This window comes from Lycium barbarum, chromosome 4 (genome assembly GCF_019175385.1).
Source record: "Lycium barbarum isolate Lr01 chromosome 4, ASM1917538v2, whole genome shotgun sequence".
NCBI classification, from domain to species: domain Eukaryota; kingdom Viridiplantae; phylum Streptophyta; class Magnoliopsida; order Solanales; family Solanaceae; genus Lycium; species Lycium barbarum.
Window position 1 is genome coordinate 128102750 of NC_083340.1, and position 72089 is coordinate 128174838.

Here is a 72089-nt window from a genome sequence, read left to right on the forward strand (position 1 = left end):
ATTCTGTTGGACTTGTGCAAATTTAGCAGGCTTCTCATTCCAACAATTGCCTTTATTACTATGGTTTAATCAACCTTAATGGTTTATGATGAGAGAAAAATACATATATAAATTAAGTTGTTATTTAATTTTTTAATATTAATATTTTATGTTTTATTTGCAGGAAATACCATAAATTAATAAAGAAACTCAAGAGATCAAATGAAGAAGAAAGAAAAGCAAACAAAAGAGAAAAGGAAGCGCCTGCAAAGAGGAAACCAATTGTGCAAATTTTCTTTAGTGTGGGACTCACCAACTTAAAACAAAAAGAAAAAGAAAATCAAATGAAGAAAGAGAAGAAGCTGCAACATACCATTTTGGTTTGTGTTTACTAATTGGAAATGCCCGCAACTTGCCAAGTCGTGACAAAGTTCATATTAAAATAATTTAAAAACAGAAAAGGAAAAGAAGAAATGGTAGGCAGAAGAAATGGTAGGCGAGCAATTCAGACTTTGGCAAATTGCATTTGCAAATTGCAAATAGCCTACTCTCATTGGCTGCTTGGGAGGCATCTATGGCTATAAATAGAGACATTGTTTTCCATTTGAAAGGGGGACGATTTAGGAGAACAACAATTGAAGGAGAAGCTGCAAATATAATTCTTCCCATTCTTTAGCTTCTTCTTCTTCTACAATTTATTCAATCTTTCAGTATCGGAAACTATTCTAGTTCCTACTTTTAATTAAATAGCGGAATTATTCTTCTTGAATATTTCTTCTATTTTCTTATTTAATGGACAAAGATATTTCTATTAGTGGTACTAGCTAGCTCCAGTATGGAGTAACGTTTCTTATGTTGGGAGAATGACGGATCTTGATATTTCTATATAATAGTAGATATTATTCCACAATTTTACGTGTTTGAGCTGAAGCTTTCTATTTAACTTTTATCTGCTTTACAGTTAGATGTTATTTTATTTGTTAACGTCTATCTAATTTATACTACAAATTAGCATTTTGCTAATTTTGTAATCGAGAGAGGCGGAAGAAGTAACATAGTTAATTGTGGTATTGATAGATGTTAACATTTATTTAGTAACATCTATCTATTTTATGTTATAATTAATTTTACACTTATTTGTAATCGAGAGAGGCGGATAGTGTAGTAATTAGTTATAGCAAGTAAGGTAACCGAAAAGGACTTACTAAAAAGAGCATGTTTCAGTTCAAGCATATATTTCTGGTTCTTTAATATTAATATTTTGATAATTAATCTGTATAACTGAGAGGAGTGCAATTAATTGTTCAACTTAAGTAATAATATATAAATGTAATCGCGAGAGGCATTTATACATTTTTGAGAAATAGAAATGGAAGAATAAAAGAATTTGCTTTATAATAGATATATCGAGTGAAGTCAGGAACCCAACACCTTTTATTATAATTTTGAAAACCAAAAAGGAATAATTTCTCTAATTCTCTTTTTAATTATTAATTAGTTAATTCACCCCTCAACTCTTTCTGATTGTCTCAAATAGTAATTAAAACAAGAAACGTCTGTAGAATAGATAAACCAATCTCTGTGGGTTCGACATCTTTCTATACTATTATTTGACAAGGGTACGAGTAAAAATTTATATACGCCAGACACTTGTCAGTCTATGATAGTTCTTGTCAATGAGTTATTATAGATCATAATCGTTTATTATCAGTTATGTCTATTAATAGACCCATCACACTTAACTTTATTTCGACTGACAACAACAGTAATAAAATAAAAAATTGTTAAATTTACAACGGTAACAATCAACCCTTCCCTATATAAAATCGACTCAAAATTCAAACTCATCCATTGTCTCTTTTCATGATCCAACACCTCCATAGTCTCTTTTCTTGATCAAACTCCTCCATTATTTTTTTTCTTGATCAGAACACCCAAAATGTCTCAGCTATCTGAAACATCTCAACCACAAGATCCCGACATTTATTTCTGCAGTGAATACACTGTCTTAAAGACATTAGGCACCACAAAAAATCCAGGTCGCAGATTCTTTGATTGCGCAGTTAGAACTGTGAGTTTCTAATTCCCAAGGTATGGGTTTTTATGTGGTTTCATTATAAAAACATCTAATTCATTGGTGTTTATTTAGGAATATTGTGGTTGCGACTATTTCAGGTTTATTGATCCACACCCGACACAACAGCAAAAAAATCTCAAATGAGCCCTGGACCTAGAAGGAGCCCAGGTGGATGTGAGACACCAACATCAAAAGGCTTAATCAAATTTGAACTGCAAAACATGCTCAAAGAATCTTTAGAGAACGGGGAATTACTTCAGTCATTATTAAGAGAATCTGAAGAAAAGAAGGATCACTTGAAAGACATGCTGAGAGAGACCACAATTGAGAGGGATGAACTAAAACAGAGGTTGATGGTGGCTGAAAAGAAAGTGAATGGACTAAGGATGCTTTTGTATGGTTTATTAGCGGTATTTGCTATATGGAAATATGTAATAGGGCTATAGTGGGATTAGGTCTTTCATTCTGGGTGTATGAACAATTACGAACAATTTGAAGCTGGTTTTATTTATATGAAAAAATATATGTGTTTGTCTTCAAGCTTTATAACATCTCTATTGAGTTTGCTTATAAACTTTATTCATAGTCGATAATAGTAAATATCAATTCACAGTCGATGATAAACAATCATCGTAGCAGATAATAAGGTTTCATGTCACCGATAGATAATTATTTTAAGAAGTGACCACTACTTGTAAAAACAGTCATATTTGAAGACATCCAAGTTCACAAGGAAACAACTCACTTAGATACATAAAGGTCAAATTAATATTTTGTTAAAACAATCATATTTGAAAACATCCAAAATATTTAAGCACATCCAAATTCAAAAGGCAACAACACAATTATATACAAAGGTTTCAATGATCTAACCTTCTCATAAATTAATCCAAAACATTCAAAATTAATTATTTGTTAAAACTGTCAGACATTAGTACTGATTATTTGTCATCATCCACCATACACATCCAGCAAAAACATACTTGTTTGTTACAACCCAAATAACCAAATTAGTTGTCCAATACCATTAATCTAGGCGAGGATGACCGACACAACTATTTCAGAGTCAAACTCAACATCAGCTTGACTCGTCTCACTAGCATTCTTCTCATTAACTTGAGAAGGGACATCTCTTTTCTTTTCAACTTCAGCAATTGGCATAGAAACATTTGCTGCCTTCTCAGCTTGAACAGCTGGCATAGAGAGCTCAACATTCTTGACCTCAACCTTCACAACTTCAGAAGCTGGTCTAGGGACTTGAACCTTCTCAAGATCAACAGTTGGTCTAGTAATATCAACCTTCTCATAAGCAGCTGGTCTAGGGATCTTGGCAGTTGGCTCAGCACCTACATTCACCTTGTTGACAGCAGATCGTTCCTGTCACGACCCAACCGGAGGGCCATGACAGGTACCCGGTGCTAACCCACCCGGACACCTCTCGACGTACTCTCATATTCACATCTAGGTGAGCCACATGGCTTACTCATAATTTACATACATCAATAGTGCTAATCTCGTTGGGCAACAACACTTTTATATCATCATTAATAACAATACCCATATCCATATGCACAAGCCGACAAGTCTATCCAAATGATATACAAAAAGATGAGCTGACAAGGCTAAAAGACATCTACCCATACATAACTGTCTACGAGCCTCTAAGAAAAGTATGTAACATAGTATAGGCGGGACAGGACCCCGCCATGCCTATATGTATGTACACAAAAGAATAATACCCAAAAGTTGTAGCTCCAGATGAAATGGAGCTCCTCTATGTAGTCACTAAATAGGAAGTCTATGGATCAAGCCTGTCTTCATATCCACCTGCGGGCAAGACGCAGCGTCCACAACAAAAGGACGTCAGTACAAATAATGTACGGAGTATGTAAAGCATAATCAACATCATAATAGGAGCATAAGAGACAACACAAGAGTTAGCATAAGATGGGAGAATCGGGAGATAGTAGAGCCATCATCATAATTACTTACATGTCTTTCATAGGGGCCTTCCATTTCTAATGCGTGCTCGTGTAAACACATATTTACATATACGTATATCTATATCCGTATCCATATTCGTATTCATATTCATAGCATACCCGACCACGAAGGTTCGGTGGTTTCACATACCCGGCCATGACAAGGATCGGTGATTATACATACCTGGCCCTACCAAGGCTCAGTGTTATCCGTACTCAACTGCAGTGGTGTGCGCGCGACAGGTATCATACCCGGCTATATAAGCTCGATGTTTCATAATAGCCATACATACATAGACACATATACATAAGAGCCCATAAGTATCGTCAACATCATTACTATCGTCGTTTCGTTACGTCTATCCTTAGAGGACCAACCATCATACAAGAAAAATAGTAGAATCGTGAAAGTATCGAGAATCATGAGCTTTAGTAGCTTTGGAGATAGAATCATTTGGGGGACATTATAGAACTCTTGAAAGGATATACATATATAGCCAAGGAACCATGCCTTATTGAAAGAAGGGTTAGCCGTACATACCTCTTTGTCTCCTTAACTATTTAACGTTCACCGTCGAAGCTTGAATAATCTACATTTAGAAGGATTCATACCATGGTTAACCTTTAATCATACTATTAAATTCAAACTAGAATAATTCATGATCTAATGAAAATTGGGCAGCATCTCCCCTATTTCGTCAACTTCCACCATTGTTACATCCCGTGTTTTCATGCGTTGGAAAGTGTACGAGTTAAATGATATTAGTAATGGACACGAGGTTATCCCCCAAGGTTATAGGTGGTTAGATTGATAGTACAAATGTGTTGTAAATATCAGAAGTTAAACAAATAGAAGAAAATAAGTTTCGTCGAGGTTTAAAATTTATTTGAGTGAAATACGGTCCAAGCTATGATATTCCTTATTTTTGGACTAGGAAAGTGAACCGTCCAACATGAGGAAATTTATCCGAATCCGGAGAATTTGGTTATATTTAAGCATGAAAAACAAGAACTTGGTATATGTGAGGAATGAAGTCCAAAAATAATTTGGGCCTTAACTAGTGTAACGACGGTGATTGGAAATTATATTTTATGTATGGCAAACGAAGCTGTGGACTAGTGTTATATTACATGGTCATGATAATGGGTTTATGAAGTATATAAAAAAATGATTACTATTTAAGTGAATTGAGATCAAGAAATTAATCATGCGGATAAATTATTAAGTGTTGGATTTTAACGGGATATTATTAAGTTGACTATCAAATTATGGATGGGCATGGGAAATGGGCATCCACGTGGGGGCCATGGAAATGGGGGAACTGGTGACTAATACATATTATGAGGAAGTAGGTGGCATCTTTATCAAAGAATGTATTTTTTATACAATATATGTAATGATTAAGTTTTGACTCCATTATTATCCAAAAAAAAAGAAAAGAAGGGATGGTGCATTTAAGATCTGACTTGGGGGACAAAATGGAATTAACTAGACATTAAATTGGACAAGTATTAAAGTACACCTTTCCACGTGGGCTCATTTCATGAAATAAAGAAGATGACTAATATATATGTCTGTACACACGGATGAAAATGTTTTGTTTCCTTTAGAATTAAAATGGCACCATTGAGTGTAATAATTAAGGTGGGCCCACTTTGATTTAAAAGTGGTCACATTGATGTCTTATGTAAATTTAAAAGACACGTACCAGCAAGAAACAAATACAAACACTTTTACATTTCAGATGGTTCTTTCTTCCACTTTGGGAAATTTTACATAAACTTTAAGTAAATTCCTTGAGCATGAACGTTTCCAGCAATTTAACCTTGGGGAGAGGTTGTTTTGAAGAGGAAACGTGACTAGCGATATAAGGTAAGAATTCTCCTATTCTTGATATATTTAAATTCATCTCGGTCATAGCTATATTATGAGATGAGAACTACGAAATTAATTGCGGAAAATCGGATAAATTGTTGTTGTTATGATGTGGACTGTTTGGTGGTTGTTATAAATTATTTGGTGTGCTGGAATATCGTGGGATTGGCTGTAGTTGTTGTGGTTATATTATTATGGATATACGGAAATAAAGAAGTGTACACAAGTATTGACATTCGAATGTATATTGGGCTGTTTTGGGAGTAATTTAAGAATGGATTTAATCCTAGTTTGATATGAAATTGTTGATATTGTTGTTGTTGGTATTTTGATTGATGTTTGGCTAAGTTGGAATTTCGAGGATTGTTAAGTTTACAGGGAAATGCTGCCCAATTTTCTCTAGAAGTTACGACGCGTTCTTATAATCGATTAACTAATGTTAATACGAATTCTCCCGTGAAGATAACGACGTGACATTGGGAGAGAGCAAGTGAACGATAACATAGCTAAATGACAAAGGTATGTGAGGCTAGTCCTTTCTTTCTAATGGCATGAATCCTATAGCATAAGTTCTTTTCCTCTTCATGAGTTCCTATTTTCTGGAAAGCTAGAAGCCTAAGTCCATAAATGTCTATATAAGATAAGAGATAAGAGATATGATACGATGATGCCATATTGATAATGATGCTATTTATTTCTTACACCCACCTTATGTACTAATTCCTTCAAGGTGAGGCAGAATGTCAATAATTGCTCCATAATGAAATCGGGGGATCACGACCTTACGCCACCCCGACAGAGTACAGTTGATCTTGAGTCTTATGCATGTACTATGATAAGCATATTATTACAAGTATTTTTTTTTTAGTATGTCATGATCATATTACACCGCGCCTAGTTGGCCGGGCAGTCACCGCCAAGGCGGGCAGCTATACGGATACACCATGACCTTTTGGCATGGGCAGACACCACTAGTGGGCGGCATGAGATGGTACCCCGGACGCGGGCTAATGTTATTGATTATCACACTGTTCCGATATGGACGGGCAGCTTGCATATTATGCATATATGAGATTATGATGAGTATGAGTAAGACAACATGCATTACTTTTTTTATGATTGTCATTCAGATTCAGATGTTTCATATTGATGTTCACATTATATTATCACTGTCTTTCTTCATTGTTTATGCCTCTCATACTCAGTACAATGTTCGTACTGACGTCCGTTTTCTTGGGACGCTGTGTTCATGCCCACAGGTAGACAGGGAGGTGAGCTTGGTCCAGACCCTTAGTAGCTGTCAGCTGATTGAGAGCACTCCATTGTCCGGAGGTGCTTATGATTCTTCTTTTGGTATATATGCATATTTTGGGCACGACGGAGTCTTGTTCCGTCTATATGTTTAGTATGTCAGTAGAGGCTCGTAGATACGCAGTGTGGGTCAGATGGTCTCACAAGATGTTATTATTATGTATATATTATTTTGATGGCCGAGAGGCAAATATATATAAGTATTTATGTTTCTATATAAAATATGATTTTCCTACAATTCGTGTATAAAATTGGTAAAAGAGCACTAAATGAGTAAGATGAGTATTAGAGCGAGTGGTGCTCGGTGGCTAGCCCCGGGTACCCGTCACGGTCCCTAGCTGGGTCGTGACAACCATATTGCTAAACAACTCCCAACAACGACAATAACATCCATAATACACTCATAATATCATAATCAAGTAATCACGCTTCATTAAGCATTCAAAATTCATCCTTACGTTCAACTTAAGCCAACAACTTCACACCCATTTTAGCACATTTTCATATAAAACTTCTTCATCACCATTATTAGCTTCCATAACGTGATTATATCCATATCATACTAAGAATCATGACTCAATATAGATTACTACTCATAAACATCATAAAAGCTACATTTAGACTTCATTTTCTACGTTCTTCTACCACCCAAGTTTTGCTACAACCAAACATTCTCATTAACATGAAATAAGCATGGAAACTAAACTTTTCATCCCATAGAAACAAGATTTGGAGCAGCTATCAACTTTTGCAAAAACCCTAGCTACAATGTCTAAGTTTTCTTGAAATCTACCAACCCTAGGAAGCCTTCTAACACATGAACACTTTGATTCTTGCTATTTAATCTTTGTAATCTCTTGGGTTTGGGTAAAATATGTTTGGAGAAGGGTTTTGGAGCTTTGGAGAGTTTGGATGAAATGTGGGAAATGAAAAATGAGTAAGGGTCATTCCCCTTTTAAAACAAAAATCTGACCCGACCCGATTATACAGCCTATTATATGGGTCGTACAATTTATACGGTCCGTATAATTGGACCGTATAATCATACCAGGGATCACCCTTCTCTGGACAAAACCTACGGACCATTATACGGGACGTATAATTTATACGGTCCATATAAATGGCCGTACAACTGGGAAAATCCGACTTTCATTCTCGTCGACTCGTTTGACTTCAAATCCTCGTGGAACCTTTTTGACACTTATATAACACTTCATTAACCATGCAATAGACCCTATAGCAGCCCTTTAATAAATCTCTAAATGAATATTAACTCAATTATAGCGGAAGCCTTTCCGAACATGACTTACATTTCGTTCCCTTCAACAACTAAACTTTACATATTCGAATGACTTCGAAGTCTTATAGTATAAACCTTAAGCTATCTAATACTTCCCTTAATCTCATAAGGGTTTCATAATCACCTTAAGCTCACATTATCCTATCCACAAGGCAACATAAAAATTCAGAATTTCCGAGGTGTAACATTTTACCCCCCTTAAGAACATTCGTCCTCGAATTTTAGGTTCTTAGGAGTTCTATAAAAAATTTGCCAGAGTTTCCCCTATAATATGGCACTACCATCCTGCACAGAAACCCAAAATACATCGCCTCACAGGGCTATAACAACAACATCAATAACCGTGGCCACACACGACCAGGAAAACATCAAGGAAAACACTACATACCTGAGGATAATGGCGTCTCTGCCTGAGTCTCCTCTGAGGGTGAAAATAAATGTGGGTACCTGAATTTTATATCTTCTTCGGCTTCCCAAGTCATTTCCTCTCTATAATTATTCTTCCATAAAACTTTAACTGAAGCTACCTCTTTGGATCTAAGCTTTCGTACTTGCCTATCTAAAGTAGCAATGGGGACTTCTTCATAAGACAACTGCTTAGTAACTTGGACATCATTTATTGGTACAATTCTAGAAGGATCTCCAATGCACTTACGAATCATTGATACATGGAAAACTGGGTGAACTGACTCCAAATCAGGAGATAGATCTAATTTGTAAGCCACTTTGCCTACCCTGCGTAGATCTCATAAGGTCCAATGTACCGGGGACTAAGCTTCCCCTTTTTGCCAAATCTCATAACGCCCTTCATTGGCGACACTTTTAAGAATACCCAATCTTTCACTTGGAAATATAAGTCTCTTCCACGATTATCTGCATAGGACTTTTGACGACTCTGAGCTGTTAATAACCGATCCTGTATGAGCTTGAATTTCTCTATAGCTTGCTGGACCAAGTCTGGCCCTATCAATTTAGCCTCTCCTACTTCGAACCACCCAATTGGGGATCTACACTTTCACCCATATAAAGCCTCATACGGGGTCATTTGGATGCTAGAATGATAACTATTGTTATAAGCAAATTCAACAAGCGGTAAATGATCATCCCAACTACCTCCAAAATCCAATATACATGCCCGTAGCATATCCTCAAGAGTCTGAATGGTACGGTCAGCTTGTCCATCAGTATGTGGGTGAAATATCGTGCTAAGACTCACATGAGTCCCCAAACCTTCTTGGAACGATTTCCAAAATTGGCGGTAAACTGAGTCCCTCTATCGGAGATAATAGATACTGGAACACCGTGAAGCCGCACTATCTCTTTAACATAAAGCTTTGCATAATCTTCTGCTATATATGTAGTTCTGACTGGTAAGAAATGAGCTGATTCGTGAGTCTATCCACAATCACCCATATAGAATCATACTTATGTCGGGAACGGGGTAAGCCTGTAATGAAGTCCATGTTAATTACTTCCCATTTCCAAGTTGGAATTTCAATAGCTTGCAACAATCCGCCCGACTTTTGGTGCTCGATTTTCACTTGCTGATAGTTGGGACATTGAGCTACAAATTCCGCTATATCCCTCTTCATCCCATTCCACCAATATATAGATTTAAGATCATGATGTATTTTCGTTGCTCCTGGGTGAACAAAATAACGGGAACAATGAGCTTCTCTCAATATTTGGTAGCGTAATACTGCAACATCAGGAACAAATAACCTGCCTCGACATCAGAGAATTCCGTCTCCAGAAATTTCGAATGATGGCTTCTCCTTCCGAGGGAGTGCATTTCTGTAATGAATTAGCATGGGATCCTCATACTGGCGCTCCTTCACTTCAACCACTAGTGATAGACCGCTGAATTATGAATGTTAGCTCCCATATTGCCTGAGCCTACTACTCGAACTCCTAGGCTAGCTAATTGTTGGAGCTCACGAGCTAACTCTCTTTTCTCTAGCTGAGCATCACATAAACTTCCCATGGATCTACGGCAAAGAGCATCAGCCACAATATTTGCTTTCCCGGGATGATACATGATGTCAACATCATAGTCTTTTAACAATTCCAACCATCGCCGTTGCCGTAAATTCAATTCTTTCTGCTTGAAGATATACTGAAGGCTCTTATGATCTGTATAAATATCAATGTAGACACCATACAAATAATGTCTCCATATCTTCAATGCATGAATCACTGCAGCCAATTCAAGATCATGGGTTGGATAATACTTCTCATGTTTCCGTAACTGTCTTGAAGCATACGCAATTACCTTACCATGTTGCATCAACACACAACCTATCCCAACGCCTGAAGCATCACAATAGACAACATAACCTTCCGATCCTTCTGGAAGTGTCAGGACTGGGGCAAAAGTTAATCTATCCTTTAGCTCTTGGAAACCACGCTCACAAGCATCTGTCCATTGAAACTTAGCTGATTTCTGGGTGAGCTTTGTGAGTGGTGCAGAAATAGAAGAAAAGCCTTCTACAAATCTCCTATAATAACCTGCTAAGCCTAGAAAACTACGAACTTCCATAGGGGTTATAGGCCTTGGCCAAGTTTTTACAGCCTCAATCTTTTGGGTATCTACCCAAACACCATCGATTGAAATAATATGCCCCAGAAAGGCCACTGAGTTCAACCAAAACTCACACTTAGAAAATTTGGCAAACAACTCTTGAGTTTGAAGAACTCTAAGGACAATACGCAAATGATCCGCATGTTCTGTCTCGGACCTAGAATACACCAAGATATCGTCGATGAATACAATCACAAATAAATCTAGGAAGGACCTGAACACATTTTTCATCAAATTCATAAATACTGCCGGCGCATTAGTTAGCCCAAACGACATTACCCGAAATTCAAAAAATGGTCGTATCTTGTTCTGAAGGCTGTCTTAGGAATATCTTTCTCCCTAACTCGCACTTGATGATACCCGGATCTCAAATCTATCTTTGAAAACCATTTGGTGCCTTGTAATTGATCAAATAAATCATCAATCCTCGGAAGAGGATATTTGTTCTTGATCGTCACTTTATTCAGTTGTCGATAGTCGATACACATTCGCAAAGAGCCATCTTTCTTTCGCACGAACAACACGGGTGCTCCCCACGGGGAAGAATTAGGCCTAATAAAGCCTTTCTCAAGCAAGTCTTTCAATTGCTCCTTCAACTCTTTCAACTCTGCGAGAGCCATTCTGTAAGGAGGAATAGATATGGGTCTAGTATTTGGTAGCACATCTATAGCAAAATCAATCTCCCGCTCTGGAGGGAGGCCTGGAAGCTCTTCCGGGAACACATCCGAAAACTCATTCACTACGGGGACAGACTGAAGAGTTAGCGGTTCAGCTTCTACATCATGAACCCAAACTAGATGGTAAATACAACCTTTTGTGATCATTTTCCTTTCCTTAAGATAGGAAATAAACTTACCTTTTGGTGAGGCAGTATTTCCTTTCCATTCTAAAACTAGTTCTCCCGCAAATTGGAAGCGAACCATTTTCATTCTATAATCAACATTGGCATAGCAAGAGCCAACCAATCCATGCCCGTGATAACATCCAAATCCACCATTTCTAGCTCATTTAGGTCAACCATAGTACGATGGTCACAAATCACAACTACACATTTCCTATATACTCGACTAGCTATTACCGATTCACCAACAGGTGTAGATACCTCAAAAGGTTTGATCGACTCCGGTTTGACCCCAAACCAACCCGCAATATATGGGGTAACATATGAAAATGTGGAGCCCGAATCTATCAAAGCATATACATCATGAGAAAATACCGATAATATACATGTGACAACATTAGGAGAAGACTCTAGATCTTGGCGTCCAGCTAAAGCATAAATACGGTGCTGAGGACCAATATAACTGGGGGCTCTCCCTCTGCCTCTATCATGGCTGACTAGCGCATGTGAACATAGCCCTATAGGGCATATGGATGATGAAGACCCGGCTACCGATCCTAAAGGCTGGGTCCTACCCCTACCACCTACCGAGGGGCAATCGCGCATAATATGGCCTGGCCGACCGCATACATAGCAAGCCTCTGAACCTAGTCGACACTGGCCCTAATGTAACTTCCCGCACTGGGAACATCGTGGCACGGGTGGCCTTGCCTGACCCGAATCACCCCTGAACTGAGAACCTGAAGCTCTGAAACTCTGAAACTCTGACTCGATCCAGAATAAGTAGATCTATCAAATCTCTGGCCTGTAAACCATGGAGGCGCACTAGTCATAGAATGGCCTGAATGCCTAGAAAATTTCTCTCTCGGCCCGCCTCTAAACTCACTCGTCGGACCCGAAGATCTAGCCCTCTTGTTATACCATCTATCATGCTCACGCTTACTTCTTTATTGTTGTTGGCTTTCTTCCAAATTCTGGGCATGGGCTTGAATGCGTGAGATATCCATGTTATCTTGAAGGGACGCAGTCAAGCACCTACCCATCAAATGTGACCCTAGGCCTCTCACAAATCGGTGCACTCGGTCACCCATATCCGCTACCATGGCCGAAGCATACCTAGCCAAAGAATTGAAGTGGAGACTATACTCTAAAGCACTCATACTCCCTTGCCTAAGATTTAGGAATTTATCGGCTCTAGCCCGCCTAACCTATGGAGGCAAGTAATATCGGAGGAAGGCATCCACAAATTCTTGCCATACCGGGGAAGGTGCATTGGCTCCCCGTGAAGCCATCCAAACTGTATACCAATGAACCGCGACATCCCTCAATCTATAGGATGCTAACTCCACCGATTCAATGTCCGAAGCATGCATTAACCGAAGTGTCTTCAACATCCCATAAATAAAATTCTGAGGGTCCTCTTCCGGCTTTGACCCGAAAAATTCCGAAGGGTTAAAGCTAATAAAATCACGGGCCCTTGCACTAACAGCCCTATCACCTTGCCCTGTACCTTGCCGCTGAGTCTGGGCGGCAACTAACTGAGTAAGTAAATGAATGACCTCTTTTACATCTTGGCCGGAAGCATCCGGTGGAAGAGCTGGAGGTGCTGGAGCTGGGGCTGAAGCTCTCTCATGCTCCTCAGAAATAGACACTGAATGGGAGGACTGAGATTGAGCCGCATTCTGGGACTCACCCTCCTCTATAGCCGTTGGCGGTGTTCTTCCAGCCCGCTTTTCTGCCACTGTCTTGCCCTTTTGGGCTGCCGTAGCCTTTCTCTTTACTGGCATTTCTAAAATACATAATACACGGTTAAGGAAAGAGAAATCCTTATATCATGGCTCTATCGCACGATCTTATGAAGAAAGAAGGTCATTCATTCCTAAAATGCTCGCAGCCTCCTGTTTATAAGCGTGGCGCGCAAAACACCCATAAATAAGACTCTACTAAACACGGCTCGTAGACACACCCTAGGACAGAACTGCTCTGATACCACTTTTGTCACGACCCAACCGGGCACCTCTCGGCGTACTCTCATATTCACATCTAGGTGAGCCACATGGCTTACTCATAATTTACATACATCAATAGTACTAATCTCGTTGGGCAACAACACATTTATATCATCATCAATAACAATGCCCATATCCATATGCACAAGCCGACAAGGCTATTAAAATGATATACAAAAATATGAGCCGACAAGGCTAAAAGACATCTACCCATACACAACTGTCAACGAGCCTCTAAGAAGAGTATGTAACATAGTATAGGCGGGACAGGACCCCGCCATGCCCATATGTATGTACACAAAAGAATAATACCCAAAAGTTGTAGCTCCAGATGAAATGGAGCTCCTCTATGTAGTCACTGAATAGGAAGTCTATGGATCAAGCCTGTCTTCCTATCCACCTGCGGCCATGACGCAGCGTCCACAACAAAAGGACGTCAGTACAAATAATGTACGGAGTATGTAAAGCATAATCAACATCATAATAGGAGCATAAAAGACAACACGAGAGTTAGCATAAGATGGGAGAATCGGGAGATAGTAGAGCCATCATCATAATTACTTACATGTCTTTCATAGGGGCCTTCCATTTCTAATGCATGCTCGTGTAAACGCATATTTACATATACGTATATCTATATCCGTATCCATATTCATATTCATATTCATAGCATACCCGACCACGAAGGTTCGGTGGTTTCACATACCCGGCCATGACAAGGATCGGTGATTATACATACCTGGCCCTACCAAGGCTCAGTGTTATCCGTACCCAACTGCAGTGGTGTGCGCGCGACAGGTATCATACCCGGCTATATAAGCTCGGTGTTTTATAATAGCCATACATACATAGACACATATACATAAGAGCCCATAAGTATCGTTAACATCATTACTATCGTCGTTTCGTTACGTCTATCCTTAGAGGACCAACCATCATACAAGAAAAATAGTAGAATCGTGAAAGTATCGAGAATCATGAGCTTTAGTAGCTTTGGAGATAGAATCATTTGGGGGACATTATAGAACTCTTGAAAGGATATATATATATAGCCAAGGAACCATGCCTTATTGAAAGAAGGGTTAGCCTTACATACCTCTTTGTCTCCTTAACTATTTAACGTTCACCGTCGAAGCTTGAATAATCTACATTTAGAAGGATTCATACCATGGTCAAGCCTCAATCATACTATTAAATTCAAACTAGAATAATTCATGATCTAATGAAAATTGGGCAGCATCTCCCCTATTTCGTCAACTTCCACCATATTGCTAAACAACTCCCAACAACGACAATAACATCCATAATACACTCATAATATCATAATCAAGTAATCACGCTTTATTAAGCCTTCAAAATTCATCCTTACGTTCAACTTAAGCCAACAACTTCACACCCATTTTAGCACATTTTCATATAACGCTTCTTCATCACCATTATTATCTTCCATAACGTGATTATATCCATATCATACTAAGAATCATGACTCAATATAGATTACTACTCATAAACATCATAAAAGCTACATTTAGACTTCATTTTCTACGTTCTTCTACCACCCAAGTTTTGCTACAACCAAACATTCTCATTAACATGAAATAAGCATGGAAACTAACCTTTTCATCCCATAGAAACAAGATTTGGAGCAGCTATCAACCTTTGCAAAAACCCTAGCCACAATGTCTAAGTTTTCTTGAAATCTACCAACCCTAGGAAGCCTTCTAACACATGAACACTTTGATTCTTGCTATTTAATCTTTGTAATCTCTTGGGTTTGGGTAAAATATGTTTGGAGAAGGGTTTTTGAGCTTTGGAGAGTTTGGATGAAATGTGGGAAATGAAAAATGAGTAAGGGTCGTTCCCCTTTTAAAACAAAAATCTGACCCGACCCGATTATACAGCCTATTATACGGGCCGTACAATTTATACGGTCCGTATAATTGGACCGTATAATCATACCAGGGATCACCCTTCTCTGGACAAAACCTACGGACCATTATACGGGCCGTACAAATGGCCGTACAATTGGGAAAATCCGAGTTTCGTTCTCGTCGACTCGTTTGACTTCCAATCCTCGTGGAACCTTCTTGACACTTATATAACACTTCATTAACCATGAAATAGGCCCTATAGCTTCCCTTTAATAAATCTCTAAATAAACATTAACTCAATTATAGCAGAAGCCTTTCCGAACATGACCTACATTTCGTTCCCTTCAACAACTAAACTTTACATATTCGTATGACTTCGAAGTCTTATAGTATGAACCTTAAGCTATCTAATACTTCCATTAATCTCATAAGGGTTTCATAATCACCTTAAGCTCACAATAGCCTATCCACAAGGCAACACAAAAATTCAGAATTTCCGAGGTGTAACAGTTCCACAGGTGCTTGTGCTGCATTTTTTGGACATAATTAAAAAGAATACAAATCGCATACGACAGAATTACAAAAAAAAAAAAAATATATATATATATATATATATATATATATATATATATATATTCAACATGTTCACCTTTCTCTTTGAGGGTCTCCTGATTCTTCTTCGCCTTCTCTCTTCTTCTAAATTTTTTCGCCTCCACATAAGCGAGAAGAACATTCAGACTCTTCCATCTTATCCACATGCTGCTGCAGTTCCACATGCTCTATCTGCACTGATGCCCCCACTTGGTGAGGCATGACCCCTAGACATCCCAATGCCAACATTACCACCCAAATCTTCTGATTGTATATCTTCCCCATCATATGAGAGCTCCTTGAACTCCTTTCCAAACCTACTACGAGGCTTCGAGGCATGATCAGTATCCTCCTCATCAGAGTTCTCCTTGGGCTCGTTTCTCAACCTACTAGGAGCCTTCGAGCCATTATTTGGTGTAACCAATATGGCCACACCTTCCAATTCAATCTTCAATTTATCTATGATGGGGTCATTAATGTTGACACCCAATTTTGTCCCGCCTCTCCTCCGAAATACCTATTTAGGCTTCTAATATTTTTTGGAAAATTAAAAAAAATATATTTATATTTTACTATAATTATTAGCCTCTTATCAATACCGGCGTTTCATTATTCTATTACAGTTACTAGCTATTATTACTACTATTATTATTATTATTAGTTCAAATACGAGCCCGATTTACCCCAATATTTTCGGATTAACCCAAAACAATTTTTCATAGGCCACTACCCATTTTAATTCACCCCAACTCAATTTTTCAGACCAGTCCACATTTTAATTTACCAGTCCAACATCCAACTCATCTACCCCAGCCCATATTTTTCAGCCCACTACATCCAATACCCGACCCGACCCGGACGGCCCAATATCTTCTCCTAAACCTAAATCCCTCCCCCCACTTTTCCTTTTCTTTCTTTCCCTTCTCCCTTTCTTTTCCTCTTTCATCGTCATCTTCAACCCCACCTCGCAGCTCCCTTCCCCCCACTTACCCCTGTCCCCACCATCGCCGCTTCCTTTTCATCGTCACCCCACCACGCCGCATCCAACCCCACCACCGCCGCTTCCTTTTCATCTCAACCCCACCAGAGCGTCTGTTTCCACCGCTCCTCCTTCTCTCTATTTCCTCAAGCACAAAGCAAACCCCTATAAAAGGGGACGAGTTGAATCGCTCAGAGGGAGAAGAGCTGGAACAAAAATTTCCCGACCAAACATAAATTTTAATCAACAAATACGACGAACAATTACTCGATTTTCCTTTCATTTTCGGTTTAAAACTTTAGTTTCTTTAATCGATTTCGAGTCCGTTCGAGTTCGAGTGTATATCCGAGACTTCGTCGCCTCAGTTCACTACACTTGAAAAAGGTCTGTAATTCCCCTTTTCTTTATTTATTTTCCACAATTCTCTTTAATTCTATTGAATCGCATTCCATTTGGTGTGATTCAATTTTTGTTAGGTATTCAGTTTTTCTAGTTTGACATGTGAAGTATGAAATAATGTTCCTTCCTCTTTTCAGTGTGTGGTTCTGTTTCGGTCGAATTAGTATTTTTAGTTCTATTTTGGTGTTATTATTCTTGATGTTGTGTTTGTATTGTTGTGCTATTAATTTCAGTTCTACATTGTTGTTATTTTGCTACTTTTTAGTGCTGTTTTGATTGTGTTGTGTTACAACCACCTTTAGTTCTGTGTTCTGCTTGTTTGATTTAAAGCATGAATTATTTATCATTTAACTTGTTTAGAGAAAATTACTATCAACAAGTAATGAATATTGGTTGGTTTCCTTTATCTGTAGTTGTAAACTCGTGGATTACTCTTCTTTGTAAAGTCCTGAAAGGTAGTTGTTTTCTCACTTAGCTATGTTTGTTTGAAAATTGAAAGTTGTCTATTTCCTAAAATCAGTAGATATAAGCTGAGTTCTGGATAATTCAAGAACTTTCATGAGGATTAGATTGTGGCCATTTGAAATTGATCTTAAATAGTTTGGAAATACAAAAGTAAAGCCTCCTGTTTGGTATAGTTTATGCTATGGTTCTTTCCTTTAAAAATAGCTTAATATTTTTTAGTTAGAAACATTTGACCAATGTGGAAGTCCTTTTTAAAGTGTAAATCCTTCTGCCCAAGGGTTTCAAAAGAATTCAAATAATTGTTTATTTCAAAATGCATTTACTAAAACTATATGATTTTTTAAAAAAGGCTTAAAAATGAGGTTAGTTTTAAGTTTTTTTTTATTTTTTGTGTGATTTTATCATGACTGAACGCTGTCTCTTTCTGCTTGCAAAAAGAATCAATTTTCTACACAGTAGTTGAGTGAGACTTTGTGAAAAGAAAATAGGGAGTTCTAGTTTTCTTTCTTTGCTTTTGAACTGATTTTTACCATGTCTTTCAAATAGGATATGTTTCTTTCATGATATGATCTCTGTTGGTTATTCTCTCTCTGGCATTTGGTTTTCCCGGCTGAAAGCCAAGGAAAGCTTAGGGTTTTGTTTAGCCCCCCCCCCCCCCCCCCCCCTCTAATAGTCAGCCATGCATAAAGGTTCTAGAAACCTTTTTGATCTTGTACAACATTGGAATACGGATGGTGGTAACTCCCTATATTGCCTGAATCTTTTAAGCCTGACATTCTATGTTACAGGAGTGTTATGACTAGCTTTTGAGTTCATCTCTCTTGAGATGCTATGCTTCTTTGTGTTTATTGAATTCCCTATTTTGATGCCTTCCATGATATTTGTGGTCAGTCCTGATGTGCCACCTGCTTCTATATGATACTTTCTTTACTAGTGAGGTTACTTTCACTGGACATACTAATAGTTTGATTTCTTCTTATAAATTACTGCTATTATCTAGAAAAAAAAAAACTCTAAGCCCAATAACCTTTTTGCTCATTGATATGTTTTTTACCTCAAGCTTCTATCAGTAGACTAACGAATTTGTGAACTTTTAGTGCATAAATTAGTGTTTTCATTGTGACGTAAAAAGGGTAAAGGAACTGCGACACTACTGAAGCTTTAACTGCTGTAATACCAAGTCTTATCCGATGCATCATTGATGCCTGAATGTAATTGGCCTCTGAGAATCTTGCTCTTTCAGCTGATTTAGTGATATTATTGATTAAATTCTCTGATGATTTATTTCACCTGATGATAACTGTTAGAACATCACTGAAGGATTAACATAAATCACGCTAAAGGTCAAGAATGAGTCTAAATAAGACCAACAGAATCTGAAAAATCATGGGATCTTTTTTTATTTGATTGAGATGTTATGCATACAAGGTATATCAAGGTATACAAAGTATACTGCCCCTCACATGTTTTGATATGTTATAGGTTTATATATCAAATATGCATTTGGTATATCATCCATCATTAAGTATGCATGATCTGTTAAAAGGATAAGAATATCGTTAATATCATTGCTTCTTTCCCCTACCATGCCTGCAATCTTGAGCCTTCCCCCTGAGTTTCGAATCTGTTTCTTTGCCTTTATACGGATCTCCCCACGTCATTTGATTATTGCACTTTTGCCTAATCCATTGGACCGAACTTTGTTTCTTTTTTTTTTTTGTTTTTTTTTGTTTTTTTTTTTTTGGTACCGTGACCATTACTCATGGGCTATTTGTTTGGCCGAGCTTTGTACATGCTTAATTATGATGAATATTGCATTGTTTGATTTGTGCCTGTGTTTTGAGTGTTGCCCCGTTTTCCATGTCATAAGTATATAATGGTTGAATGGTGTATATATGTGTGTACGTATACTGTTTTGAATTTGTATTTTTTATATGTTTAACTTTATCCGTTGATTAGATACTAATTCTTTTCCTTTCGTTCTTTTTGCATGACCATCGTATATGAGTCCGAGGGACTTGTCTCCCTTTGCATTCGGTGTTGGGCTAAAAGCCCAACGAAGTCCCCCTCGCATCAGCTCTGTCCGTGGCAAATAAAATGCTGGGCCAAAAGAAAAAACAAAATATTTGGGCTTTGGCCCATATAATAGCAGCAACCCACATCACTACAATGAAGTTTCTGGGCTGGAGCCCAACGGCAATCTGATCATAGTAGCCTTGAAATGGGCTGGGCCCATTTAATTTATTCATTTCTCTATTTTGTTATTTTTATGTATTTAATTTGTATTGCATGAACTAACATTTGATGATTTAGATCTAAACCTTAGTGAAATTAGTAGGTTTAGTCTTAATAGTGGGTAGTTAGTTTAAGGAAGACTATCCATCAACTCCATAAATCTTATTATCTTCTTTTTTTTTTACATTAAAACTATTTATAACGCTTAATATTTATATTTTGTTCAGGATGACTGATTTACAAAAAATGGCACGACTATATATCTTTTTATCGTATCGAGACGTCATTAATATGTCACTACAAACTCAAATATATTTTATAGGAAATTTATTCAAGTTGAAACGTTTCATGCATATTTTTAAGCATATTTAATATAATATATTTTGCATCCTATTTATAAATCTAGATTTTTCTATATTGCTACATTCCTATAATATAATTTATTCAAAATTTAAAATTGTCAAATCCTTTTTCCCAAAAGCTATTATTTCTAAGCAAAATGTCCTAATCGCATATAAGTCTTATCTTGAATAGCATTTATTATATTGTCATATAAAGTCTTGGTAATATTTAAGTTTTATTTCAAATAGCATTTAAAAATCCTCTTTTATGCAAGCTATTATACTTTTACAAGTATTATTTTAAAGAGCATTATTTATTGCTTTCATTTAAAATCTAAGCAATATTTATAAGTCTTATTTTAAGTAGCATTTAAAGTCTTCTTTGTGCAAATTATCTTATTTTTTTTCATAAATCTTAACTAACATTACTTTCTTTTAAGATCCAAGCTATACATGCAAGTCATTTTAAAATTTTAACCTTGTATCTCGTCTTAATTAATTAACCTAAGTTTGGTCGGATAACCGTAAGTTAACGGATTCTAAAGGATTCCTAACCCCTTCCCTTTAGGATAATATAGAGCCCTTACCTAGAATCACACTGGTTAAGCAGACTATTAATTGAGGTTTAGTTTAACTTTCCCTTAGTTAATATTTAGGTGTCCTAATTCACCATTAAATTAATTAGGTGGCGACTCTCTTAAAACAAAATAAACAGGAATCACCAATACGTCATACCCCTAAATTTGACCCGGTTAAAATGGGGTGCGACAATTAACCTCATCATCAAATGCCAAGGAGTATTTCATGTAGTCTTGCTCCAGCTCACACATTGTGGGGATGATGTAAGGGTGCACAATCTAAAAATATGCAAAACGTTAGTATTTAGTTTATATTTTTACAAAAACATTGATAATAGACTCCAAATTTATACATGTGAAACTCCCGCTTGAATCATAAATGGATCACTTTCAATAAATCGCTCCATTTTTGTGGTGTGCCACTTAAGCATCCTAGGAATAGGCAGAGGAACCTCATCTGATTTGCCAGCATGCAGTCTAAGTGTGGGGAAAGCTTCATAAGCCCAGACCTATAATGACACAAATAATCGCTGAGTGTAAAAATAAATAACACACAGTCTATACTCTACTACACCAGTGGTTTATAATATGTACCATCAATGTCCAGGGGAAGCCGTAGAGAGCATATGACAGAATCTTCTTATCAACGTGGGTTTGGTAGTGCCTGGGAACGTCTACCTTATCATTCAAGTATTTTAAGGTCAGTTTAAAGGATTCCTTTCCCCAAGGATAGCTCTGGAAAATTCCAAATCGTGAGCCATTTTAATCATATCATGGTCCATACCCCTGGACACATCTTTGGCCATCAAAATTGTATGCAGAAACCACACAAGACAGCATTTCAGCTTTTCTTCTTTATTTAGTTTAGGCCCTCTAACCACCACCAATAACTTTTTTGATGTAATCTTCCTGTTTCGAGTAACCTTTGAGTAGAATTCTGTTCCTTTCCTAATTGCCCTGTCCTCTCTAGATTGGTTGGGATAGGATCCACAATTTAAACCGGTGATTAACGTAAACTCCTTCAAGCCAAAACACACAGGCTTGTCATTCACGATGAACCACATTTCACGCTTCTTTTTTCTGTACCACATGACGAAGAAGCAGATAGTGGATCATCCGACCGTTGAAATTGATGAAGAATTTGGACAGTTTTCTAAATTGACCAAAACAGGAACGCTTCCACATTTTCCTTGGTTTTTTTTATTTCTCTACACATTATTAAATTCAACTAACAAGGTCAGTCTGCTCCTAACAGAAACTTTTGCTGAAAAAGATTCATAATCATCCAGCTAATTAATGAAACCACACTTTTCAACTTTAATTGTCTTTGCACAATATGGCAAGGACAAAGGATCAACATCTTGAGCAGCACTAGACTGCTTTGAACCATCCTCAGATCCATAACCATCACTCTCAACTCCACTGTAAACTCTATCTCCTTCATCACCATCAACACTACACTCATCAATGGGGTTTGAGTAGGACTCACTCTCAGCTTCTACACTTCTTTTTCTTTTTCCATATCAGCTAACTTCTTCACCTCTTCTTTTTTTATCCTTACGATTCGCAGTAGAACGGGTTTGAACCATATCACAAGAACGGGGGTGTAATTTTCCTCCTCTTCCTCTACACCTAGGCATTTATATAATCTATATACGAACAATAGAGACGTTGATCAATCACGATATAAAAATAAGAATAATCGATCAAAAGTCTAGTAATAGACCATAAGGTAATATCAAAAAGCAAAAACAGAAAAAGAAAGATCGAAACAAGCAAAATAAGTATAAATAACACACATTTCGACGAAAAAACAGGCGAAACTTCAAAGGTTTTGAAAAAATCAGATCTTTATGAACACTAGGTTTTTATCAAGATCGACCAAAAATAAAGAATTTCAGGGCAATATGGAGCTCAAAATGCTACGACGGAGTTGCAAAATTAAGGAAAATACATGTTTACGATGATCAAAGAGTGTTAGGGCTTGGAGGAGAGAAAGATTCGGCTGGAAGTTTGAGAGTTCCAAGCTAGGAAGAGAAATGGATATTTTAAGAGAAGTGAAAGGGACTAGAGAGAGAGAGAGAGAGAGAGAGGGGTTTTTGTATATATTAAGAGAAGTGAAAGGGACTTAAGTGTATAAGTTTAAATATCCAAACTTTTAAACATTATGAAATGTACCCCATGCCCCCTTTTCTAAACCCTAATCCGGAAAAATAAATTAAAAATAAATTGAGCGGCCCTGTTGCAAATTAAAACTTGAGAGTGGCCTCTTTGCCAAATCTTCTCTAGTATTTGTGTAGATTATATATAAATTCTTTTACCATAATATATTTTGCTTACATGCCGATTGCCGAGCACAAGAAAATAAATAAAAAACCCACTTATATCCCCGATAAACATTTTTCATGAACATTTTCAATGAAAATATTTTGGCTTAATGCATATGCAGCCCCCTAAACTTGTTTTTTTTTTTTTTTTTTCATTTTGGCACCTCAACTAAGTGTTGCTCCTATTGAACTCCTGAACTCATCCTCAAGTGTGTCTATCAAACCCTCTAAATCTGATTTTTATTATAAGCAAAAATTAAATTGTGGTAATGAAGGTGAAGTAATATTTTAGACGTGTTGTAAACTATTCTTTAGGTCATGAATGTGTCGGTTTCTACTGGTTCTGCTCGATCCACTACTAGCTTAATTAAGAGCTTACTCTTTTTTTTCCCTCTCAATTGCTGCTAATCTTAGCTAAAAATGGCATAATTAAATTATAATATATATTAGAATATTGATACATTGAAGATAGAATACTATGTAAGTCAGATTGTGTTTGATAGACACACTTGAGGATAAGTTCAGGGGTTCAATAGGAACAACACTTAGTTAAGGTGTCAAAATGAAAAAAAAAAAAAACGTTCAGGGGGCTGCATATGCATTACTGCCAAATATTTTCCATGAAAAACATACCAAACACACCTATAGATTATTGCCATTGTTTGATGCAATCACATAGTACATTTTCCCCCACCCTATATCAATTGAACTAGCAAACTATGCTCATGCGATGCATGGGCCCAACATGATTAATTTGGTTACTCAATTTAGTTAGTCTTTATGGTTTGTATATTTTTCAAAAGATACTGCGATTCTCCTTAGTGAGTCTCCATATTTGTTTTCTTTTCATCTTATTTTCCCCCTTAATTTCTCAATTGTTGTTAAAATTTGTCTTATTTTGGTTATGTCCGCTTCTTTTTATATTTAGTAAGTTGACAATTCAAATATCCTACATGTCAAGTTTATAATCACAAGATTCAAAGATATTTTATTATATTATACACATTTTTAATTTAGACAACAAGATTTGAAAGTCTATCTTTATTTCTTAAACTCCGTGTCTAGTCAAACGTAGACACTTAAATTGAGACAAATGGAGTATATGCCAAATGAAGGAAATGAAAGGACAATTAAGACACTGCGGACCCGTGGGGACTTAAAAAGTAAACACACAAGAGGTAGAATTAATGTTCAACTTCTGAAATGTATACATGTTAGTCCCTGCTCAGAGTACAATTTCAGTTGCTATTTGTACAACTTATTGTTTTTGTGTTTGTCCACCTTGGGCGTTTATATATAATAAGAAAAATATAGAATAGAAAAATAGACATATATTTTTAGTAATGTGGCTAAGTAATATGTGACGAAAGGAGTACTTCATTTATTAATTCTTAAAGAACGTGAAAAGTCAAAAGTGAAGAAGTAAAAGTACACAGAGGAAATAAATATGTGTCGGAGAATTAAAATTGAAGTGCATACATGTATACATGAGAAGAGAATAAATATTCAGCAAAAAAGTGAAAAGTGAAAAGTGAACAAGTAAAAGTGCACGGAGGAAATAAATATGTGTCGGAGAATTAAAATTGAAGTGCATACGCGTATACATGAGAAGATAATAAATATTCAGTACTATGACATATGTCTACGTGAGATTTATTAATTCTTAAAGAACGTGAAAAGTCAAAAGTGAACAAGTAAAAGTGCACGGAGGAAATAAATTTGTGTAGGAGAATTAAAATTGAACTGCATACATCTATACATGAGAAGAGAATAAATATTCATCAAGAACGTGAAAAGTCAAAAGTATACAGAGGAAATAAATGTGTCGGAGAATTAAAATTGAAGTGCATACGTCTATACATGAGAAGGAAATAAATATTAACTACTATGACATATGTCCACATGAAATAAAAAAATAGTTGGTTAAAGTATACAAGTTATATTGGTTTTGATACAAGTATTCATTATGTATACAATTTCCTCCACACTTATATATAATAGAAAGTAGTCAGGTATTCAACATACCGTCAGAGCGAACCATTAATGGCTTTCTCCTTCCTCTCTTTCCTCTTCTTGGTTTTTTTCTCTCCACTCTTTTCCACAGCAACAACTCTCCAAAGTAAATCTCTCTTTAGATCACATCTCACTACTCAACTAGACTCTTCTTCCAACAACAACAATAATGCCACCCCAACAACCTTTTTCGAAGTCACCAAACCTATAAATCTCCCAAAAACCAAACCTTTCACATATCTAATCCTTCAACATGACTTTGGTTACACATATGGTAAACCCCCTGTTCTTGCAAACTACACACCCCCTTCAAATTTCCCAAATGGGAAATTTTCCAAGATTGTGTTAGAATGGAAAGCAACATGTAAAGGAAGACAATTTGATAGAATTTTTGGGGTTTGGTTAAGTGGGGTTGAGATTTTGAGAAGTTGTACGGCTGAACCAAGGTCTAATGGGATTATTTGGACTGTTAAGAAAGATATTACAAGGTATTATTCTTTACTTATGACAAATCAAGAACTTGCTGTTTATATGGGGAACTTAGTGGATAGTACTTATACTGGTGTATATCATGTGAAACTATTTATTCACTTTTATCCTGTTGAAGAAATATATAGTGATGGTCAGAAGAATCTGGAATACTTTCAGAAGGCATTTGATAATGGAGCTGATTTGATTTTACCAATTTCAAGAAATATGCCGTTAAATGATGGTTTGTGGTTTGAGATTGAGAATTCTACTGATGTTGTGTCAAAGGAGTTTAAAATTTCTCAAAATGCTTATAGGGCTGTACTGGAAATTTATGTTTCATTTCACGAGAATGATGAGTTTTGGTATAGTAATCCACCAAACGATTATATTCGCGCGAATAACCTTACTGGTACCCCGGGAAATGGAGCATTTAGGGAAGTAGTAGTTAGTGTGGATGATCTTGTAGTTGGTTCAGTTTGGCCTTTTACTGTGATTTATACCGGGGGTGTAAATCCCCTCTTGTGGAGACCCATAAGTGGAATTGGTTCGTTTGATCTTCCTTCGTATGGTATTGAAATTACGCCATTGTTAGGGAAGATTTTAGATGGAAATGAACATAAGATTTCGTTCAGTGTCACGAATGCTCTTAATGTGTGGTATATCGATGCAAATTTGCATCTTTGGTTGGATGAGAAGAGTATAAAGACAGAAGGGGTGTTATTGAAATACAATAGTCTGCCCCTTTCCTTTTCTCTTGTGACAAATTTTACGGGTATTGATGGATCTTTCCTCACAAACGCTAGTAGATCGATCACATTGACAGGATGGGTAAAGTCGTCTTACGGGAATATCACTACTAAGTCAGCTCAAGGTTTAAGTTATAGTAACTATATGGTGGCGGGAAATGAAGGAAACTTGCAATTGGTGGATCAGATTATTCACTTCAACGATACTGTTGATTTCATGATGGCATCTTCTTCTGTCAAGTCTCTTGAGTCCTTTAAAAAGTTTACGCTTTTCTTGTATTCTGACAATGTAGACAAAGAAGATGAAAGCTATGCCTCAATCTCGAATGTTACGTTGGGATTTCATGATCAGAGGGTAAAGACTTCCAAGTATGGATCCTTAGCGAGTTCTATTGAGAATATGCAAAAAGCACAGGGCTATATGCTTGTAAAGGGCCGGTTGGTAGTCAGCGGGATTGGGAGTACCCAACAAGTTTACAAATATAAGGACAATGAATGCTTATACTCCAGGAACATAAGCAGCTCAAACTACACAATACTTCGTGATAAAGTAAGCGATAGTTGCCCCAGAAGCACTTTGTCTCGTCGACCTTTCAGCTTCGGTAAATTTCAGTTTGTTCCTGCTCGAAGGGTCTCTTTGGCATCTCATTTTGGTGCTGTTAAAGCTTGTGTCTGACATTTTTCCATTTCATTGTCTTCCACTCATTCGCCATAAAGAAGTTAGCAACTGTCACGGTCTTCCAATTATGATCGAAATTCAATACTTCTGCATTGCCTCTTATGTTCTTGCTTTTGTTCGGGTTCCACTTTGTACAATAAGAAACAAGCATCAAACACTAGCATCACCTTGGCATTTGTGTTGCTCCGTATTCCAAGACTAAACTTAACTGGAACTTTCACCAATGTTGTTTCCAGGGAGAATGATATATAAAATGATATTACATGGATCACTTTGTTGTTGTACTAACAATTAGCTGTCTCTGAAATCTTATTTGCCTATTGTTTTTCCTTTGCTGTCTCTTGAACATGAGTATTACCTCATGAAAAACATTGCAATTGTTTTTTTTCCACCCTCCTGCCAGTTCAACGGATTAAGTAGACCTTCTTCAAGGGGAAAGAAGAATAAAAACAGTGGGGGTCCAGGGAAATTTATATAGTACAACTTGTATGGGAATTTCTATAGCTTTTAATGATTTGGGCATTTCCGTCGTAAGTTTCATTCATGATTTGGCATCTGTGAAAGGTATTGATGTATATGCAATAGATGCTAAAGTTTCGAACTTTATTTTTATTTCTTCTTGCTCTTTCTTATCTTTCTTTTTTGGCGGGCTGATGCTATCTGCATTCTTGTCTTCACAGTTATATCTGTTAAAAAAAGGAAAAGGAAAACAAGAAAAAGAATGAATTGCTATTGGAAACTTACAAGATCTCGATAAATCAGGAGGAAGTATGGCCTGACTTTTTTAACCAATCGTAGTTTGGAAAGAGACGCTAAAACATATATGAATCATGAATTCTTCAAAGTGGGAAATCACAGAACAGGTCCCCCCTCAGAGTGATAAAGCTTATTCTGTATTTATTTTCATTGAAAAAGAAGGGCCTGAATTTAGATTGAGTTTATTCATGGGGTATTTGAGTTTCGATTATGTGCTCTACAGTTTATTAGTTTTAGTGCTGTATTTAATTCGGTTAACATAGTACCATGCAACACATATGATAGTTGCTAAATATAAGCAGTTTTAAAGCCTATGCTGGAGCTTTAAGCTTATTGCAAACAGATTGTGATTCATGGGACGACATCTTCTTCCTCAGATTTGGGACTTCTGGGTCAAGGCTTTTATTGATGAGGTAAGCTAGATTTGTTTTTGTTAGTCAGAAAACTGTAAGTTGTTCTCTTGACATATGTTGCTTGGACTCTTAAAAAAAGTCGTTGGGTGCGTGTTGGATCCTCCAAAAGTAGTGCATTTTTGGAGGATCCGACACGGGTACAACAACATTTTTAAAGAGTACGAGCAACATATCTTGGCACCGTTGGCCTAGCTGTCAATAAAGTAGGTGAAAACCTTGGAGACCAGCTCATATTGCTACTCCAGGAACATAAGCAGCTCAAATTACACAATACTTCATGATAAAGTCAGGGATAGTTGCCCCAGAAGCACTTTGTCAAAGAATTTGGCAACTGTTATGGTCTTATAATTACGATTCAATGACTACTTCTGTACTGCTTCTTTTATTCTTGCATTTCTTCAGGTTTTTGCTTTGTTAAATGAGAGAAAAGTTTCAAACAATAGCATCACCTTGGCATTTGTATTGCTCCGTATTCTAAAATTATACTCAGCTGGAACCTTGGCACTCATGGTATTTTCGAGGTATAATGATCCTTAAAAATTATATTACATGGATTACTTTGTTATTGTACTAACAATTTTTGTCTCTGAAATTTATTATGCTTCTTCAAGTTCTGTTTGTCTTTTTCTTCAAATGAGAGTTGCATCATGAAAAAAGTTTGCATTTGTTTCTGCTTTTTGTTCATCCTCCTTTTGCCACATCATTTGGATTAAGTCCACCTTCTTCAAGGGAAATAATCAAAGAATAAAAACAAGAGGGATTTTATATAGTACTTGTATGGATGACTATATAAATCTGTTCCTGAGTGGCTTTCTTTTAGGCTTTAATTTTTTGGGCGTAAGTTTCATTTGCAATTTGGCATTGAGAAAGGTATTGTATGTTATTTCTATCAATCAATAAGAAACACCTATGATGGATATGACTTTGTAATTTTACTTAGTTTGAAAAAAAAAAAAAAAACGCTTAAAAATGTATAAATAAGGAATTCTTTCAAATGGGGAAATCATTTCTTTATCACAGAAAAATCCTCCTCTGAGTGATGAAGCTTCTTCTGTATCTCTTTTGAATGAAGAATAAGGGCATTCAGATTGAGTTTCTTCCAAGGGGTACCTGAATTTTATTGGTCCTAAACTTGTCTTACTTTTGTAAGAGCTTTAAAGAATTTTTAATGAGTGTATTTATTTCAACAAATTTGTCTAGGATGAGCTTAAATAGAACGTCCTTGGTAGTGAGGATTTTGCTTTGCATTGAGACATAGTTGTCGTATTTACTAACACTAATGTAGTACCACGCTGCGCATGTGATAATTGCTGAAGATTCATTTTTCAAGTGGAGTTTGGAGCATATTTCATATGTATATTTGATTGATGGAGCGATCAACTTCTTCCTCAGACTCAGAGGTAAGCTAGATTTAGTTTTGTTAATTGGAAACCTATAAGCTAGTTCTCCTTCCCTAAAGACCTTGTCGTCATATTCTTTGAAGCATTTTGTGGTCATATTCTTTTGGGGCATTTTGTCGGGTAGGAGGTGAATAGTATAACTTTTACTTCCCACTTCTGCTGCTTTCTTCTTTCTACATGATAATGTACATTTCCTAATTTGAAACCTTGTTAAATCACAAACTAGTTGGGATTTGGAACCTTGTACGTCCTTGTTGTACCCTGCAGCTAAAATTGGAACTGAAGGTTCTGTAGTGTTTAGGTGGTCATTAGCAACTTGAATTTAAAGGTCGTGTTATTTAGGAAGCCACACAGCTGCATGTTCTCATATAATAGGTGAGTCCTTGAAATTTTGGTGGTTAAGGACCGGTAATTAAGTGCTGCGAATCATACTATCCTCAACGTTATTACCCTGCCGTTGCTCTTTTGTCACATAACTGAATTTTAACTGTGGATAATTGCTCGTTTATAGTTTTTTTGGTGCAACATGGCAATAGCTAATGATGCAGAAACCATGCTTGACTTTTCGAGTTCATTAAACAACTTGTAATGATGCTTTCCTATGTAAATTCTTGCCAGCAGTTTTGCAGCCTATCAATACAATATACCCTTTACCAATAAAAAATAGTAATAATTGCTCGTTTATATGCTAGGCACTTATTAGTACATTTAATCTGCAACATACTTCCTCTCTATCCGAAGTTGACTATGCTGGATGAGTTTCACAGAAATTAAGATAAGAAAGCTTGAACTAATTGTTATACTTGAATTTCTTTGGAATATGTTATTAAAATAATAAGAGGTAAAGATCGTAACAAATTTAAAATGATATAAGATTGTATTCCTTTCCTCCCACACTAAATGTCCACCATTCAGTTTTAGTTCAACTCAAAATAATATTTACTTTTCTAGAAACACAAGATTCCCAATATATTATACTACAAAAACTTGTTAGTAGTTTTACTTTTTTAAGTACTACTTTTTATTTATTTATTCTACAGAAAAAAAAAAGTAATTTTACGGCCATACATATAGCAAATAGCAGTACACAGTTTACTTTTTTCAACTTTACTCTTTTTACCATATCAAATCGACCTAAGGTATTCTGATATATTGGTCTTTTTTATTTTGGGAAAATGATCATCATAGGGCAGGGCGGGACCCGGCCTGGGCAAACCTATAACATGGCTGGGTCGAGGCAGGGCAGTGTAAAATGAATTTTTTGAAATAGCTTCATTTCATAGATTAGTGGTCAAAGCATCAGTGTTTATGGACAAATTTGACAAAACTTGTTATAGGTAACTCTACACTCAAATGCTTTCGAGTAGGGGTGTACATGAACCAGGTTGGTTCGGATTTTTTAAACACCAAACCAAACCAATTGCGTCGGATTTTTAAATTTATACACCAAACCGAACCAATAAAATTTGAATTTTTCAACCTCGGTTTTCTCGGGGTTTTTTTTTTTCGGAATAGTCTTGATACGAAACATATAACTTTTACTTCAAATATTTCTTTAGTCTTAGTAAGATACAACTATATAATTAAGGCGTTTCTTAAGAAAATAACACAAAATGTGAGAAGAGTGATGACATTGTATTAAAATATTCAATAAAAGATAATAAAATCGGTTAAAATAAATATTGCTAATTAAGAAGCCATAAAGAAAATGATCATAATCTAAAAATACTATGTCATGCTAAAACAAGTACGGCTAATAAGTATTAATTACATAACAAAGAAATAAACTTAAGTTATGTATTTTCACTCTCTAAACCAATTATGCAAAACTAAATAATAGATATCCAACATTATTGTCTTTCCTAGTGGTAAATTGGATTTCTTTTGTTAGCATTAGTGTTGATTTGGACTTTATTTGAATTACTAACATCCATAGGATATAAAACTTATTGATATTCAAAATTCTAAGTTCAAGCTTGAATAATATGATAATAGATTAAAAAAACTACGAAAAAATTTAAGAAATATTTATAAATTACATTACAAATAAATATTTTTATGTATAAAATGTTTTAAAAATTGAATACATGTAATGTCGGGTTGGTTTGGTTCGGTTTGACTTTTTTTAGCTAAAACCAAACCAAACCAACTATGGTCGGTTTTTTTTTTTTCAACACCAAACCAAGTCAAACCAAACCACTAGTCGGGTTTTTTTTCTCGGTTTGTCGGTTTGGTGCGGTTTGTCGGTTTACTTTGTACACCCCTACTTTCAAGTGATGCAACTTTATTTGGGTTCCCTCTTCCTGTTTTTACATACATACATTAGTGATCATTTCTTTTCAGCAGCTACTCTTTGAAGTCGACCTTTCTTCGAATGAGTTTGAATATACAAGCTTTCAAAATCTTGAATCCCAAACAAATAATGAAGAACAAGCAAATGGGGTATGTCGGGGCAGACTAAACGGGAACGACAGGGCTGGATCTAAACGGTGCAGAGAGTTAGAAGTGCACATATAGCCCATTTGAGGATCACTATTTAAGGCATAACTAAAGTTCATAAAATTTTCCACTTCAAAATCAAGTTTAGACTCACAGGTTTGAAGTTTCAAAAGTTCAGAAATACGGGTCTGAAGCTGGGCTTGCCAAAGCCAAACTTCATGCATTTTCTTAACAACTCACCACAATGGATATAGTCAACTCTACAATGTAAGATTACAAGTCTTTCACCTCTTGACAAAACATTCATTCTTTCTTCCTTTTCCTCTCTGCAACTGAAAGAAAATAGTAGGGCATATTTAGTGATAAAAATAGTCTCTATGCATCTATACTGCAATGCTATGTTGCTCGGACCCTTCACTTTTGCCGCCGTACCCGTGTCCGACACGACACGACACGGGTTTGGGTACGGAATTCGTGTCGGATCCGGTCAATAGAGATCGGATACTTTGACCGAAATTCATGACCAAATTAAAGAAAAATTTTGAGATTGTGATTTCTCAAGATAGCAAAAGGTAGAGATTTGAAGACATGAGATGGCATACCTTCAATATTATGTAGAAAATTTAACTAGTTTCTCGGAGCACGCAGTCTAGCACCTAGTAGAATAGAAGATTGAATCACATGTCTCGTACAAACTACATGTAGGTGCTTCCACAAAAAGCTCTCATAATCTAGGCATATTCTTGTAGCTATATTATTAGAATTTTGAATTATTTTTGCCGAATCCCCGCACCCGTATCCGTACCCACGAATCTTAAAATTTAGATCATGCCGAGTCCGACCTCTAGATCCATACCCGTATCCGACACCCGCACCCGAGTCCGAGCAACATAGCTGCAATGTAAAATGTCGATCTTCTGAAGCTTTAGGAGAGTTTTCAGGTGTCTGCAGAGAACCGGTTGTTGTACCTAATGTTCCATTACAACAACTAGAAACTCTTCAACAATGGATGCGTCCTTGAACTTCAGAGCAATTGTAACAAGTCCACTTTTCATGTCATCAACTTTGTAGCCAAAGCTAAACTTCATACAATTTGGCATATTGATTGTGCAAGTAAATGTTAGACATTTTTGTCAGAAGCTAGGCTTCAGCAGTCACATTTTGTCTGAAGTTTAGCTTGGTTGTCCCAAACTTCAGATCTATATGTCTGAAATTTGAACTATCAAACCTTACTTCAGGCCCAAATATCTGAAGTTGGCATTGCCATGTTTGAGGTTTCCGGTTCTTGTCTCACGAAGTTAAAGAACGTTAAAGATTCATTTTTTCTTTTGTTTGAATGTGTTCCTCTTGATGTTTCAAGCTGAGGATTTTATTTTTATTTAAGTTGGCTTTTAGACTTGGAGTCTTTTTTTTTTTTTTTGATATCTTAGACTTAGAGTCATGCTTTTAATAATCTCAGAGCTTGGACCATTGGATAGTGAAGAACTCACATCAAGGGAAGACAGATTTCAAGCTAGTCCAACTAGATGGAATAAAACCAAAAAGATTATTAGATCCAAGAAAAATGCGAGTAACAGATTCAGGGTATGCAATGCAAGGACTCAAAGAAGACGCGGGGGAGGAAACAGCGCTGTTTTCTCAAGTTTGCCATCACGGTCTACAAGTCAATACTTTGAAAAAACTGAATGTAACTTAAATCGTATGGCAGAAAGACTTGACCTGTCCCGGCTCACGCCATCCCTAGTTATCATTCTTTTCCGAACAAATTGAACTACAAAGTTGATATGGGATGAAGGGTGGAAAGTGGATGCTTGCTTATACAATCTGTTGTTGCTGATTCAGGAGAATTTTTTACTATAAACATCTTAGAGCCTTAATTCGGACATATATTGTAATTGAGATACTCAATTATGCACCTATTTGTTTTAAGTAAAACGTTTATGTGCATGCTGCTCAACTGCAGTTTGTTGTGGTAGTGTCACTTTCCCAAATTTTTCTTTCACTTGGTCTAAATGTTATAGAGGCGTTTTTTTTTTAATTTTTGGCAACTGCCTAAATTATTTTAGCTTTGCTTATTCAGTTTTGTAAAGATTAGCATAACATGAAGTTCTATTTTTTTTTTTTTTCAAATGAAGATTTATCATAAAGGGGCTTGGATCTGAACTACTCTTTTAGCTTTCTATTGGCTTCAGTGAAGTCCATTCGACATATTTACTTTTATTCTATAACTTCATCCAAAATATGATGATAATAATGCCATCTTCTTCTCCACAATAACAAAGAAATAACAGAGTTAAGAAGAATTATAATCAGTGTTTCTTTTTTAGGCAATATGTCAAAATTCACAATCAGAGACAGAATTATGAATTGCGTTTCTTTTAGGGAAAAGGACACAAATGGCCGCTGAGCCAAAAATAAACCCATGCCCTGGCCCAAGTTTTCCCAAACTCAAAAAGTAGCCCCTCTACAATTCCTATCCGTAGCCAAAATCTGTAGCAAGCCTTTTGTGGCGACTAAATGTCGCCACAAAAGATTTAAAAAGTCGCCAGTAAAGGCTGGCCGGCCTAACAGCTCAAGTGCTTTTAAAAAAAAAGGTCAGACTTTTTGTGGCGACTAAAAGTCGCCATTAAACGCCTGCTACAGAAAAATCAGACTTTTTAGTGGCAACTTTTTGTTAAATATTCCAAAACATGTATAATATGTGTATATTTTGTAAGAAATATTCCAAAAAACTCTGAGGCAATTTTTGTATATAATATGTATCATTTGTGTATAAAAATATGTATCAGTGCCTATCTATAATATATAAAAACTGTATAAAATATAAATCACTAAGGTATGTATCATTTTTTTATATAATATGTATCATTTGTGTATATAATGTGTATTATAGAATAGAAAATTGTATCATTTTTGTATATAATATGTATCATTTTTGTATAGAAAGTGTGTATATAATTCCAGCATGTGTATATAAACTGTATCAGTCTTGTATAAAAAGTGTATCATACGTATAAAAAATGTATCATAGAAACCGTATCATTGTGGTATATAATATGTATTACTATTGTATATGTAAAAAAAATATCATATCATTATTGTATAATATGTGTATAATAAATGTATAATTAACGTATAATAAATGTATAATTAATTTTCAGCATATGTATATAAACTGTATCATTCTTGTATATAAAGTGTATCATTCTTGTATATACTACTAAATATACACATATTATACATATTTTAGGATATTTCTTATTAAATATACACATATTATACATGTTTTGGGATATTTAACCTTTAGTGACGACTTTTTTAATTGCCACTAAAAAGCCTGATTTTTTTGTAGCAGGCCTTTAGTGGCGACTTTTAGTCCCCATAAAAAATCTGACTTTTTTTCTTTTTAAAAGTGCTTGGGCAGCTGGGCTGGCAAGCGCTTGACATTATTTTGGCCTGGCCGACCATTTTTTGGCATTATTTTGGGGCAAGCGGACTCCTGGGGGTGTTAGGCCCAAATATTGGCCAAATGTGGCATTAGTTTGGGCCATTGGACATACAATATCCTTTTCCCTTTCTTTTATAGTTATACCTTTTTTTTTTTGCGCGGATTGCCCTTTATTTGGGGTGGTCTTTAATTTTTGCCTTTCAAATTAGTGGTCTTTAAATTTTACCCCTCGCCTAACACCCCAAGGTTGTGGGTTCGAACCCCAGCTCAGTTTAAAAAAAAAAGAATCGCGAGGCAGAATTTCGCAGATGCCCAACAAAATTCTGCCTTAAGGCAGAATTTGGGCTGCACAGGCAGAATTTGCACGAGCAGAAATTCTGCCTGTGTAGGCCAAATTTTGCCTGAAGGCAGAAATTCTGCCATCCTGCAAATTGCCCATAGTTATATGCCAAAAGAAAAATGGTTACGGAATCTGAGATTTAAAATTTGAAATCTGAACTTTTAGACCTTCATCTTTAAAATTAGGCTTGGCTAGTTCTCAACTTCATACCTTCAGGTTGAAGTTGAACTTTATAGTAGGAAATTTGAACTTCAGACACGAGTTAGACTTGTGATCAGTTCCAATTTCAGACATAAACATTATTTGACTATCATCAAAGCGTTTGTGACAGATAAACTAAATACATAATCAATTTTTAATTCACATTTAAAATTAAACTACAAACCTTTGAATTCAATTACAAATCAAATTAAAGAACAAGCTATGAAGCCCTTAGCCAACAGTTGAAGCGAAACTAAAGAAGAATCAGATGATACTTTCTTAAGACTTGGAAATTTTTAAAGATTTTAGCACTCATTATGGTTGAAAAGTTAAATAATACAGTTTGTTACATTTTTTTTTTTTTCAATCTTGATTATTTTCAAACGCAAACTTTATTGTTTCACCTGTGTCAGCCGCTGCATCAAGCGCGCACATTCTTTATAATTTTCAATAAAGTTGGAGGCTAATTAACCTTTTATACAATTGCTTTTGGAAAAGTTAAAATTACCTTACCTTGATTTGACTCAAGATAGCAAAAGAATATAGTACTGTCATCTATATTAGCGAGCGAATAAGACAAAAAGGATGACTAAGATCCGTATAAGTGATGAGATTTTCTTGCTTTATGTAGACACTTGGTAATTTTATATTCGTTTTGGTGAAATCACAAGACATTTTCCAATTTGTCATTTTCATTAAAGCTTCCTTAACCTCTAAATGCCACCTATTATTTTCGGTCAACCTAATTCCCTATCAATGAAAAGATGAAAGATTCTGTAAATTTGAAAAGCAGTAGGGCCTCTCTCTAGATTTTTAACATTCTCACGATATATGGTGTTTCTTGCTTTTTTTATGCAAAATTATGTGGGTAGATAAAATAATGGGCTTTTAACATGTTATGCCGCTCGGCCAAAATAATTAGGAAAATAACACCAAATACCCCTCGAATATAAAATATTTACCCGCCCATGCCCCTCCTAAAGTGATTTTGCTTCTATCCTAGTTGGCCGGAAATATTTACCCGACATACCCCCTCGCCCAAAACCCTTTCTCCGTGATACTATTGTAGTATATTTATATATTATGATGGTATAATTGAGGACTAAGAGAAGGATTAAAACAGTCCTCTATGATACCATTTCAGTATATTTTTATACCATGATGACACCATGGTCCTGAGAAGTGTCTAATTGAAGGACTGAAGTAGTCCTCCATGACATCATCACAATATATGTGATGGTATCATAGAGGTTTTTTTTTCCTCGAGAAAAGTGTCTTTTTGAGTAAATGAACATGATCAACCATAATACCATCTCAGTATATTTATATATCATGATGGTATTATAGAGGACTAAGAGAATGATTTAAGCAGTTTTCCATAATACCATCTCAATAGATTTATATACCATGTTGGTATCATAATTTTGGGGGCATCTCGGGTAAATAGTTTTGATTTTTCCTGGGGGTATGAAAGCAATTGAGGAATGGGCGGGTAATTATTTTGATTTGAGAAGGCACACGTGTCCTTTCCCCAAATAATTACAATCACTAGTTAAATAAACAAAAAATATATATACTAATTATGTATAAAATATGTGTGTGTGTATATATTACATAAGTATATAGAAAAACATACATTTTTCAGCTATTGTTTCATGAGCGACTATAAAGTGTTAAAATTAGTCCCCCAAAAAATAAATGGTAAATCGAACTAGTATTGGGTGTCTGAAAATGGCATCTGGTGTTTACAAAAAATCAATTCAATTTACTGCGATTAAGTAATTTAATGAAGTGAAACATATGCATTAATTAATTATGATCAAGTGATAGAATTGTATTTATAAACATATCTTATGCATTTATTAGTTTAATGTAAGCATCTGATGGGGTTAACTTTTTACTCGAAAAATGAATCACATTATTAGAAAACACAATGAAACTATACCCTAATTAACTAACCAGATTATATGGCATAAAAGACTTTCAAAGTATCCTTTTTCTTCTGAAAAAAAATCCTTTATAATACAATATATACCCAAGTTATCCATTAAATGCATACTTTTTGATATTATATTTGATGCAGGTATAAACTACACATAATAATCTTGGAAAGTTCGGTGTCCTGAAGGGGAAAATTGACACTTATCTATTGAAAGTGGCCAGAAACTTATAGCGACAAATTTCTTCTCGAGAATAGACTCTATATTGAAAGTGTGCGGAGAAAGTCTCATATTAAAAGTTGATAATTAAGGAACATAAGTTATCTAAAAGATATAGGGATGCGATGTGATGTATTTTGGAGAAAATAATAGGAGTTTAATAGAGACAAATAATGTCACATCATGTTAAAACATGTGTCTATGTCGGCTTAGCACAACAAATTTATACTCCTAGCGTCACAACTCTCACAAAGTTAACTGTTAAAGATCAATATTCGCAATTTAACACTAAAGGTTACATAAAATTAGACGTCTTCTAGTACCTATCCTCTAGGTTCGGACTTTGGAAAACTAACACTCCATCTTGCACATAACTCAGTAACTCACCCCAACGATAAAACACACAACTTTGTAATTTACTTTTAGGGTGTGTTTGGTATAATTTTGTTTCCCCAGAAAATAAGTAGTTTTCTTTACTTGTTTTCTTGTGTTTAATAAGTAGAAAATATTATCCAAAAGTATTTGTATATAATATCGGCAAACACTATAGGGGTGGGTTTGGAGGGTAGGGGCATGGGGTTGATGGGGATAGTCCTATGGGAGCTGGGGCTGGGGCTAGGGGTGGGGTGTGTTGGAAGGTGGAGATGAGACAATTAGAGTGGAACGTCAGCTATGGAACTTTTTTTCCTGAAAGAAAATGGTTTTTTTCTTAAATTTTGACTAAACAAAGATGAGAAAATTGAAAAACATTTTCAAGAAAACGCGTTCCTCCATACCAAACACACCCTTAGTTCTATGAATTAAATATATATAGGGGTCTGCCTACCCATTACATTTCGATCCAGTTGGCTTTATTAAAAGAAAAAGAATGGTCACTGTTTTGTTAGTCTTGTGAGAGTGATGCTTCAAACTAAATACGTCGCACAATATATAGCTAGAAAATCTAGAAAGATGACTCTAAGATACATTTTTTTGTTTTTTGTTTTTGCATATATAAGGGACAATTGGGTGCAATTCTTTCTATTCATCGTTAGGCGTCATGACTGCTTTTAACCTATACATGATTTAGCCAATCAACAAATCTCAAAAGGTAATTAACTCATGAGGTGAGATGATTGGCTAAAATCATATAATGAGACTAAATCTCTTATCCACTATCGATGTGGGGCTCTAACTCGTCGGACACGTCCAGGACTCTAGAACATGAACAATATAATATTGGGGCCATACATCGAGTTAACTAAGAATTGGGATGAGTCTGGCTCGACTACCATGTCAAGAAAATGGATTTTGAGCCTAACTCAACTCCAAAAGATAGCTAATTTCCAAGATCTTATAAGAAAACAAAGTCACCCATCCACGATGTGGGAGTATTCTAATAGAAGTTGACGATTGACCGTGTAGAAAGTCTATGACTATCAATATTTTATGGGTCAGGTTGTGTGCGCAAATTTTATCTAAGTTTTGTGAATATTTAAAGAAGTAAATATATCACCATAAAAATATCTTATTAAAACAGTGCGTCTTTTGTTACACATTGCTCCAATGAATCACTCTAAACAACCATCGAGGATATATAGAGGTATCCCTATCCAAATATATCGAGGTATCCCTATCCCAATACATATCATTCTCCCCATGACACTCTGGCAAATATGGATAAACCACAATAACAACATCTTTAATAACATCAACAACACTACCAAGATCTTAAACATTGTTGCTCAAGCTGCTGAATTCCACTACATGAGGAAAAACAGTAGCACTAAGCAAACAGAACTATCCAACAAATCTCGGTCAAGTGGAAAAAAACCTCCACCAAATCATTTCAAATTAAATACTGATGGCTCTTTTAATCCCTCTACCAAGGAGGGTGGAATTGGAAGTGTCATTCGAGATGAACAGGGAGAATGGAAAGAAGGTCTTGTTGCGCACTGTATGGTTTCCTATGCGTTACACGCATAACTGTATGCATTGTTGAAAGGCCTTGAATTGGCATTCACTAAGAATCTATATCCTCTTGTGATAGAGATAGATTCTCAGGTACTACTACACTTAATTGAATCACCTCCAATACATTCCCCTTACATAAGTATGATTAATGACTGCAGGTTCTTGTTGGAAGCACTGGGTGGCCCCCAAATGAAGCATAGTTATGGTGAAGGCAACAAAGTGGTGGATACACTGGCCAGCTTTGGGAAGGATACAACAAATGCAACCATGGAAATAGGATAAACTATATTTTAGAATGTTCCTCCTATCTTCAACTTGAAAGTTTTAAACAATCGTTTAGATCTAGCCCAGTGCTGTAAAAACAATTTACTTTCCGTCTTTTATTTAATGCAAGTTCTTCGAGTTAGCAAAAAAACAACCATCGAGGATTAAAATGATGCAGAAGACCATAAATTTATTTTGAGAAAAATTGTGATTTCACGGTCGGAAAACAACTTTTTAAAGATATGCTCTTCTTTCCCTAGTGATCATTCTTTTCCGAAGAAATTGAAATAGAAAGTTGATTTGGGATGAAGGGTGAAAAGTAGATGCTTGCTTATATAATCTATTGTTGCTGATTGAGGAGTATTTTTTACTATAAACATCTTAGAGCCTTAATGCGGACATATATTGTAATTGAGATACTCAAATTATGCACATATTTGTTTTAAGTAAAACGTTTATGTGCATGCTCAACTGCGGTTTAACAAAGGGGTAGAATGACTTTACCAATTTTTTCTTTTACTTGGTTTAAATGTTTAGTGTTTTTTTTTTTTTTTAATCAACTGCCTAAATTATTTTAGCTTGTCTTTATCCAGTTTTGTAAAGATCAGCATAACATGAAATTCTATTTTTTTTAATGGAGATTTATCCTAAAGGGGCTTTGATCTGAATTACACTTTCAACTTTCTATAGCTTCAGTGAAGTCCATTCAGCATATATACTTGTATTCCATAACTTCATCCAAAATATGATGATAATAATGTCATCTTCACCACAATAACAAAGAAATAACAGAGTTAAGAAGAATTATAATCTGGGTTCCTTTTTTAGCTATATCTCAAAATCACAATTAATAGAGATAAAGAATAATTGAGTCTCTCTATAGTTATATGCCAAAAGAAAGTGTGGGTTGGAATGTATTTGTTTGATGCCCAATTCCTGAATATTAGGAATCTGAGATTTAAATTTTGAAATTTGAACTTTTGGACTTCAGGTTTGAAGTTAGGCTTAGCTAGTTCCTAAATTCAAACTTTCGGGTTGAAGTTGAATTTTGAAGTCGGAAATTTGAACTTCAGAGACGAGTTAGGCTTGATCAGTTCCCAATTTCAAAAATAAGTATTATTTGACTATCATCAAAGCGTCAGTGGCAGATAAATCAAATGCATTATCAAATTTAAATTCACATTTAAGATTAAACTACAGACCTTTGAATTCAATTACAAATCAAATTAAAGACCCTCGGCCACAGTGGCGGACCTAGGATTCAATGGTCATGGGTGCTCACTTTAAAATCAACAAAAACTAATTACTTTGAGTAGGATTCGAGCTCCACTGCTCCATAGCTTAGCCTAAAGCCTACCACCTTTTAATTAAAGCACTAATATCTTTTATTGCTTACTGAGTGTTATTTAATTTTTATATCAAAATTTCAATATTTTCTATATGTCTACACAGAATATCCGCCGCGGTTAATGGATACCCGAGCACCAAATATTAACACATGGGTCCGCCCCTGCTTGGCCAACAGTTGAAGGGAAACTAAAGAAGAATCAGATGATACTTTCTTGAGACTTGGAAATTTTTAAAGATTTTAGCACTCATTATACTTGAAAATTTAAATAACCCAATTTGTTAAATTTTTTCTTATCTTGATTGTTTACCCTTAAAAAGGTAACAGTTGGATTTATACGCGGTTAAAGGATACGTGATATGATCTGTTGATAAAACAATGAAATAAGTAATAACAAGCAAATATTCGTAAAGAGCAAAAAGAGAGATAGCCTTGATCGATAATTGAAGAACACAACTAATTAGTCCGGTTTGGAGCCCTTTTGTCTCGAACCCGAGCCAGTCTTAAGAGAATTTGAATAGATTTTGTGGTTACAAATCTAAAAGTGTGAAATATGTGTGTAAAAACGAGAATATGATGCTTTAATGAGAGGATCCGCCTCTGTATTTATAGTACAAGGAGATAATGATACCGACGATCTCGGGCGCCTCAACGGGAGGCGCGACAGGCAGCGAGAAACCCGTTATAGGTCGGATTTCTCGCGTCGTGTCAACTAGCGTCCCTCCGATTTGTGATACCTCGGGCCTTATTCTATCCTACTACTCGAACCCAAACCGACGTTATATCTCAAAGCCAACTCTTCTATCTTGCTCCGATCTTCCGTCGACGGATCCAAATATTTAGCCCTGATTTACACCGTATAGAGATAGTCCCTCCATTTCTCGATGGAAAGCATTAACTCCGGGGAATGGATTTGAACCAAAAACGAAACCGGTCTGTGATAGCAATACCGAAGGTCCAGCTCCGCCGCCTGAATAGACATTTCTTTAGTTCTGCACTCTGCACGATGTTGATGCACTTTGCATGATGTTGATGCACTTTCATGATGTCGATTGCTCATTATTACACCAATGTAGCGATCAACCTCAGAAACTGTTTGACATCATGACTTCCAACCCTTTGTGTATAAAAGGTAGGTGCTCCATTCACATTAGGCCATGCACTTATTTTCCTTAAACAAAAAAAACCCTATAGGAAAACCCTACATCAGAACTTTTGGAACCTCTTTCTTCCAACCCCTTTTTCAACAATGTCTTCTATTCCTATGCTAAGTCAGTTCCCTGCTAATCCCACATCGTCATCTCCTTCTTCACCACAATCCCCAACGGATGTTTCTAGTTCTAAAGAAGAACTCGAGTTCCTTGCCGCTGACATTCTTCCCGCTGGCTTCAAGTAACAAAACGATTGTAAGGTTTTAAGCCATCTTAAATCTGTAGAGAGCTTCGAATCGCTTATTGACGTTGCCACTATCCCCAAAGTTCGTGATGATTGTAACTTGGACGCTGACATCGACGTCGTCCCAGTTAACCATGGGACAAGAATCAACCATCACGTTGCAGGTTACTCCCTGGTTTACACCTACCTTTTTGCAATCGATTATTCTTTCCCTGTTCCTCAGGTAATAGAGGATTTTTGTCGTCGTTATCGGATTTGTGTTAGGCAAGTTGCTCCGCAAGTTTGGAGATTGGTATATTCTATCAGTCTTTTGGCCAACATAGCTAGAGTCTCTTTTACCCTTGATCATTTGATTCACATCTACGTCCTACGAGTTACCCGAGGTGGCCTAGTGCATCTGTACCCTCATAGAGCACGAGGTCTCATTGACCCAGAGGATGACTATGACATAGGCTAGCTACACTGATTTGTTATGATTCGAACGAACCAAATACACCATTCTCTATCCGAGCCTTTTCCCGAAGCGTGGAATCCCACTCTGATTTCGGTCGAACCGAAGCTTATAATCAGAATTTGACTGGGTCATCGTTTTGCTAGTCGTTTCTCGTGACCTGACCCGCTCTTGGAGAACTGTCTCCTCCGAATGATGCAGAGGGAAGAATCATGGTAAGTTTTTGACCTTCATGTTTACTCGCATTTTCATCTGTTTGTGTGCCTTATGCTAGGATCCTTATTTTCAGGGCTTCCCATGAAGAGATTTTCCTCGAAGCAGAAAAGTACTAAGAATGATGCTACCGAAGATACTTTTTCTCCGAGCAGGAAACCAAAGCAAAGAAATGTTCCGACCATGCTGGTTGCCTCTACAGGAATTAGCTCTCGGATTAGATCTCGTCACCTGCTGTCAGAGGCTAGGAAGGGAGCTTCTTGTAGGAACCAAGTTCTCGTGATTATCCTTGATGATGACGAGCTGCCAGTCGAGGTTAATGTCGCTGTGTCGAACAATCCCAGTGGTGATTCGGCCATGCCAAAGTATGAACCCAGAGCCACTAAGCCAAAGTATGAATTTGCCAAAGCGCCTGAGGTCACGAACCAAAGTTCTTAACCTTCGGGTCACCGGACTGTTTTTTTTTTGTTTTGTTTAAGACCATATGTTTGGCCATGTTTTGTACGGTTACTATAACTGAGATAGTTGCGTACTTTTCAATATATAGAAGTTTTATTTGAACCGAGCAAGACCCCTTTAGATTACGAATGCTTTTATTCGCTTTCAGTTTCACCCGAACCGAATTGGGTCTCTTTGTGCATGAATTTTTCCTTTTGTTCAAATTTCTATCAGAATAACGAGAAATGGAATGTCGGTCTAAGCAGAACCTTCTTTTGTAAGTTTGAAATAGGCAAGAAAACAAAACGTTTTTTCACACCACGTCTGTCTTACTTCGGACACGTGTGGCTTCCCGATTGGACGTCCCTTCGGTTCTCTGATCAATGCGTTTTGCCATAATTACTCCTAGCCTATAAATAGTCATATTCCTTTTATTTCACCATTTACCGCAGTTTCTTACTCCCCGTTCTTCACTCTTGCCTCCTTTCTACCTTCTATCTAAAACGTTCAATCTTCATCGGAATCTTCAAATTTTCGCCGGAATCTTTCAAATCTTCATAAACTTCTCCAAACCTTCATCGGAAATCTCCAAATCTTCACATATTTCTTCAAATCTTCATACATTGCACTCATATCTTTAAAAAATAACAATGAACTCCCGATCCTCTTCTAGAAATGCCTTACTGACTACTTCTCCTCCTCTAGCGGCTGACGTCGGCACTAGTTCCGAGGGTTAGTGCTCTAACCGAACCCTTCGAAACTCAGCCACAAGATATTCTGCCCGTACACTTCCACTTTGACACTGATTTTTCCATCGAGGCGGCATTGAAAAAGTCTGATAGGGGGTTTGATGTCCGACGATACCTCTCTTCGATCAAGGCGACAGACCTACCGCGAGTCGTTATGGGTCCGGATGATGACATCGCAACCTTCTTGGAGGTATACTCGAGTGTTTACACTTACCCTTTCACGTTTAAGCTAGACCCCCCAATCGATCAGGTCATTCATGATATGTACCGAACATATAATTTGTGCCTTGCACAAATCGGCCCGAATGTTTGGAGCATTGTAGCTTACCTCGGATTTTTGGCAAATAACATTGATGCGGAATTCACTCTGCATCATTTGATCCAGCTATACGACCTGCTTGTCTTTCGTGGCGGGGTCGTAAAGCTTTCCAAATGAGGAAAACACCCTATCCTCTCCAACATCGATGAAAATAGAGACCGAGGTTGGGTGGAGCATTTTCATGAACGGCCATGGAGATAATACCGGATGTAACAATTCCCTCGGTTGCCTTTGGCATTCATCGCACTTCCGAATGAAGTTCTTTGCATCCTCTTTTATATGGTCCTAATAATAACTGGCCAGAACCAACTTTCTAACCAATTGTTCTGCTCCAGAGTGGTTACCGCAAGTCCCTTCATGGACTCCGCGCATGACGTAATCGGTTTCTCCGGGGCCCAAACATCTATCCAAAGGGATGTAGAATGATCGTAGATACAATTTGCCTTTGACCAAGCAATACTTTGTCGCTTTGGTCTAAAGTGCCCTAGATTCCTTAGGATCCGCGGGTAGTTTCCCATCTTTGAGATAATCAATGTAATTGTTGCGCCAGTCCTGAGTCAAGTTGGTTGTGTTTACCTCGGCATAGCTTGTTTCCACCACTGAGTTCATCAGTTGAACAACCGTTCCTGATTTAAATTCCTCCGATGAACCTAAGTTGGCCAATGCATCGGCTTCGGTGTTCTGCTCCCTAGGCACATGCTGCATGGTCCATTCTTTGAATCGATGCAAAACCACTTGAATTTTCTCCAAGTATTTATGCATTCTTTCGTCTTTCACTTCGAAGAACCCGTTTACTTTATTGACGACCAAAAGTGAGTGACATTTTGCTTCGATGATTTCGGCTTCTAAGCTTCTAGCCAGCTCTAGACCTGCAATCATAGCCTCATACTCGGCTTCATTGTTAGTCAATTTTAGAGTTCTTATGGACTATCGATTAATATCGCTTGCGGGGGCTTTAAGTACTATTACAAGTATAGACCCTTTCATGTTCGATGCTCCGTCCGTGTGTAGGGTCTAGATCCTCGTGGTTTTTTCCGAGGTTAACAAAAGTTCTTTTTCTACCTCGGGAACCATTGCGGGTGTAAAGTCTGCTAAGATTTGAGACTTTATAGCTGTTCTAGGTTTATAATCGATGTCATAACCACTGATCTCAACTGCCCATTTTTCTAACCTACCGGACAACTCCGGTTTGTGCATGACATTTTTAAGGGGTATATGGTTACTACGCATATAGGGTGACATTGAAAATGAGGCTTTAGTTTCCTAGATGCGCTTAACAAAGCTAAAGCCAATTTTTCTAAGTGAGGATAACGTTTCTCTGTGTCCCCCAAAGATCTACTCACATAATAAATTGGAGATTGCATACCTTTCTCTTCTCGAACCAAAACACCACTTACCGCAACCTCGGACACTTCCAGGTACAAATACAGCTGTTCATCTACCTTCAGAGTGTGCAGCAAGGGTGGGATTGACAAGTATTGCTTTAACTCTTCCAAGGCTCTTTCACACTCTGGTGTCTAGACGAAGTCGTTCTTCTTTTTTAACGAAGAAAAGAACTAATGGCTTCTGTCCGAAGACCGAGAGTTGAACCTGCTCAGGGCTGCAATCCTCTTAGTTAACCTTTGTACCCCCTTCATGTTGTCGACTGCTTTGATATCTTCGATGGCCTTGATTTTGTTCGGGTTTATCTCGATTCCTCGATTTGACACCATAAAGCTCAGGAATTTACCCGAACCTACTCTGAAGGTGCACTTCTCAGGGTTCAGCTTTTTGTTGTATTTGCGCAGTATATCGAAAGTTTCCTGCAAATGCTTTAAATAGTCCTCTGTTTCCAGGGACTTAACTAGCATATCTTCAATATAAACTTCTATCGTCTTCCTTATCTATTCTTCGAACATTCGATTAACTAGGCATTGGTAAGTTGCTCCGACATTTTTTAGTCCGAATGGCATTATGTTATAGCAGTAAGTCCCATATCTAGTTATGAAAGAAGTTTTCTCTCCTCCAGGTTCATCCGTATTTGGTTGTACCCGGAGTAAGCGTCGAGGAAACTTAGCACTTCATGCCCTGTCATTGCGTCGATCATTCAATCGATGTTAGGTAAAGGAAAGGAATCCTTCGGGCATGCTTTGTTCAAATCTTTATAATCTATGCACATTATGAATTTATTACCTTTTTTAGGCACAACCACTACGTTAGTTAGCCAGTCAGAGTATTTAACTTCCCACACGACCCTATTTTTTAAACGTTTTATTACCTCCTCCTTGACGAATTTATGTTTCATCTCGGCCATTGGTCTTCGTTTCTGCTTCACCGAGGTAAAATTCTTATCAAGACTTAGCATGTGTGCCGTCACCTCCGGTGGGATACCTATCATGTATAAATGGGACCATGCAAAACAATCAGTGTTAGCTTGAAGAAATTTGATTAATTTATGCTTGAGCTCGGGGTCAACCCCGTGCCCAAGTATACCTTTCTATCGGGTAGGTGAACGAACAAGATAACTTGTTCCAATTCTTCCATAGTCGATTTGGTTGCATCCGATTCATCTGGTAGTATGAACGATCTCGAAACGCTTAAGTCATCCTCCTCGAAGTCCATCTTCAAGTTTGGCTGGGCCCGAGTCCTATGATTGTTATTTGGTACTTTTACCACTTTTCAAATTTTCAGCATCCTTGGGAGCAGGTGATTTCGGTGTTGGATTTTCTTCTTCGACCTCAAACATTTCGTTTGTTGCCAGTTGTTCTCCATAGATTTTTTTTATTGCCTCTGAGATTGGAAATTTTAGCATCTAATGTAGAGTTGAGGGCACTGCTCTCATGTTGTGTACCCATGGTCAGCCGAATAGAGAGTTGTACCTCATTTCACCATCAATGACGTAGAATTTTGTATGTTGAACAATCCCGGCGGTGTTCACCGGCAGATTAATCTCCCTCTCGATAGTTTCGCATGCCATGTTGAACTCATTGAGGACCTGGGCTGCCGGCACAATTTGGTAAAACAGACCCAGCTGCTCTACCACCTTCCAACGGATAATGTTTGCCGAGCTACCTGGATCAATCAAAATGTGCTTAACCTGAGATTTATTTATAAGGACAAAAATTACCAATGCATCATTTTGGAGATGAATGATGCTCTCCGCGTCTTCGTCGCTGAAGGAAAGGAATCCCTCAGACACATAATCTCTGGTTTTCTTTTCCCGAATGATTAATACCTTTGTTTTCTTCATTGTCGGACCTCGGGGAATTTCTACTCCTCTGATAATCATGTTGATCCCCTGTTGTGTTTTCGCCGGTTCATCTTTCTTATTTGCTTCCCTGTTTTTGTAATGGCCCTTTGCTCGATCAATCAAAATTCACGCAAGTGACTGCTCCTTAATAACGCAACTTCATCCCTCAGTTGACAGTAATCCTCGGTTCAGTGACCATGAGTCCCTTGATAGTCGCATATCATGTTCAGATCCCATTGGATAGGGTCGATCCCAACTGGCCTCGGCCATCTCACGTCCTTAATGTGTCCAATAGCAGAAACAATAGTTGGAGCATTGACGTTGAAGTTATACTCGGATAATCTAAGGCTTTCACCCGCGTCAGATGTCCTAACGGCGTTACTCCGGAATTGCAAATCCCTGCTTCTTGAGCCACATTCAGTTCGCCTATCATTTGTTACTAAATTATAGTTGGGGTCGCTCCTTCCTCTATCCGTCCTAAAGATGGACCTTTCAGGCCGACTGCACGGCTGGTGTCTATCCTTTGATGGTTTCAACTCGGCTTCTATTACCCTTTTTAATCTCTCCCTGTTTTTGTTTTTGGCTTGCCGAACCTGGGGGAAGCTTGAGTTGATCATCTTCCACTCGAATTTTGGACTCGTACCTGTTATGGATATCGGCCCATGTTACTGCTTCATATTCCAACAAATTTTCCTTTAGTTTGAACGAGGCAGCGGAGCTACGAGGATTGAGTCCCTTAGTGAAAGCTTAGGCCTCCCACTCATCAAGGACCGGGGGCAACAGCATTCTTTCCTTCTGAAACCTTGTTACGAATTCTCGGAGTAACTCGTTGTTCTTTTGGGCTATTCTGAATATATTGGCCTTCTTTTCTTGGACCTTTCGAGCCCCAGCATGAGCTTTCACAAAAGCAACTGCAAGCATCTCAAAAGAGTTAGAGTGTTTGGGAAGCATATAATACCATCTCATTGCCCCTTTAGATAACGTCTCGCCGAACTTCTTCAACAACACCGGCTCAACTTCGTCTTCTCTAAGATCATTGCCATTTATGGTGCAGGTATAAGAAGTCACGTGTTCTTGGGGATCCGTTGTTCCATCATACTTAGGGATATCCGACATCTTAAACCTCTTTGAGATTAACTTCAAGGTCGCACTCGGCGGGAAAGGCCTCCGGATATAACGTTTGGAATCTGGACCGGATAAAATCGATGGGGCTCCGGGGATCTAGTCCACTCGAGAGTTGTAGTTCTCCAACTTCTTCTTATTGGTGTCGATCCGTTTGGTCAATGCTTCGAGCATTTTTAAGACTTCGGATGACCCATTAGAACCTAACCTGTTGCAACTGTCGATTAATCTATCTTTTCCACGGACCGGCTCACTAATTTGGTTCGGATCCGCTGTTATTGTGTCGTTGCTCTTCTTTTGGAGTTGGGCTATGGCCACCTGTTGTTCCTGCAACATATTAAAAAACAAACGTAAGTTAATTTCTTCCCCCGCATCATCGGGTGTCTTTCGCACGGACGCCCTATCAACGGGCTGGGTGCCATTGTCGATAGCATCATTAGAATTGACAGCATTAGGATAGATGGGAAAGCCGCCGTTTGGATCAACATGGGGTAGGTCATTCACTTGTACCCCGTTGTTGAGGTTCTCGTCGTGGTGACCTGAATCATCGTTGTTCAAGTGGATTGATTGGCTAAGGTTTGACATGTTGAAGTAAACCTGAAATCACAAAGATCAATAGAACAAGTGAAAGTACGGTTGTAAACAAATCACCAGTATTATCCTTAGCCCCACGGTGGGTGCCAAACTGTTTACCCTTGAAAAGGTAACAATTGAATTTATACACGGTTAAAGGATACGTGAAATGATCTGTTGATAAAGCAATGAAATAACTAATAACAAGCAAAGATTCGTAAGGAGCAAGAAAATAGATAGCCTTGATTGATAATTGAAGAACACAACTAATTGGTCCGGTTTGGAGCCCTTTTGTCTCGAACCCGAGCCATTCTTAAGAGAATTTGAATAGCTTTTATGGTTACAAATCTAAAAGTGTGAAATGTGTGTAAAAACGAGAATATGATGCCTAATGAGAGGATCCGCATCAATATTTATAGTACAAGAGTTAGAGCTATACATGACAACTAATCTGTTAAGGAGATAATGATCCGGCCGATCTCGGGTGCCTCAACGGCCGGCGCGACGAGTGGCGAGAAACTCGTTACAGGTCAGATTTCTCGTGTCGTGTCAACTAGTGTCCCTCCGGTTTGTGATCCCTCGGGCCTTATTCTATCCGACTACTCGAACCCGAACCGATGTTATATCTCAAAACTAACTCTCCTATCTTGCTCCGATCTTCCGTCGACTGGTACACATACTTTGCCCCGATTTACACCGTATATATTGATTATTTTCAAACGCAAATTTTATCGTTTCACCTGTCGCAGCCACTGAAGCGCACACATTCTTTATAATTTTCAATGAAGTTTGATGCTAATTAACCTTTTATACAATTGCTTTTGGAAAAGTGGAAAAGTTAAAATTACCTAGTAATTTTACCTTGATTTGACTCAAGGTAGCAAAAGAATATATTACTGTCATCTGTATTATAGAAAGAATAAGACAAAAAGGGTGACTAAGATCCGTATAAATGATGAGATTTTCTTGCTTTATCTATGACACTTGGTTATCTTATAGTATTTGTCATTTACATTAAAGCTTTTTTAACATCTAAATTCCACCTATTATTTCAACCTTGATGAGGTTTTCTTGCTTTATCTAAGACATTTGGTTATCTTATAGTATTTGTCATTTACATTAAAGCTTTTTTAACATCTAAATTCCACCTATTATTTCAACCTAATTCCCTATCAACGAAAAGATGAAAGATTCTATAAAGTCGAACAGCAGTGGGGCCTCTCAATAGATTTTTAATATTCCTCAGATATGGTGCTTCCTTTTTTGATACGGGTTTTTTGCGCGGATCATCATCAAAGGCACTGGTCTTTAATTTTTACCCCTCAAATTCCTGGTCTTTAATTTTTGTCCTTTGTTTAAAAAAGCGGCCGAAAATACTTCGAGGTTCTGAATTCGAACTCCTGTTCAGTAAAAATAAAATCAAGGCAATGCTTTGCAAAAAGTCCGTCTTATGTAACAGAGTTTGCCTTAACGCATAACTAAAGCCTGCCTTATGCGGCAGACGTTGCCTTAAGACATAACTAAAAGTTTGTCCTATAAGGCGAAGTATGCCGCATCCGGCAGACTTTTAGTTATGCCTTAAGGAAGACAGACTTTTCGCGAAACCTTGCCTTGTGATTTTATTTTATTTTTATGACTAAGCTGGGATTCGAACCCAGAATCTCAAGGTATTTTAGGCAAAGGACAAAAATTAAAAACCAGTAATTTGAGGGACAAAAATTAAAAACCACCCCCGAAGAAGGACAATTGTGCTAATTGCCCTTTTGATACTTGCCAACGCAAAATTATGTGCAATGAGAAATACATGTGAGTAGAAAAAATAATGGGCTTTTAACATATTATGTCGGCTAATTAATTACAATCACTAGCTAAATATAAAAAATATACACTAATTATGAATATCATATCATATTATTCTAAAAGTAGGAACAATCAAAATGAAAAGTTGAATTACCAAAATGTCCAAATAATATTGAAATACAATTTTAACCTTACAATCAAATACTATTTTAAAAAGCAGTGTATATACCATTGTTGTTACAAAATAGTGTAAATATACCCTGCCCTTACACAAATAGTGCAACTATACCCTTTTCGTTAATGGATTTTTTTTTAAAAAAATATCATTTAGCTCATTTTTTAATTAAAAAAAATTGTCATGTGGCTTTAAAAAAAGTCTACTCATTTTTTTAGTAGACATATTTTTCTACGCCACATGGTAAATTTTTTTCTGGTGGGTCGAGTCTGGTTTATTTAAAACAATATCTCCGTGGCTTTAAAAAAAAAAATCTACCCATTTTTTTAAACGAACTAGACCCGACCCACCAGAAAACAAATTTATCATGTGGCTTTAGAAAAATATGTCTACTAAAAAAATGGGTAGACTTTTTTTTTTTTAAAGCCACGTAGTATTTTTTTAATTAAAAATAAACTAAATGAGTTTAGAAAAAATTACGTTAGCAAGACGAGTATATTTGCATTATTTTATAACGGCAAGGATATATTTATACCACTTTTATAACGGAAGATATATCTACTCTAAATCGCAAAGTTGAGGGGTATATTTTCACCTTTTCTCCTTTGTCAATATCTATGAACACATAGGTAAATGTACATTCTGAATAAAAATAACAAAAAGAAATTAAATAAAAATTACACAAATGTGGGGCCCATTAATATGGTAACTTCTTTTACATTTAAAATTGTAACTCAAAAAGTACTTTGTATCGTATCATAAATGAAAAAACCGTTACTAGTGTTAATGACCCCTATCATCTCACGAAGAAAACCAATGGTCCAGAATCAAATTGTCATTATGTACATGCTGACTAAAAATAACAAAAAGAAAATTAAATTAAATTATACAAATTTTGGACCCATTAATATAGTTAAACTTTTAGTAGGCTTTGGGATACTTCTTTTACATTTAAAATTGTAACTCAAATAGTAATTATAAATGAAAAAACCGTTACTAATGTTAATGACCCATATCATCTCATGAAGAAAAACCAATACAGTCAAACATCTCTATAATTGTCATTCGTTATAACAGCATTTCATGCTACATTCCGTACTTTTGTGCGTTAAGTTTCGTCGTAAGTTATCGACATACGCTCGGAGAGTGAGATTATCTTTGAGGTTACAAGTGCTTAAGCCATATTTAGAAAGCGTTAAGTAAGTGTCATGAGAATTAAAGGTTAAACAAATTGAAAGGATTAAGTTTCAACGAAGTCCTACGTTTGGTCACGAGTTACGGCAGGATTTGGCCCAAATTTCCACGGGTGTATCTCCAAATATATGAAGAGTTATGGGGTGCATTACCTATCTAAATTCAATTCCATCGAGTCTAGTTTCTATGCATTAAACCGTTTGTCAATCGGAGCTCTGTACAAAGAGTTATGTTCGTTTTAAGAAAATGCTGCAGAAGCAGGCGGAAGTACGGCCAAAAGTACGGACCGTACATATATGTACTGTACGGCCCGTACATATGGGTGTACATTGAGTCGGCAAAAACTTATGTTGAGATTATATATTTCGTTTTGCTTCATTATTTGGTCATTTCTCATCCTGTATAGACCCTATACTCCTAAAAACCCTCTCCCTTAGTTCCTATATCAAAATGAAGTGAATCCAAGTTGAATACAACAACAACAACAACAACAACCCAGTGAAATCCCACAACGTGGGGTCTGGGGAGGGTAGAGTGTACGCAGACCTTACTCCTACCAAGGTAGGATGGCTGTTTCCGAGAGACCCTCGACTCAATAAAAACATAACAAGAGGTCAGATACGGCTAAGAGATTCAAAGCGATATGGAAATGAAGTAACGCAAGCGACACAGATAACATAGAATAATCAAAGCACAGGAAATAACAGATAATAGCATAATAGCATAAATTAGAGCACAAGAAATTATACTACGATAATGCGACTATTAATAAGGCAGGGTAATGAGACTATCTACTAGCCTTCTACCCTAATATGGGTCCTCCAAACCCTCCTATCTAAGGTCATGTCCTCGGTAAGCTGTAACTGCGCCATGTTCCTAAAAGCTTGTAGAGTATAGAAGTGCAAGTGCTCTTCCTTGTGTTGAAGTTGAAGGCTTTCCTCTTGTTAAAGTAATATGATTTGGGGTATTGTTAATGGAGTTCTCTTGTATTTTCATAGTTGTTGTTGTCTTGGTGTTGTTGTTATTACACTCCATGTATATGGAAGAAGAAAGTTTATAAAGATATTGTATACGCTCGTATATTGGGCTGTTTTGTATATACTCTTATGTTGTTGATGGTTTGGGTCCATAGAGGAATAAAGAAGGTTATGGTTGTTGTTGTTGGACTTGTTGGTCGAGTTGTGGTTGTTAAATAATAGGGGAAATTCTGCCCAGTTCATTTAGAGACAAGTTATTATTCGACATACGTGATATATTAGCATTACCTAAGTTAATTCATGTATACCTTTGTCATAAGATTGGCGTTCTAGTGGTGAAAAGTTCGTTATTGGATCGTGTTAACGACTCGAGGTATGTAATGGCTATCTTTCCTCTTCTTGGCATGATTCCACATCTAGTAAGGGCTTACGAATCATATATCGAGAAACTTAACGACTAGATCATGTCTTAGCTATCTATAGAATCTCGAGTAGTTGTGTGGTACCTCTTGAGGGACCGCTTCTTATTCCTTGATGTCACTAGAGATAGAGAGACGTGTTGGGGCATTATATATATCCCAACATATACTTGATATACAAAATGATATACACATTTTTTTAGCTTGGTCGCTTGGTCAGTGAGACATTAGTACCTGGAGGCTTGGTGAATGAGACATTATTGTTTGACTGTTGGGTCAGTGAGACATTATTGTCTGGCCACTTGGTTAGTGAGATTTTATATTTGCCTAGCCTTATGATCAGTGAGATTTTACAGTTGCCTGACCACTTGGTCAGTGAGAGTGTTACACCCCGTATTTTATACGATGAGTTTCGCCGTAAGATAGCCGACGTGGAGTTAGAAAGTGAAGTTTTGTCAAGGTCATAAGAGATACTACGTGATTATTCTACGTCTATGGGAGTTTAAGTTATGTTCAACAAGTATCGGGAAGATTGGAAGCTGAACGAACCAAAAGAAACTGGGTGTGGTAACTGGGCAACTCGATGGTTGCAAGTCGAAGGACCGTCGAATGGTCGACGAACCGTCGATTCACACCGTCAAATAACCCTCTGAGAATCAAAGGCTATCGCCATTCGACGGTTGCAAGTCAACGGACCGTCGAATTACAGGCGGTGGAAAATTTCTTTCTATTATAAATTAAAAGGGACCACGACCTTGGGTCATTATTTACACCCAAAAATCAGAATTCTCTAGTTTCTTCAAGCTCTCTCTACCATTTCTACCCATTCATAAACCTCCTAAGCAAATTCAAGTGAAAATCAAGCTTTGAAACCCTAAGCTAGCTCATGGATGATGATGGTTCTTGGTTTTAGTTAATGTTATGGTGGTTTTGGTTTAAAAACAAGATTGTGTGAGTTGAAGTCTTCAAGAATAAGGTATGCTCTTCTTTTTTTATTTCTTATATTGAGTTGATTTGGAGGTTAGTAAGTCACAAAGGTGAAGGAAATTGTAGTGGGGAAGGTTATAAGGTATTATGTTGTAGTTGTTGATTATGAATGGAATTTGGAAGGAAGTTTTGGATTGGTTGAAGTGTAAATATTATATAATATCTTAATTATGGAGTTGTTGACATTGTTGTTGATATTTGGGTGTTGTTTAGAGAATCGGTGGAAGTAGAGGATATAAAGGAAATGTTGTGTGATTTTCATTAGCTCAAGTATTAGTTTAGTTGACCTTATGAGAGTTTCAATGGCTTGACCTTAGTGTGAATCCTCTTGAATGTAGATTTGCAAACTCGGGAAGATAGGTATTGAGAAGTAAGGAGACAACGAGGTATGTAAGGCTATTCCTTTCCTTCTTTTTGGCACGATCCTTGTAACCTAAACGTATATGTAACGTAAATTCATAATAACTCTACTCTTAGAATTAGGGATGATCTTTTTTCTTCATGTTCCATAATGTTATCTTCAGAAAGTCTTCCTATAACCCATGTCAACAAAAAAAATTAATTTTAAGAAAAATTAATTTTAAAATCTATTTAAATAATTAAAAAAAAACTGAAAACCCAACGCATCCTCTCCGATCTGAAAACCTAGCCCACTTCGCCGCCTCCTCCACTGCCCCAGCCGCCGCCACCGATTTTGAAGTGGAGTGGCGGCGGAGGCGGCGAAGTGGGCTATCGGAGAGGATGGGTTGGGTTTTTCAGTTTTTTTTTTTAATTATTTAAATAGATTTTAAAATAGAGTTTTTCTTAAAATTAATTTTTAATGATTAAAAATTTTAAAAAATAAAAAGATTTGGTCTCTCACGCGCTGTTTAAAGTAGTGTACTCAGCTGGTTATATGATGATACGATAATGATAATAGTGATGGTGATGATGCCGGCCGATACGATATGATGGGATGCCCAAAGAGGCTCGACAGGCGTTATATACGCATATATGTATATGTATGACCTCATGCATGCATACACAGTATCTATGCATATTATCAGCCCTCGGAAGCAGTTCACATGTATAGAAATCATATACGTGACTTTACTTTCAGGGACAATTCAGACATACAGGTTGCCTTCACTTACATTGTTGTTTTCTTATGTCTCTTTTATGTTACTCTTACTCTTTACATACTCAGTACTTTGTCCGTACTGACGTCCTTTTGTTGGGGACGCTGCATTCATGCCCGCAGGTAGAGGGCATAGATCCTTAGGCTGCCCCTTCAGCGTTGATCCAGGAGCACTCTATTGTTCTGGAGTTGCAGCTCAGAGTGCTATGTTTCTTTTGTGTATAAATGGCCATAGCGGGGTCCTGTCTCGTCCTTACTACGTTATGTATTCTATGTAGAGGCTCGTAGACAGATAGGTACATCTAGATGTTTTATGACCTTCTCGGTCTATACTGTTGCTATATCTTTTGTCGGCCATTTCGGCTCGTATATATGGGCACAGTTGATGATTTACATTTCTATATTTATCCTTTAGGCATGTGCCCCTTTCCAGATATGATATTAATGAGTTAGCTTTATGGCCCACTCGGATATGACTATGAGATATACTTTCAGAGGTACTCAGTAGGCTAGCTCCGGCTGCCCGTCATGGTCCCCCGATTGGGTCGTGATAGAGAAATATGATATTATTGTATTGCATTGAGATGAGTTGGATCAGGTAAGTTTATTCCAAGGCATTCTTTGACCTCCAGACTATTATGCTTTTCAGTTCAGTTTCAGTTTTCAGTTATTCTATTGCCTTACATACTCGGTACATTATTTCGTACTGACGTTCCTTTTTGTTAGGGCCGTTGCATTCCTGCCTGCAGGTTTTCTTGACAAAAAGCTGGATAGACCTCCCCAGTAGATAGGTCCTGACATCAACTGATTGGTAAGCTCCATTCTTCCGGAGTTGCCAAGTCTAGACTTGGGAGTCTCTTTTTTGTATATTGACATGATGGATAGGCCGGGGCCCTGTCCCGACCATGACACAGTTCTATCATCTCTAGAGGCTTGTACATGAGTCCTGTATGTTATATGTCAGTATTGAGGCCTTGCCGGCCCGTTGTACTTGTTCATTTTGGTACTGTTGGTTGTAGACATTCATGGTGGCCTCGTCGGCCTACACAGTTATGTATATATATTTTGGGTGTGTGTGACATTTAGATGTGATAGTTACTCCTTATAGATGATTCACGATACGGCCTTGTCGGCCTTGGTTGGTATTGTCTGTTTGCAGGTAGGCTTCGCCGGCCTAAGTTGAGGGTCACCCCTCCATAGTTACAGTTATAGAGTGGTTCTCTCGCGCTGAGTATGGCACTGGGTGCCGGCCACGCCTCTCCAGATTTGGGGCGTGACTTTCACTATAATGGCCTGATTTTATCCGGAATCAATTTTTCATGTTATATTTTACTTCTCTATAACGACATTCTACCTATAACAGCAGTGACTTTTATTATAGCGGTACACTCTTTGTAGAGTTACCTCTCTATAACAGTCATACTAAAATATTGGGTAATAATATTTTGTAAGAAATATATTAATTATATATACAAACTATTAAAATATTTATGGTAGCCATCATTTATGTCATGCACAAAGTAAATTTCAGGTAAGAATATCTAAAAGGAAAAAAAATTATAGCTCAAATCCCATCTCATAACATCAATGAAACAAATGATGCTACCACTTATATGGAGTTTGACGCAACACTTTCAATCTTTTGAAACTCACACTGATGAAGAGATAATTGCACAAGTCATTGGAGTGAGAGAACAAGAGATAGTGGACGTAGAAGGTGACAATGAAAGTGCTGATGAAGAGCTTCAACCTACTGCTACTTGGGGTGAGATAGAAGAATCAATTGTTAAGCTCTTAGACAGGAGCCAACACTATATGTATATTTCCATTTCTGCCCTCAGAAAAATCTCAATTTGGCTCTTTAAAGTGTTATAGCCCGTATTTTGTACGTTCGGATAATTCGAGATAGTCGTGATAAGTTGGGGGCAAGACCATTTTCAAAAATTATTTTAATGTACAAGTTGTTATGAATATTATTTATGAATATTATTAGCATGGAAATATTGAGAAAGGCTAAGGGTAAAAAGGAAAATTCTCAAAGAGGTTCATGGTAATATTGTGGAAGGCTAGGGGCAAAATGGGGATTTCACAAAAACAACATTCAAGAAAATTCTTGAAAAAGGCCACTTTGGCCGTGTACCATAGATGGGGGCCCCACCCATGACCATGTGCCCATATTTTATTTGAGGGACTTAATTATAAATATAGATAAGTGGTGGAGAAAATAATAAGACATAATATTTCCTCACAAGTTCATGAAACTTCAAGAAGAAGAAAAATGGAGAAGCATTCGTCCACCATGGCCAAAATTGAAGCCATGGAAATTGATCAAGAAAAATTATTTTCTTCTAGCTTTTCTACTAATTGGAAAGTCCTCTTTAACATGGAGTGATTGTTGGAGTAAGTAAAGCAATTGTTGTGCAAGTTGTGAACCTAGCCGAGCAAGAAGAGATAAGTGGAGAAAGGTATGTGTTTAATCTTCTTTTACATGTGTTATGGGTGATTTGTACATGTTGTAGTGTGTAGAAATGAATGAAAATCATGAATTTGGTGTGTTGGGGTGTTGGCCGTGTACATGCTATGTTGTAGGAATGATGAACTAATTTTTATTTAGTATTTGATTGTTGTAGTTGTGAATTCCATGATGTGAAATAAGGATTTAATGGTTTGAAGTGAAGTTGTAATCGTTTGTGGATTATGGAAGAAGCTAATGTGATATTAGTATGGTTCCTTATAATTATAAGAATAGAGTTGCTAATGTGTAGGTTGTAAATATAACTCATGAATTTGGAAGTGAGACAGGTGTTTGGAATATTGTAAGTTGGGTTGTTGTGTTTGAATTTGAAAGAATGAAATGTGTCGTTATTATTCTTATTGAATTTGGAAGGTTTCGGACGAAGTAATATGTTGATTGGGTTGTTTGGAAAATTATGAGAATTGTTTGAAGTATTCTTGAACCATGTTAGGATGATTTCGGATTAATACTTGGATGTGAGATCATTGATGTTAGCTTGACTATATGTGATTGAATTGAATATGAGTGAAATGTCGTGGAATTTTGTGACAAGGGTTGTAATGTTAGAATATATTTGGATTGATTGTTGAAGTTGTTAGTAAGGTTGTTGGTATTGTTGTTGATAATTTGGCCGAGTTGAATTCTCGGATTTGTTGTTGATGATTTGGCCGAGTTGAATTCTCGGGGTTGTTGTATTTACAGGGGAAATGCTGTCGAAATTTCGGCAGATTATAAGTGAATTTATTTGAGAAACTAAGGCAAGTGTGACAACGAATCTAATGATTGTGTAACCTCTTTTGAATGTAGACTAGCAAGTTGGACAAGTAAGCGTAGCTAATAGGCCGTGGAGCAGGTATGTAAGGCTTACCCTTTCTTTCTTTTGGCATGATCCTTATGAAACGAACATATGACGTATATGTATGATTCCAAAGCAACGCCTATTCTTAGAGCCACTAGGATGGCTAATATTCTTGACCTTCATGAGCCATTTCATATGGTTGTGATACGGATCCATGATTTCCAAAGTTCTATTGGATATGTTTCCGAGTTTGTCTCTGATTCTTATTTGCCTATCGATATGAATATACGTAGTATGGTTGAGTTTGTTGCGTGATTGGATAACGAGCCAAGTATAAGAGTTCATGTCCTTAAAATGGTTCTGTAAGTATTAATGTTTCTAACTTTTGCATATAGTCTTGGATCGGGCCGAAGGTTCCTCGGCAGTAATACAATATATTTATGGATCGGGCTGCACGTTCCGCAGCAATACACTGTATGATGTTCTATGAGTATGCATGCATGAATCTGTTATATGTATATATGATATATGATGTCGGTATATTGATTTGATCCATAACGATATTCGAAAGGTACCTAACATGATAGTGGCTTTAATTTTCCAAAAATGACTTCTGAAACGCTTGTAGAAGGTTCTGTACTTCAAACGCTCATAACTCTCTTATACTAAGTCGGATTGACCCGAAACTTGTTTTTGAGCCTTCCGGTGCCGGTAAGTATACTTGTCTATCGAGTCTTGATTTGTGTGCATATGGTTTCACACTACTCTGTTCGTGCAAGCCTCAGTATGTCCTTCACTGAGCCCGGGCCAGGATACGTTCCCGTGCGCACTCCACTGCATTGTTCACCGCGTCCCTCTCACTTGCAGGCCGGGGCACGTTATATGTATATGTATATGATGATATGATGGCACGGGGATGGCGGCCAGGATGGCATATGATGACTCCATTCACCGCGTCCCGCAATAGAGGGTCGGGGCACGTTATATGCATATATGATACATGACATTGGCATACATGATTTCATTCACCGCGTCCCTCAATGGAGGGCCGGGGTACGTTATATGCAAATATGATACATGATGATGACATACATGGTTTGATTCACCGCGTCCCTCACTAGAGGGCCGGGGCACGTTATATGCATACATGATATATGACTTACCGCGTCCCTCACTGGAGGGCCGGGGCACGTTATATGCATATGTGATATATGATTCTGACATGCATGAACCGTGTTTGAAAAGTAATCTCTTTTGGCACTCTGGATGATTCACTTATTTTCTGTATTTCTTCTGACATACGACATCGGCATACATGATTTGTGTCTGGAAGGTAAACATTTTGGTATTCTGGATAGTGTACTTACTCTGGTACTGGTTGTTTCGGTTATGGTTCTGCCTTCTGTATTTGATGCCTTACATACTCAGTACATTTTCCGTACTGACTCCTTTTCTTCGGGGCCTGCGTTTCATGCCACGCAGGTACACCCAGATGAGTAAAGCACATTGCTAGAAGATGCTTCAGCTGGATTGGCAAGCTCCATTTGCCCCGGAGTGTTGCCGGCGTCAGAGTATTATGCTATGATGTTTCGTTCGAAGTTAGAGCCTTTGCAGACAGAGTCATGGCTATTGGTTATCAGTTCTGTAAGCGGCTCCATCAGCCGATGTGTCATTTTGTGTTATGATAAAGGTTCTATATGATTACAGATTTTGTTTGATTTGGAAGCAACGAAAAAGAATATTTCTGAAAGTTGTGCCATGCATTTCATCTTTATTTGATTTAAAAAGTCCAAAAAATTATGTATGTAATAAGAGTCCGCGGGTTCGCTCGGCTCCGAATATGGGGTCGGGTGCCCATCACACCCTAGTAAGGTTAGGGTGTGACATAAAGTGCTGCTTGAATTAGATTTTGGAGATGTTTTAGTAATATTATTGCCTGATAAAAAAAATAAAAAAAAAGCTCTTAGACAGCCTTCAAGAGAAAACTATTGAATTCCCTTTTGCTGAAAGTTTGGACAAAAAACTCCATCAATTCAAGCGTTATGCTATTACTAAGACATTGAAATGTACGAAAAAATTTACAATTGTAGAATTCTTACGTCAAACTTGAAATATTAAAACTCTTAATTAATTTTAAATGCATATGTTCCTTAGATCGTATTTTTTTTATCTGTGCGGTACAACTAGTTATGGATTATATGAGTAATTTATTAGTCTTTTCAATTTTTAATTAACGAACTATGAAAATCAATTGAGATTTTAAAATTAACTAGTATTTGTTTTCGTTTATAACATAAAAAGTACATATATATATATATATATATATATTTTTTTTTTTTTTTGCATACTATGTTTATAACAACTAAATGAGATCTAAACATGAAATGCCAGTATACATACATAACATCAACTCACTATAGCAGCCACAAAATTTTCGGACAAACACTGCTATTATAGAAAGGTTTGACTGCGGTTTACAATCAAATTGTCTTTCAATTATCCAATCCCTTGAGAAAACCATCACACTCAAATTAATATTTGATCAAACATCCACTTATATAATTGTGGATTTTGAAATCAATTGAAATATTTACTTTCACAAAAATAATGTAAAGTTTGTTAAAGCCTATGTGTTCATCTCCAAAATACTCTGCAAGTGTTGCTTTGAGTAAGTTCATTTGTTTCTTGCTATTTTCCATGAGCATTCAAGAAACTTTATATTCTTGTTTATGCAAATTGGCTAGAAAATACTATCGACTATTGTTTGTACCACGAAGTGGTGCCCTCATTTTTTTTTTCCTTTTTTATTTGTGGTAATCATATTTCAGTATATATCAAGCATTTGGCAGTTAATAGTCATATTTGGCGTGAAGGAAATTTTGTTTAAATATCCAGAAAGGCAGAAACCTCCAAAGATCATTTTTATCAAACTGGCTATGATATCCGTGGCATCTACTATTAGTTACATAAAATAATTATTCAATAATATTATATATATAGGTATGAGGTTCGATGTTTGAGAGTGATATATACTCTTCCCAGTCTTCATTTTTAATTTTATTTATTCACATGGAAAAAATATTCATTTCTATATTTACAAATTATTATGTTATTTTGAGAATCTTATACTGATCAATATGGAATACACGTGCGATGTACGCGCTCAAAAACTAATTATATATATTACTAGATGGTGGCAAGCTTGTACAAGCACAGGCCCAACACAAAAAATGAGTCAGTTTAGTTACTAAATTATCAAAGTTTTATAAAGACAATTAATTAATTCATCAAATAACATTTGTTATAGTCCTAGTACAGATTAACTGGTTGAGCACTAGCTTAATATGGTGAGCTCCCTGCCCACGGTTGAGCTAAAGGGTTTTATTGTTTCACTAACAATCTTAAGCTAAGATACCTAGACATTCCTGTTAGAGGGAAAAAAGTCTAGGAGTTTTATCAAAAAACAAACTAGAACCTGGGAGGACTTCTATGGAAAGTTAAGATAGTATTTGATTGTGAGTGATGAAGAGACGAGTATTGGCTTAAACAAACATGCAAAGCACAATGAGGAGAATATTTCTAAATTTGTTTTTCTCCCTAGGAATTAGGAATAGCCAGTTAAAAAGATATGGACTTCCCAGCTTCAGCAGGCTTATATTTATCTGAAAATAATGAAAAACGAAACAAAAACATCATATATGTAAATAAAAACTATTAAGAGCGTATATAAATTAATCAGTGATACCACATATTTCTAGATATATAGAAAATCAAATTACAATCATTGAAAAAGCCGCGAAAGTATAATGTTCAATACAATACTTGAAACTAACACGGAGGATGTAGATTCATTTTGTAATAGTAACTCGTCTTGAGTTTCCTATTGAATTTTACAAACTGAAAAAAAAGTAAAAGTAATACATAAGAACACTGTCTCTGAAAATTGGAGATCCCCCTCCTCCCCCCCCCCCCCCCCCCCCGGGCCCGGGTAATTTCTAAGAACACACATGTCGATCCTGATGCTTAACCCACGCTTCTATATAATATGTGGCTATATAATGTTAAAATTTCCAAAACAATAAATGGTAAATCAACCTAGTATTGGGTGTTTGAAATGACACTTGGTGTTTACACAAAATTAATTCAACTTATCGTGTTTAAGTGATTTAATGAAGAGAAACATATTTATTACTTAACTATAGTCAAGTGATATAAGTTACGCATGTTATGCATTTATTAATTTATAATATAAACATCCAATGCGAATAAATTTTTACTCGTAAAACGAATCTAATTATTAGGAAACACAATGAAACTACCCTAATTAACTAACAAGATTATATGGCATAAAAGACTTCTCAATTTTCCTATTTCTTGTGAAAGAATCCTGTATAATACAATCTATACCCTAGTTATCCATTAAATACATACTTTTTGATATTATATTGGATGTAGGTTTAAACTACACATAATAATCTTGGAAAGTTATCCCAAAGGGGAGAACTGACCACTTATTTATTGAAAGTGGTCAGAAACTTATAGAGAAAAATTTCTTTTTATATTGGTGGAGAGAAAGTCTCATATTAAAATTTAATAAATGAACAGAAGTTACGTATAAGATATGGAGATGCTCAATTGCTCACGGATGCGTTGTATTTTGGAGAAAATAATAATTTAATAAAAACATAAAATGTCACATCATGTTAAGAAATATTTCTCCACATTGGCTAATTAGCACAACAAACTTATACTCCTAGTGTCACAAAGTTAACCGTTAAAGGTTACATAAAATTAGATGTCTTCTAGAAACTACTCTCTAGGGTTGGACTTTGAAAAATTAATACTCCATCTTGCACATAATTCACCCAAATGATGAAACACAACTTTTTAATTTACTTTTAGGGTGTGTTTGGTATGAAGGAGAATACTTTCTACGGAAAATAATTCTTTTCATAGAAAATAAATAGTTTTCCTACTTATTTTCTTATATTTGATAAGTAAGTAGAAATAAATATTGTTCGAAAAGTATTTGTATATAATCTCAGCAAACACTAACGGGGTGGATTGGAGGGTAGGGGTGTGTGGGATTGATGGGGATGGTGCTATGGGGATTGGAGGGTGGGGTGTGAATAAGTGTGACAGAGGATGGAGAATCTACTTGACACTAGAGATGAGACAATTAGAGTGGAATGCTACCTATGGAACTTGTTTTTCCTACTTCTATAAGGGAAGTCATTTTCCTCATTTTAAAGGAATTTGTTTTCATTAAAAAAATGTTTTTTAAAATTTTTGACTAACCAAATATGAGAAAATTAAAAAATATTTTCCAAAAAATGTGTTGCTCCATACCAACACACCCTTAGGGGTTGGTTGGTAGCTGGACAAGAGATAAGTTATTCATGTATTAATTTCTGCATTAACTTATATCATGTTTGGTAGCTAGTAAAGAGACACATTATTCATGTATTAATTTCTGCATATTTATACCGTGTTTGATAGCTAGTTAGGAAGTAAGTTATTCATGTATAAAATTAGTATGACGTTTGGTTTGCAATTTGGAAACCCGCATAACTTATACATATATAAGTTATGAGTAAATCTATGTATTATTTTATGCGGGGTAGAATATGAAACAACTAATACATGAATAATAAGTTGAAATGACAATATTACCCTTATCATTCCCCACTTAAATACTTTCCTTTTCTATACCATATTTTTGTATAATTTTTAATATAATATTTTAATTTTAATTGTAAACAAATATTTTAATTTTAAGAAATATATAATATTTATTAATTTTTAAGATAACAAACCAACATTCAAACAAAGAACTTATATATGCATAACTAATGCCTGCATTACTAATACCTGCATAACTAACCTATATTACTAACACCTGCATAATCCTAACCAGCTACCAAACGACCACTTAGTTCATAAATTAAATATAAAGGTAGCTAGGTCTGCCTACCCCTTACATTTCGATCCGGTCCTGAAAATTGGAAGCAATATAATCCTTGGTCACGGTTTTGTTAATCTTGTGAGAATGATACTTCAAACTAAATATGTGGAATGATACTTCAAACTAAATACGTCGCACAATATATAGCTAGAAAGTCTAGAAAGATGACCCTAAGAAACAGTTTTTGCATATACAAGGAACAATTGGGTGCAATTCTTTCTATCACGGTTAGGTGTCAATGACCAATGTTTTAAAATACAGGAGCGTGAGGCGGGACATTTTACTTAATACGAGGCGAGGCGTAAGACTTAGGGTACGGGGCGTAAGCCCCATGGATCTTTTAATTTATAATGTAGTAAAATAGTATAATAATACAACAATTATAAGAAATTACATTATTAGTTTTAAAAAATTAAAAACATGATTAAAGAAATTCATAGAAAATAAAATTTCTAATGTGATTTTACCACTATAAATAATGCAATGATATAAAGGCTATTATGAGAAGCAAATCAACTAACATTTTAACTTGCAAACAAGAAATAAATCACAATTTCTTAAAATATATTACTATTGTACGATGCAATTTACCTCCTTAAAAGAAAATAATTAATAAAATTTATCAGTATTATAATTGAAACAACACTCATTCATGAATAAAAACAAAATTACTTTCAAATTGCGAAATAATAAAATTTGATAATTTTGAGGCATATGACAAAAACATGAAGACCAACAACAAGTAAATACGTAAAATTCGGCTATGTGTTTTAACAAAAAATGTTAAGTTATATTCATCCTCACGGTGTTCTCAAATACTAAATATGCAATATTATGACTTGTTAGTTGAGTTGCTCTCAATCTTCTTATTTTCATAGATGAACAAAACTATTACGCATCATTAATTTATTTATTAAAATAGTATGAGGGTCATCAATATTGGCTAAGAAATTTGACACATAATTTGTGTAAGAATTGTTAGGCGAGCCCCGAGCGTTGGGCGTTAGGCGTGTTTAGGGTGTACAACCGGGCGCTTAGGGCGTAAGCCTCATAGAATTAAGCCCCACACCTGAGCCCCAAAGCGTTTTGACAGTGCCCCGCCCCGAGGCGAGTCCCAAAACTGCCTTTTAAAACACTGATCATGACTGCTTTTAACCTATACATGATTTGGCCAATCAATAAATCTTCATGGAGTGGCATGACTACAAATCTACAAGCTAATGCTAGATTAGAAGCTATTAAGAAAACTGACTAGTATCTGACTTAATCTCAAAAGGTAATTAACTCATAGGGTCAGATGATCGGCTAAAATCATATCATGAGACTAATTTTCTCATCCACTATCGATGTGAAGCTCTAACTCGTCGGATACGCTCATGACTGGACATCTGGAAGCTGGACACTATAGTATTGAGTCATATATCGAGTCCACTGAGAATTGGGATGAGTTTAAATCTGTTACCATATCAAAAAAATGGACATCGAGTCTAACTCAACTCCAAAAGCTAGTTAATTTTCCAAAATCATATAAGGAGATCAAGTTCCCCAACCACTGCTGTTGTGGGAATACTCTAACAGAAGTTGACGATTTACCATGTCGAAGGTATAATAACTGTCAATATTTTATAAGTCAGATTGCGTGCGCAAAATTTTCTAAGCTGTGTCATAATTCAAAGAAATGAATATATCTCTACAAAGACATCCTATTAAAACAGTGTGTCTTTTGTTACACGTTGCTCCAATGAATCAACCCTCAACAACCATCGAGATAAAAAGACGCAGATGACCATAAAATTTATTTTGAGGAAAGTTTTGTGATTTCACGGTTGAAAAACAACTTTGTAAGATATGCTCTTCTTTTTTGCATCATGGTTATTTTCGAATTGCTAATCGTATTTAAGGATCTTATTTTAAGGAATTTAAATAAATTTCTTCACATTGTTGGTGTATTGTGACGCATTAACCTTTTCTTCCAAGTTAAATGGACTTTGAAAGGTTGAACTTGATCTAGAAGCTTTGAAGATGCTTTCGGAAAATATCTTTTCCCATTGTAATTTAGGTTGAATTCAAATTACAATTTTAACTTAGATAAAACCTAAATAACTTGATAGAATTTAATCGAAAAAAAACTCAAAATCGTCCGCTATCTTTGACTATAGAATCAAAATCACCCAATTTTTATTTTATTTTATATAAAGCGCTAATAATCCTCCATATTTAAGATTGTTGGAATTTATTTAGAAGTGATTCAAAATTTAAAAGCAACATCGGAAAAGACACAATATATTGTGAAAAAGATGTTACCAATTTTTTAAATGATACACCTATTCACTGTGAAAAAGTGTGTTTCACTTCCTATAAATCTATCCCACTGCTGCAGAAAATCTAAATCTTTAGACTCTTTAACATTTCATTCTCTTCAAGTGTCCGTTTTTCTTCTTATTCTAAATTCTACAAAAGCAGTTGAGAGATTAAAAGGGTTGTCCAGAACTTCTATTTGAATGCATATTAGAAGATTCCTGAGTGATTCATGTATCTTGGGAGTAGAACATCGCTTTGCTATTTGCACCAGGGTAGCAACGGAAATCTACTTTGAAGACAGCGCCATCCATAGCGTGCCTTGAACCGGGTTTTCCAATTGCAACTCTGTCTTATCTTTTTTGTTATTACTATATTTTTTGTCTCCTATTTGTTCTTAATACTATCATCTCTAATATTTTTCCAACAAAGATATGGCACACTTTTAGTTCCGAACTTTATTTATTACTCCCTCTGTCCAATTTATCTAGTACTTTTTGCTTTCCGAGATTCAAACTGTATGAACTTTGACCATCATTTTAAGAAGTATTTTTTCACCAAATTGATATGAGAACAGTTGCAATTTGTAGTACTTTTCGTATAGTTTTCAAATATATAAATTTTAATGTTAATATATCGAGTTAATCTAATTCGATTTAGCTTCAAAGTTTAGTCAAATTGACTCTCGAAAAACGAAAAGTATCATATAAATTGGAACGGAGGGAGCAATATTTAACTTCGTTTCAGAACTTTTTAATTCTCTCGTCATGAGGAGGACAAGAGAGATGGCACCGCCTAACGGAGCCACGATTCCCGGCTAAAAATAAGAATCGAAAAATGTCAAGAATTGAATTTAGAGATAGCAGCATATACAAACTAGTGAAAAAAGATTTGAGAATATGAAAGGGAAATAAATACAAAATAAAACATGAGGAATCAAGTAGATAAAAAAAGGGAAAGGTCGAGGAATAATATAATCGAACCACGAATCTTGAATTGGGTCTAGACTTTTGCCCAAAAAATGTACAATGTTGTTAGGAGTTATCAATTGATGGTTTTCCTTCTGACAGGTACATGATCCCGTTGTACAAGAAGGTTATATTTAGAATTGCAACAACGATAGGGGTACCAAGTTGCTAAGCCACACTATGAAAGTGGGAGAGGATGGTAAAATGAGAGTGGATAGGGGTGTGTCTATTATCGTGGACCAATTTGAATTCATGTCAGGATGTTCAACTACAGAAGTCATTCATCTCGTAAGGAGATTGGTGGAGCAGCATAGGGAGAGTAAGAGGAACTAACATATAATGTTCATTGATCTAGAAAATCATACAACAAAGTCTCTAAGGGAGTTATATGAAGAAGTTTGGAAGCTAGAGGTATACTAGTAGATTATATTAAGACGATTAATGACATGCAAGATAGCCAAGACTCGAGCGAGGACAGTGAAAGGAGACTGAGAGCACTTTCTAGTCGTAATGGGGTTGCAGTAAGGGTCAACTTTTAGCCCGTTTATATTTGCCTTGATGATGTATGAGCTGACGGGACATATCTAATGGGAAGTGTCATGGTGTATGCTATTTCTTGACGACATAATATTGATTGACGAGATAGCAATAGAGTTAGCAATAGGTTGAAAGTTCGGAGACAGACCCTGCAGTCTAAAGGGTAAGTACTTGGAGTGTAAGTTCAGTGGCGTGACTCATGAGACAAATGTGGAAGTGGTGATTGATACACGAATCATCTCAAAGAGAGGAAGTTTCAAGTATCTTGGGTCAACAATCTAAGAAAATGGGAGATTGACAAAGATGTTACACATCGTATTGGAACGGGGTGGATGCAATGGAGGTTTGCATCCAGTGTCATATGTAATAAGAATGTCATACCAAGACTTAAAGGTAATTTTTATAAAGTGGTTGTTAAACCAGCTATGCTGTATGGGATGGAGTGTCTGTTAGTCAAGAGCTTGCACGTCCAAAAGATGAAAATAATGAAAATGAGGATGCTGAGATGGATGCATGTGCATACCATGAGAAATAAAATTAGAAATGAAAATATTTGGGACAAGATGGAGTGACTTTTGTGGTGGAGAAGACGAGGGAAGTGTGACTGCGATGCTTCGGTCATGTGAAGAGGAGGTTCACAGATGCCCTAGTGAGTAGGTGTGAGAGGTTGACTATGGTGGTCCTGAGGAGAGGTAGAAGTAGGTCAAAGAAGTATTGGAGAGAGATGATTAGACAGGATATGACACACCAACAACTTACCGAGGACATGACCTTAGATGAGAGGATATATATGTAAGTTGAGAATTATGATAGAAGGTTAGTAGCTAGTCAAGCGTTGTCTCATTTTTCTTATCAATATTATCATTACTCTCCTACTATCTTATTTTTCAATTTTAGTATTACATGTTTGTTTTCTTTTCATCGGTTATTGTGTTACTTGTGTTGAATAGGTTTAATACTTCACTAAAACTCATTTAAAGTAACTTACATGTAATCCTCCATAAACCTTATAAAATTTATAATGTTATAAGAAAAAGACCTTAACTGTTAGTCTGTCAATATATATAAGTCAAATTCTTGAAATTCTCCAGAAGATTGTACTAGCAACAAGCAGTCAGGACTCAGGAGGAGGAAAAAAGAAGAGAAAAATATACTTGGTAAAAAAGATTAGAACTCTTCGGAAACAAAGGATTAAATGGTTCCATTATGGAACTAGTAGGAAACATACAAAAATGACATTTATATGGCCCTAGAGGAAATAGAAAGATATCAGCGCAAAGAAGCAGTTGAAAATCTCTTTCTTGTTTCGAAGATCTCTATTCTCCAAAGAATTTGTCATATACACAGACAGATCTACATTATATATTTACCATGTATGAATACACCAATAGGACAACCCCCTTATACATAGATTTTTTAAAAATATATTATGTATATTTTAGATAATCATTAATCACCTAAATTATAATTAATGGGC

General features: G+C 36.4%; 1 protein-coding gene and 2 long non-coding RNA genes across 3 annotated transcripts; all 3 read left to right on the forward strand.

Moving 5' to 3' along the window:
* Positions 1-287: 287 nt before the first annotated feature.
* Positions 288-2630, forward strand: LOC132636420 (uncharacterized). Its single transcript, XR_009581252.1, has 2 exons — positions 288-2070; positions 2155-2630. It is a non-coding gene; the product is annotated as an uncharacterized LOC132636420 (long non-coding RNA).
* A 23115-nt stretch (positions 2631-25745) lies between these two features.
* On the forward strand, positions 25746-27922 carry LOC132636421 (peptide-N4-(N-acetyl-beta-glucosaminyl)asparagine amidase A-like). Its single transcript, XM_060353278.1, has one exon. The coding sequence runs from the start codon at positions 25786-25788 to the stop codon at positions 27646-27648; it is 1863 nt and encodes a 620-aa protein (XP_060209261.1). The 5' UTR covers positions 25746-25785; the 3' UTR covers positions 27649-27922.
* A 2305-nt stretch (positions 27923-30227) lies between these two features.
* LOC132636422 (uncharacterized) lies at positions 30228-34616 on the forward strand. The gene is made up of 2 exons (XR_009581254.1): positions 30228-32926; positions 34119-34616. It is a non-coding gene; the product is annotated as an uncharacterized LOC132636422 (long non-coding RNA).
* The last annotated feature ends 37473 nt before the right edge of the window (positions 34617-72089 follow it).

Bases quoted from the DNA above. Each gene is read 5' to 3' on its own strand.
- LOC132636421 (XM_060353278.1), top strand. From the start codon at position 25,786: ATGGCTTTCTCCTTCCTCTCTTTCCTCTTCTTGGTTTTTTTCTCTCCA.